Raw genomic sequence first — 58,866 nt, forward strand, 5'->3', positions numbered from 1 at the left:
CACACAGCCCAGGTTTCTTAAAAATATAAAAACGTGATAACATAAAAATTCAGCTCACTCCAAACTGCATGCAGGCAAACAAATGTTTACCTCCAAACTCTTCCGTTTGCCCTATAAATATGGCCCTGATGGGGATGGTCCATTGGAAGTCTCAGCTGAGGGGAGGACCCTTTGTCCAGGCCTCTCCATCAGGACCCTGGCCTGGCTGCCTCCACAGAGCTTCCCCAGCTGATGATGTTGGATGTTATAAGTACCCAATTTGATGTGACTTTGCCTTATTCTCATGTATTGCCTACTATTCCCCTCATCTATATGTAGATTCCTTTCCTCTTCTGTTTCTATTAGGTTTCTATAGTAAAAATAAAGTTTTCTTTCCTTTTCAAAACTGAAACACAGCTATTATAAATCTTTTGTTCAGAACAGCCACTCAAATGGCCAAAGCTTTTTACCAATACTTGTGGAAGAATTTTTAAGACTTTTTTCATTTGCCCAGCTTCCAAATAGCTCCTTTCTCTTCTTCAGCTGCAGGTGGTTCCTTTTCGAAGTTCCTGTGTTCCTAGGGAGCTCCTGGTGGGAGAGAAGGGGCCAGAAGTTCCAATGACTATAGGGCACTGAGGGGCTGAAGTGGGGAGGGAACCATCGGGAAGGGATGGAGGAGGTGAGGGCTTGAGAGGGACAGATAAAAGGATTCCAGGAAACTGGAAGATTGAAGGTGGCATAAGGAGGAAGGAGGAGCAGCAGCAACAAGAAGGAGGAGCCATATTGAGGGGATCTTAAGTTTCTAAAAGTAGTCAAGGAAGTCCTCAACAACACCATGCTAGCAAGAAGGATGTGGACAGAGTTGATGGAGCAGAGTCAGCAGTTTACGAAGGGGGTTTCAGGTGACTAAGAAGTCCCCACATGAGGAATAGGGTCAAATAGAACAAGTATTGGGACAGCTGGGTGGCTCAGTGGTTGAGTGTCTGCTTTTAGCTCAGGGCGTGATCACAGGGTCCTGGGACCCAGTCCCATACTGAGCTCCCTGCAGGGAGCCTGCTTCTCCCTCTGCCTGTGTCTCTGCCTCCCTCTGTGTGTCCCTCATAAATAAATAATTAAACTCTTTAAAAAAATAGAACAGGTATTTAAAAATAGCTCTTATCAGGCTCTGAATATCAACTTCCCATTAGGCCAACTTCTGATCATAGAACTCTTAAAAAAAAAAGATTTTATTTATTTATTCATGAGAGACACAGATTGAGAGAGAGGCAGAGACACAGGCAGAGGGAGAAGCAGGCTCCATGCTGGGAGCCTGGTGTGGAACTCAATCCCAGGACTCCAGGATCATTTCCTGAGCCACCCAGGCGTCCCCATAGAACTCTTTAAAAAATAAATTGTTTCAGGGGCACCTGAGAGGCTCAGTCAGTTAAGGGACTGCTCTTGGTTTCAGCTCAGGTCATGATCTCAGGGTCATGACATCCAGCCAGCCTCAAGGCCCACACATAACAGGAAGTCTGTTTAAGATTCTCACTCCCTCTCCCTCTGCCCTTCCTTCCACTTACACACTCTGTCTCTCTCAAATAAATAAGTGAATCTTTAAAAAATATTCTTTCTGATAACATCAGATTTCAGCTGGGACAAATAGTAAATATTCCTGGCAGTATTAAACTCCTTAAAAAAAAATTAGGGTCACCGGGGTGGCTCAAGTCATGATCCTGGGGTGCTGGGATCTAGTCCCACACTGGGCTCCCCACAGGGAGCCTGCTTCTCCCTCTGCCCATGTCTCTGCCTCTCTGTGTCTCTCATGAATAAATAAATAAAATATTTTTTAAAAATTAAAAAAATAAATTATTTTTTATCCTCTTTCTTTTAAACCAAAAGTATATACTTACCATCCTTCTCTTCCTGGTATACAAGGAAGACACCCTCACACATGGAGATTTCCTTTATTATTGTAAATTTCCCTTTAAAAAGGGTAACTAGGGACATCTGGGTGGCTCAGCAGTTGAGCATCTACTTTGGCTCAGGGCAAGATCCCAGGGTCCCAGGATCGAGTCCCACATTTGCTCCCTGCATGGAGCCTGCTTCTCCCTCTCCCTGTGTCTCTGCCTCTCTCTCTCTCTCTCTCTGTCTCTCATGAATAAATAAATAAAATCTTAAAAAAAAAAAAGAGTAACTAATTCTCAGTTTTCAGAGCTTCTCCTTCATGTGTCTTCTATTTCTTAAAATTAATTAGCTTAATGTAATCCTTTTGCCAAAGAGCCATACTTTGGGGTTGATATATTCTGTAACCTTTCACAGGCCAGAGTGATGACATACTGAGGGTCGAGGGTAAAGAACTAAATCACACATCAAGGGTGGGAGATTTTTTACTAACCTGACCAGCAGGATTCTACTTTAGCAAGAACCTTTCCTAAAATCAGACTAAACAACCAAGGACAGAGGGTACCTGAGTGGCTCAGTTGGTTAAGCATCTGACTGTTGATTTTGGCTCAGGTCATGATCTTGGGGTCCTAGGATCGAACCTCACATCAGTCCCCCATGTTCATCATGGGGTCTGCTTGGTCTCCCTCTCCCTCTCCCTCTCCCTCCATCCCACTCCCTGCTGTGCATTCTTTCTCTCTAAATGAATAACTAAAATATTAAAAAAAAAAACCAAGGACAGAGTCCAAGTCAGACAGAGACTGCAAAGTTTAGAGGAATCTGAATAAATTGAGATCAAGAAGAACATCTTTATCACAGAGTCCCAGAATAATAGGTGAGTTATTTGTTTAAGCTAGTCTCACTGCTTGGTTGGAAACTCCTGAAATTGGGGACCTAAAGCCGAGGACACAGGGCTACTTGGTCCCTAGGGGCTCTGGGAGGAGATTCAGAGGCTCTGGAGTCCTCCCTGCCTCCACCCCACCCTGCCTCCCACAGCCAGAGGAGGTCAACCAGGGCTGAACTGCAGCAGGTGAGCCGGAGGACAGAATGCTTAGAGCCCTATTCATGCTGACTGCCTAGTTTTTGAATAGTCTCTGATTTCTCCCCTGAAATCAAGGACTCAGTTGTGAGGATTCAATGCACTAATATCTGATAAGCACTTAGAACTCTGCCTGGCTTCTATAAACACGGAAATATAAACTGTGTGTTAAATAGAAAAATGTCTGGAAAAATACACACCATATTCAGACCAGTTATTTGTGAGGAATGACATTTGGGAAAGGTAATTTCACATAATAAATTTCTTGGGATGGGCACTAAGTGTTATACTATATTTTGGCAAGTTGAATTTAAATTTAAAAAAATTTTAAAATAAAAATAAAATAAATTTCTTATCTTTTTGTAATTTAAGGAGATACAATACTTAGACTTTGCATATAGAAAATGATGGTGATAGGGGATCCCTGGGTGGCTCAGCGGTTTAGCGCCTGCCTTCAGCCCAGGGTGTGATCCTGGAGTCCTGGTATAGAGTCCCACATCGGGCTTCCTACATGGAGCCTGCTTCTCCCTCTGCCTGTGTCTCTGCCTCTCTCTCTCTCTTTCTGTGTCTCTTGTGAATAAATGAATAAAATCTTAAAAAAAAAAAAAAGAAAAGATAAAAGAAAATGATGGTGATAGTGTTGATTCTGGCAAATGGTAGCTATGTGGATGGTCCAGCCTAGTGGTTAAGGTACAAGTACTAAGGTTGTTTCTCCTGGTTTGAGTCCTGGCTTTTTAAGTCTTCTAAGCTATGGTATCTTGAGTTATTTTCCTGCTCTATGACCTTGAGTTTTCTCACCGGGAAATGGGATTGGAATATTACCTTGCGAATTGTACTGTGAAGCCCAAAAATGTTAATGCATGGAAAACACTTAGAACTGCTCCAGGCACACAGCAAATACTCCATCATTACTAGCTAATATTGGCGGGTCATCTGTGATCTTTTAGTACATTCTGAATCCTTTTGGAGAGATGTGGGCTACAACATTTATACTGATATAACCAGGGATTATAGGACCATAATTAATATTCAACTGGGGCTTGCTTTTTGTTGTTTTATTTTGCTTTGGTGTTTGGTGGGATTTTTGTAGGGGCAGGACGTTGTTTGCTTCTTTTCAGTTTTTAGTAAGGTTTTCAAACCACAGAGAAGTAGAGAGACTAGCAGTAGACCTCCCTGTGCCTTTTATATGGTTTAAAACAGTTATCACCAAATCACTAATCTTCAATATTGGACTTTGTTTCCTTTAAATTAGGAGACAAACTTGGTGAGATTATATGACTTATATTACCTGGTGAATGAAATTTAATTTTCTTTGACAAGTAAATTGGTGAGAAGTGCACAATATTTTTTTAATCACTTTCTCTTCAAGAAATCAAAAATAGTTTAACTCCTGAGAGCTAGCATTTGTAGAATTTTGTCTCGTGTTGCAGTTCATGGTAGGCCACATGATAATTCTTTCTAGATAAGCATGATCCTATAGAAATATAATGTAAGCCATGGATGTAATTTTAAGTTTTCTAGTATCCATGTTTTTTAAATGCAACTAATTTTAATAAAACATTTTATTCAACTCAACCTATCCAAAACATTGTCACTTCAACATATAGTCAATATAAAAATTCGAATGTTATATTTTATGTTCTTCTTTCTTTTGTACTAAGTCTTTGAAATATGGTGTTTATATTACACCTAAAACACACTTCACTTGGGCTAGACATATATTGAATGCTCGGTAGTCACAAATGGCTAGTGGCTACCATATGGGACAACACAGCCCTGGATAGCAGTTCCTTGAAGTTAAGATCTGTATCTTAATTATTTGTTCTCTTTAACAAATAATTAATGAACATATCTCTAGTTCTGAGCAGAGACATATATTAAAAGTCTTCCAGCTGAAGAGGTAGAAATGGATAGTTACGTATTCTTTATTGTCATTTGCTAGTGCATGCCACATCTGCTGCATTTAGGGTTTGTTATAATGTTAAACGGGGAAGTTCTTTAGTTCTAATTGAAGATAGTATTACCAAAGGTATTCTTTGCTTTGAGAAAATAAGGAAGTGACCAGGCTTGTGATAGAGTAGGAAGTCTGTCATGAATTTAGGCAATAAATGTAATAAGAAAGTATTTTGAGGTAGGGGCAAAATTGAAATGATCCCAGAAAGAAGCCCTGAATAAAGTTTAAAAAAAAAAAAAAAAACCTGAATAACACCCAAACTGACAACTGGGAAGCTTTAAATCAAGTGACAAAAAAATCTCACCATAGCAGAAAATGCTGATGCCTCATGCTTATCCCCTTGGCAATAACCATGTCTAGGCATACCTATCTAACTTCCAAAGAGAGGCACCTGTAACTCTTTGCCCGAGAGCCTTCTCTCTGACTTCCAAAACCTGCTCTGCCCACACACTGGGCAGCCTGAACATGTCCAGGAATTAACACCCTTCCTGAGAGCAGCCCTCAACCAATGACTGACAGTAACAAAGGAGAAAGACCTTAACTCACATGTACCTCCACTAGGATAACTCAGAAATAGTCCACCCTGTCAACCCCAATTTCCCTGTAGGATTAAGGGCTAGATGCTCTCAGTGACATTTTGCCTAACAATCCACCCGTCACTGGTGTCTTCCCTCTCTGGTCTCAATTGCCTCTCCTCCGGCACACCGTGGCATTATATCACTAAGACTCTCACTGAGGGGAGCTGTGATGTACTGCGAGAGAAGGATGCATTGACTTACATGCCATCTAAGCAACTGAGAGATGGCAATTATAAGGAATGTGGTTAGTTGTTGCTTTCCACTACCATCAAAGTAGTGGAAAGGGGAGAAAATGACAGAATTGAGTCAGCCAGCTATTGACTCAGGGCTCAATGTGAAGTCAGAAGACCTCTTCGGTGCATTTGAGGAGACCCTTACCTCCTACAGGAGGGCAGCCCAGGATAAACTGCGCTGAACATCACATGAGTGAACATGTTCACTGTGAGCGGAGCAGAACAACAAGAAGCCCCAATTCACAGCTTGGTAGATACCCTTCCCTGAGAGGGAAGGTGTAGGACCCTGAGACTTGGGATGGGGACATTCTGTACATGGGATTGAAAACCTTGAACCTCCAGATGCCCCCCCCACCCCCCATATTCCTAGGATTCTGCTTTGCTGGAAGATAGCAACTCCCTTTGCCTGGAGCCCAGCTCAGGCCTTACATTGCAAGATTATGCTTGTCCTCTTAAGGATCTACATTCTTTAGTTGCTTCTAGATTGATAACTAGGTTCAAGTATGTACTTGGGGAAAATATTTTCCTTCATTTAGAAAAGGAATTATTAACTAGGAAAATTACAGGATCTACCTAATATGTATGCCAACAACTGGGAAAACATGCCTGAGCACAGGGCTTGACTGGAGATGGTGGTATGGAACACTGAAGGCTGGATAAGAAAGAATGTATTTTAAGGGGGCACTGTCCCACCACTCAAATTTAAGATCCCAGCAAAGACCTAGAGCCAGTCTTAATAACACTGTTGAAATGGTTCATTGAAACCACAAAGAAAGATGCCTTGAAGTAAATAAAATGTATTTGCTACCCTTCTTTGACAAGCAGTAAAAGGAGGGAGAGGGTGGATTGGATGAGGTTAAAGGCACGCTCAAAAGAATATGACTAAAAGAAAAAAAGAATATTACTATTATGATTGATTGAAGCAGTAAAGAATGTTCTAGTGATGAGGATACTGGCCTCATGGATAAGCTCAGAAGTAGCTGTATGCTAAAGGCCAGGGATGGTGGTGGGGATGTAGTTTTGAGACAGGGCTTCCTAGTGCCAAGAAGTAGTGGAGCCTGGGAAAAAGCACTTAATTAGCATAGGCAGGGCATATGTGATTGCCATAATGGCAATTAAGTCAACGTGGCAAATGGGAGCCAGGCAGGCAGGAATCTGAGACAGAGGCTAATAGATCCTTCTAGTTCCTTACAGCAAGAAAGACAGGTAGTGAGTGAAGATGTGTTTTACCTTTACCATCAAAAATGATCAAGAGTAAGTGATCCAAAGCAATCAGCTGTGGGAGATCATAATCCACCACCTGGTTCCCAAACCTGTATCTGGAATCTCAGACCCACATCCAATCATTCTAGAGGGAGGAAGTACCTGTAATGCCACAGCAAGCATATAAAATCATGATTTCCCTGACCCTTTCTCAAAGGGCCAGGTAGACATTTATCTCAGTTACTGCACATCAGAGGAATGGAAACATTCAGATCTCCTGATGACTGATGAATACAGTCTGAGCTGGCACAACCACAACACCCAAAGCACACTTGTGGCTCAAACTCTCTATAAACTTACTTATCAGGTCATCAAAGTTCATACTTTTTAACAACTTCATTTTCAATCTATATAATTGAAGCTTGTCGAGTCACTCTTACCAAATTCAGTATCACAAACAAGATTTGATAATTTTAAGTTTTGAGACTTTTCTGCTGACACAACTGTTACTAGAGTTGTGATATGTATTTTATAGGCCTTGACAGCATTGAACTAAATATGATAAATTATTCCATAATGTAAATTATAGTACACCTAGAACTGATAACTTGCAGAACAACGTTCTAAAAAAAAAATTAACTCTTTGTACTAGTCAATTCTGTGTAAGTCCGAATTTGGTTTTAAATGTAAGGGTATGCAATGACCTTTTAATGGTTTGATAATACCCCTGATCCATCTCTGCAACAGCAGCCAGTTGCAACCATAGTGCAGGCCAGATGTCCCTTGGGAGCCCTTCTCAACCAATGACTGATAAGTAGATAAATGTCTTAACCTCCTCCTGCCTCAGGTGCAACAACTCCAAAGTATGTTTTATGCTGTCTGCAGCAACAAACTCCAGTTGCCTTCACTTTGTAACCCTGGATTCGTTTCCTGCCCCTATGGTCTACTTCTACTCCCTTACCAGTATTTCCTGGAATCACCTGGATTTGTTCTATCACAGGGTCTACTTTTGAGGAGACTCAACAACTTAAAGTCAGTCAACAACCTAAATCTGGCTCAAGTAATAAAAGGAATTCCTTGATTTTTCAAGTTCTCAATAAAAAACAGCTCAGCAAAAGCCTGGGGGGGAAAACCCTCCTCCTCCCCCACTAAGAAACTATTTCTAACAGCTTGTCACAGGCTTGTCACAGGTGTGACCACAGAGCTGAGGATGTTAAGAGAAAATGAAATATTATTTATTTGTACAGTGCATCAGCAAACAAAGTAGAGAATAGAGCCATCATGCACCAACCAGATTGTTCATGATTTACCCAGTGCAGCAGCTGGGTTGGGGCTCACTGACTTTCCCAGACTTTCAGACCATCAGTCAGGAAACATTTTCTGTAAAGGGACTAATAATAAATACTTCCAGCTTTGAGGGCCACACAGTCTCTGTCACAACTGCTCACCTCTGCCACTGCAGCTTGAAAGCAGCCACAGATATGAGCGTGGCTAGGTTCCCAAAAAGTTTTATTTATGGACATTGAAACTTGAACTTCATGTAATTTCCACAAGTCATGAAATATTGTTCTTCTTTAATTTTTATTCAACTATTTAAAAATGCAAAAACCCCTTGTGGCACTTTTGTACAAAAGCAAGTGATGATGAAAAAAAAAAAAAAAAGCAAGTGATGGTCCAAATTTGGCCCCTGCTGTGGAACATTGACACATACTTTCAGTAATGCTGTTGATTATGGCTGCCCTCCAACCCCAACACACACACTACATTGTAAGCCCTTGTGAAGCTTGAGAGCTTCCCAGAACTTCTCACCATGATTTTTCATGAAGCCTATCCAGGGTATGGACAGAATTTCCCAACATTTCTCCCTGTTTAATTGCCTAGGCTCTCCTCTTCCCACCTCCCAACCTCAATCACCCTCTTCCAGGAGGGAAGAACTCCTTAATATGAGTGCTCTGAGCAAGGAATTCTTGGGCCACATTAACTCCTGAGTAAGGTTACCACATCACAAGGTTGATATCCTCAGGGGCCTGTCCACCTTAGCTTAGACAGGGGTGGCCCCTAGTGGGGAGCCTGACAATCTAGTGGTTAATAATGAAAGCTGATTTCCAGTTTGTGCTTACTCATCTAAGGCAGCCTTGTTTGGCAACTCCTTTGGAGAAGAGGGGACCAGCAGAGCCAAACTCAAAACAGTCTTGTGTCCTTGGATGTGAGACATTGATCACTACTTCTCCCAGACTCTTTTTTTTTTTTTTTAAGATTTTATTTATTTAGAGATCTCTGGATGACTCCGAGGTTTAGCGTCTGCCTTCAGCCCAGGATCTGATCCTGGAATCCCAGGATGGAGTCCCACACCAGGCTCCCTGCATGGAGTCTGCTTCTCCCTCTGCCTGTCTCTGCCTCTCTCTCTGTCTCTTTCTCTGTCTCATGAATAAATAAATAAAATATTAAAAAGAGAGAGAGAGAGAGAGAGAGACATAGGCAGAGGGAAAAGCAGGCTCCCTGTAGGGACTCCATCCCAGGACCTCAGGATCATGACCTAAGCCAAAGGCAGATGCTCAACCACTAAGCCACCGAGGTGCCCTCCTCTCTAAGACTCCTAATCAAGATAGTTACTACTGACTGAGTATATAAATTTGTTAAGTAAACAAAGTGTAAACATTTAGGACAAACTCAGTAATTAAGGATATAAATCTTTGTACGTATCGGTCTCCCTACCTGGAAATATTTCCAACCCTCCTATGTCTCATTTAGCTAAATAACCCTTATCTTTCCCATCTCAATTTATAGATCACTTATCTGGAAAGTCTCTCTTCTCTGATACTAGACTAGATGAAGCCGTCCACCATGCAATCACAAAATACCCTGTGTCTCCATCATACACATAAAAATAGGGAGTGATTGTTAGTTTAATCATCAGTTGGTGAGGGTCAGGAGAGTCTCTCTTTTCTCCTGCCCCAAACCCCTGCACCATGTCCCCTAAATTCTTTTAACAGCAGCAGTGACAAACAAGAACTCCATTCTGATTGTAATTCTATACAGATCATTGTTTCACACAGATTCCAAACAACTTTAATATGTTCCTCTGAGAGTTTTTAACTATGTGTTAGTTTTTACCAAATAATAAAATTTTACAAGAACCATCTTAGAGTTAATCACGTCACATTTCTATAACAAAATCATGCAGGAGGTATAAGCCAAATTAAACCCCTTCTGCTTCTGTACAAGGTAGAAATGCACATACTTCAAACAGCTTTTCAACATGCATTTTTCTCAAATAAATAAGTCACTTCAGTGAAAAGTTTGGGTAATCTCGACAGCTACCCTTTAATAGCTACATGATAATATGACTTTCAAAGGACAAAAATACCATAGCAATGAATAAATATGCTCTAGAGAACCTGCTGCAATCCATATCTTTTGTAGAAAAAAATAACGATATTTCTAAAATACTAAGTAATTTAATAGATATACATCTCCTATTATAGGGATATATCTTTAGATAGACTCTACCAAGAAATTACAAAAACATAAGGCTTTAAGCAATGAATGATTGTATTGAAATAAGCAACATTCAGATTCTACAACCTGCTTCACTGGTTATTAATGTGAATATTCAGAAGCCCCGCCAGGTCTCAAAAGGCAGTTTCCCAGTTTCAACAATAGCTGTGCCCTGCTGGCCAGCACGGGCTTTCGGTTTACCCTTTTCTTTGGTGCCAAATCCTCTGTGAAGTGTGAGGCTGGCCTCCGTGTTTCACAGGACTGTCAATTAGTTTCTAGCAACTGCAAAGTTTTCGATGAAGATGCATTTCCATGAGTTGCACTCTCTGCACTGGGGAATTACAGACAAGACTAAATAAATAGAAGAATGAGCACTAGTTGCTGGATCAGCTCTGCTTTGAACTGCTCCATTTGGAGTGGGGTCACAAATACTTCTCAAATTGACACTCTCTATTCACTCATATCTACTTGATTCCCTTTGCAAACCTCAATTTTCACTATCTTGTGAAAGAAGGAGTCAAGAAAGATGGTTTTCACTTTAGCACGTCTGCTTCTGCACTCTACTTTTGACATATTCATTAAATATTGGTTTGCTGGGGCCACCAAACAAAATATGAATTTTAGGCAGATACAGGTAGTCCATAACAATTGTGCTCAAGGTGAATTTCAAACATGTAACCTATCAGGAAGCCAAGATGCGATCACTCCCATTGCACGTCTTTGAAGACCATCAGTAAAGGGTCGTCATGCTTTTTTGATAGAAGAAAAAGAGCATTTATGAAAGTACTTAGCTCAGTGACTACTGCATAGTAATCTCTGGATCTAGAAAGTATTGTCTTCCTAGATAGTGTTTATGTGGATCACTATCATTACTCCTGTAGTAACTACAGTAGTAGTTACTAATGCTTGGCACAGTGTTCACTTACCTGCCTGGCACTACCCTGGGTTCTTCATGCACAGGAACTCATTTTATTCTGAGCCCTTATAATCCTTATTTACAATGAGACCTCAGAGACATACATGATCTACCCAGAGCCATGTGGCTAGCAAGTCATAAAGGCAGGATTTGGGCCAGATTGTGAAGCCCCAGAATCCATGCACTTAGCCACAATGTTGGGCTTCCACCCCACTTGCTTCCCCGGGCTATTGTGATTTATAGTAAGAAATATTTGGTCTTCCTCCCATTCCTGGCAAAAAGCTCCTAAAACCTTTGGAATTTCCTAAATGTTGAGAAGGGTTAGGTTGTCTTTTCTTACGTTAATGGGGTAACTTTTGAACCACACCTAATGGTTGCCCAGGGAAGCCAAATAAATAGTGCTTGGCAGGTTGAAACTTTCACTCCCATCCCTTGACACCCAGGGAGGGGAAAGGGGCTAGAGATTGAATCAATCACCAACGGCCAATGATCTAATCAATCATGCTTACATAACAAGGCCTCCATAAAACCCCAAAAGGATGAGGTTTGGAGAACCTCCAGGAAGTGAACATGTGACACCATATGGGGAGAACAGGACTTGGAAAGGGCATGGCAGCTCCTCACCCCTTCCCTATACCTCAACCTATGTGTCTCATCTAGCTGTTCCTGAGTTCTAGCGTTTGTATTAAACCACTGATTTAGTAACTAAACGGATTTTCTGCGTTCTGTGTACTGCTCGAGCCAATTCATTGAATCCAAGGAGAAAATCATGGGAACTTCTGCTTTATAGCTGGTTAGCCAAAAGCACAGGTGACAACCTGGACTCGTGACTGGTGTGAAGGGGGTTAGGGCATAGCCTTGTGGAATGAGCCCTTGACCTGTGGAATATGAATGTATCTCCAGGTGGATAGTGTCAGAATTCAGTTGAGTTGTAGGTCACCCAACTGGAGTCAGAAAACTGCTTGGTGTGGAAAAAAAAACACATATTTGGTGACTAGAATGCCAGAAGCGAAGTGTTGTACACAGGAGAAACACAGGAAGAGGAGTATGGGATTCTTCTTTCTATTTCTCAACCCTGATAATCTTTTAAATGCAGTATCGATGCCTTCACATAGGAACTGCTCACTGGGTCTTGGCTGGTCAGGGTGAAGCACTGTGACAAACACAAAGACAAATGGATAAAGACTCTGTCCTCAAGAGAGACATAAAAACAAATGCATTTGAAGCTGGAACAAACAAACATCAAGAAGGAGGTGAGCAAAGGTACAGGATCCGGAGGCTCTAGTTCAGAACGGGGAGCTGAGAGAAGGTACCTGGAGAGCATAGAGGGTCTCTGAAGACATGAGACTAGAAAGGCAGTTTGGGGTCAAGTAGAAAGATCTTGAATATTAGATTGTAAAACATGGGCTTTATCTTGTACTGATACTCAACTAGAACTGATGCATTTCAGATCCTAGTTTATGGTGATTTCCCCTGGGGATGCCTGGGTGGCTCAGTGGTTGAGCATCAGCCTTTGGCTCAGGTCCTGATCCCGGGGTTTTAGGATCTAATCCCGCATCAGGCTCCCCACAGGGAGCCTGCTTCTCCCTCTGCCTGTGTCTCTGCCTCTGTGTGTGTGTGTGTGTGTGTGTGTTGAATAAATAAATAAAATCGTAAAAAAAAAAAAGAAAAAAAGAAAAAAAAAAAAGATGATTGCCCTGGCAATGTTATAGAAGTTAGGATGGAGGGATGCATCAGAAGCAGGGAGAGTGGTCAGAAGGCAACTCTATGTTTGAAATCAGCATTTTAATGTGGAAAAAGTTGAGAACCTATGATTTAATGATTCTGTTCTTGATTGCATCCCTGATGTCAAACAAAACCTCACGTGCTTAAAAATATGAATATGTGTTTTAATATCCATAGAGAAAGAGTCTGCTACTTTGCATGTTGTGTAACAGAGGGTAGCTAATGCCTTTTTCCTAATTTGAAGGTATTGTTTAAGATTTCTCAAGTGAGGGGTGCCTAAGTGGCTCAGTCGGTTAAGCGTCTGCTTTGGGCTCAGGTCATGTTCCCACAGCCCTAGGATGGAGCCCTGAGTGGGCTCGCTGCTCAGCAGGGGGTCTGCTTCTCCCTTTGCCACTCCCCCCGTTTGTGCTCCCTCTCCCTCTCTCTCTGAAATAAATAAATAAAATCTTTTTAAAAAATGAAATAAAAGTTTCCAAGTGAGTAGGTATTATTATTTTTATTCAGAAAAGTTTTTTTTTAATCAAGCATTTTTTTTTCCACAGAAATCCATTTACTCACTAGATCACTGGCAGCATCTAAAGAAGTCACAGGCCAGTGTGCTGTGAGTGGTTGTGCAAGTTGACTGGTAACCCTGGCAACCCAAAGGCTGTGAACACTGTGTTCTTAAGCCTGGTTCCAGAGACGCCTTGGCTGGAGCTCCCATGGGATTAGCCTGAGGAGCCACTGGCCCTAAGACAGACTGTGGACTGGAAGTCAGTTGGGGCCTTTTCTCTTCTTTTTTAGGTACTCAAGGTCTTATGGCACTTGTCACCTTCCCCCCTGTTCCCTTAACCCACACTAGTAATATATTGTACATTTCAGATGTTTTATTGATGTATAGCATAAATACAGAATCATGTGTTATATTTGAATTTTTTTAATGATGCTTTTAATCTCTTATACCATCCTTGATCTCCTTCAACAAAATGTACATGGAAAGAAAAATAAAAGGCATCTGGCTGGCTCAGTCAGTAGAGCATGCAACTCTTGATCTCAGGGTTGGGAATTCAAGACCCACGTTGGGTGTAGAGTTTACTTAAAATAAATAACTTTTTAAAAATGGCATTAAAAGAAAACTAGGGATGCCTGGGTGGCTTAGCAGTTGAGCATCATCTCCCTTCGGCTCAGGTTGTGATCCTGGAGTCCTGGGATCAAGTCCCACATCGAGGTCGCTTCAGGGAGCCTGCTTCTCCTTCTGCCTCTCTCTCTCCGTGTCTCTCATGAATAAAAACATGAAAAAATCTTTTAAAAAAAGAAAATTAAAGAAAACTAAATAATCACCCACCCTGCATTTTCTTCTCTGAAGCCCAGTTCATCAGCATGTCCATCCTCTCATGAAGATCCATGTGGTGTGTTCACTTTGTCCAGGCATGGCTGGGCCAGGGATGCAAAGATGGGTGATCTTCAATGAAACCACAGTCCCAAACAATGACAAGACAGTGGAGATGGACCATGTTAGGGGAATTCACAGGGGGGCTGGGGGATAAAGAAGTGAAGAACAACCAAGGCTCCATGGGAGAAGATGCCAGAGGATTCAGTGAGGAGGTGATTCTTGAGGTGGGTCTTTTTTTTTTTTTTAAGATTTATTTATTTATTTATTTATTCAGAGACAGAGAGAGAGAGAGAGGCAGAGACACAGGCAGAGGGAGAAGCAGGCTCCATGCAGGGAGCCCGACGTGGGACTCGATCCCAGGTCTCCAGGATCCCACCCCGGGCTGCAGGCGGCGCTAAACCGCTGCGCCACCAGGGCTGCCCTTGAGGTGGGTTTTAAATACCATCTCCCAAAGTAGGCAGAGCAGGAATGGCAATCAACACAGAGAGACATGTTCAAGACCCCTAGGACTGGGAGAGTAGGGCACATCTGGGTTATGACAGCTACGTGGTTTGATGGTGCCCGGCTGGGTACAGCTTCTCTAAGAAGCTAACAGACACCACACTTACAAACCATACCAGTGGCCACAGTAATGAACATCCCACCACATGCCAGATCTTCTCAGATTTCATTCCTCTCCATTCTTTCTCCCACTGTCCGTTTACTTAAACTATTTGGAGCCACCCGGTTTCCAACCTCGCCCACTCCCTGTGTAAGCAGTACCCCCAGGGAGCCCCAGAGTGTCCTGGCTTGGAGGAAGGAATCTACTGTTCCAAGGTGCCTGAGTGTCTGCCGGGCACAGAAGGTGGAAAGTATGACATTAGCTTCAGGAAGCAAACCCAGCCGGTGTCCATATCCTGGGTAAGAGCCGTGCTAGGAAGTCTCAGATGGTCCAACATGTTAGGTCTACAAAGCCCCAGAGCAAAACTGGCATTTAAAGAGAAGAGTCAACACCAGAGCACAATAACTTATTCACTGGATATTTAGTAAGCATCTATTACATGCCAAGCAGTGGGCCAGGAGCTGAAGATACAGCCTGTGCATCGCTGCCTCGGCTGCTGTTGGCAAGCACCCCACAGCCGGCCAGGTGTTAAAGCTAGTGGCCTTCCTGCCTAGGCCACTGGGTGTCTCCTCTGATTGGCCAGGCTGTGCCACAAAGGCTATGTTTTTAATGCCACCTTTGGTCCCTGGCCTTGTTTTTTAACAAATGTATAATTACAAAGTGAAAAAAGGAAAGAAAAAAAACCACACACTGAACCTGACCTATGTTGAGAAGTTGGTCAGGGAAGGCTTTACGGAGGGAGAGAGACCCTCGAGCTGAGATCCAGATGATGAGACACCATCATTCACCGGGGGTAAACGGTAGACACAAAAAGTGGAGGTGGTGACGCAAAGCGCTATCTGCGGGCCGTGCAGTGCCTGATGCTCTGCACTGCACTGCTGTAGGTACGGAGGTTAGAAAGAACGTGCACAGCGAGGGGCCTCACAACCAGCGGGACAAGCCCAGGCAAGCGGCCACGCAGCCCTGCACACACGGGCAGAAGCGGCCCTTCTGCGTGGGGGATGCTCTCTTCACCAATGCAAGCTGGATAAACTATCAAAACATGGACACATGGCTGAGCCAAGTCACCTCTTCCCTTGGCCTTTGGCTGGGGAGACCTTCAATTAGAATTGAAGGTTGATCAGTCCAGATGTGGAAGAGAATCCACTCCAGCCAGTTTAAGCAGAAAGCAAGCATAGAATCTCCAGGAGAGCCACGGAAAGAAACTTCCAGACTGTGAAACCCCAAGGCCAAATTAACTATCTGACTGCCCGGCAGAGATCCTGAGCCTGGGGTTAACTCCAAGGCTAACCTGGGCATGGTTGCAGCAGCCATGGCAGCACTAAGACCCCACTGCCACTACCCTTCCCCCTGGACAGTCTGACTCCTTGGCCACATCTCCTTCTTACCTCTCCCCTGAAGGGAAGCCTCACAGGTGTACACCTGACCGGTGAGCTTTATGTCATGTGTCTGTGTCCCGGCTTCAAGGGCTACTGGGAAAGCAAGCTGTTAGTTTCTTTCTTGGGAAAGTGGACTTAGAAGGTAAGAAAGCCCCCAAGCATATGAAATGTGGTCCAGTGGAGCCAACAGGGGTGTTTTCACCTGTTGTGCTGGAGACCTATAGTCAACCCTGGAGGAATCCTTTTCTAGGATTGGGCACAGCTAGTGCCTCCATTGTTCTGTTACTTATCTATGAAACAGAGCCACCTAAGACTAAATAAAATGCCTTGTCTGGCACTCAGGACCAGCTACACAATTTGCAGGACCCAGTGAAAAATACAATTGCTGGGCTCCTTGTTCAGAAATTTAGAATTTAGGGATGCCTGGGTGACTCAGCAGTTGAGTATCGGCCTTGGGCTCAGGTTGTGATCCTGGGGTCCTGGGATAAAGTCCCAGGGACTTCCTGCAGGGAGCCTGCTTCCTGCAGGGAGCCTGCTTCTCCCTCTGCCTATGTCTCTCTCTCTTTCTCACTCTCTCTCTCTCTCTCTGTCTCTGTCTCTCATGAATAAATACATTTTTTTTTTAATTTAGAATTAAGGGGCACCTGGGTGTCTCAGTTAGTTAAGTGTCTGCCTTCGACTCAGGTCATGATCTCAGGGTCCTGGGATCCAGCCCAGAGTCAGCCTCCCTGCTTAGTGGAGCATCTGCTTCTCCCTCTCCTCTGTGCTTGTGCTCTCTCTTGCTATCTCTGTCTCTTTCTGTCTCTTTCTCTCTCTCTCAAATCAATAAATAAATAAAATCTTTTTTAAAAATTTAGAATTTAAGGACAGAGACAGAAGAGCATGAGACCAAGCTGGACCCTTCTGAGCATGAGTCCTTGTGCACCTGCACAGATCACATGCCTTTGAGGCTGGTTCTGCTTCCTCCTTCCTCTGCAGCCAGTAATATAGTGTTGTGTGAACACTTGTCAAATCTAGTGTTGCTAGACACAACAGGAAGAGAAGGGAACTTAAATGATGTTCTTTTTTTTTTTTTAAGATTTTATTTATTCATGAGAGATACAGAGAGGGGCAGAGACATAGGCAGAGGGAGAAGCAGGCTCCCTGCAGAGAGAGCCTGATGCAGAACTCGATTCCAGGACCCCAGGATCACAACCTAACCCAAAGGTAGATGCTCAACCACTAAGTCACCCAAGCATCCCTCAAATGATCTTCTTTATAACACAATATCTAGTAAGGTCTGGATCCTTCTAGAAACCTATTAGAGTTCATTTGGGGGGCATCATGCTGCAACCTACATAATGAAGAACGAATGATAAAACTCCAAGGCTAAACTGAGAAAAAGAGTTGCTTTGGCAAGCTTGGTCATCCTGCCTGTCCTCATAACAATGCCCTCCTGCTTGTCATGGGATATGATTTGTCATGGTGGGTGAACTAAGGCAGGATTTTGAAATTACAAAGTTTTTCTTTCTCCTTTCCTTCCTTCCTTCCTCCCTCCTCCCACTTTCTTCCTTCTTTTCTTTCTTTCTCTTTCTTTCTTTCTTTCTTTCTTTCTTTCTTTCTTTCTTCTCTTTCTTTCTTCTTTCTTTCTCTTTCTTTCTTTCTTTCTTTCTTTCTTTCTTTCTTTCTTTCTTCTTTCTTTCTTTCTTCTCATATAAACTTTGGTCAGTTATATCCTTTGAAGCTAAAGTAAGACATTCATGGACTGATATTGCATGCCAACAGCTACAAGTAGTTAAGACTTATGTAAAAAGAGAAAACTCCCAAAATTCAGCCATTACAATACCAGAGTTCTCGAAAACTCCATAGGGGGATGCCTGAGTGACTCAGTAGTTGAGTGTCTGCCTTTGGCTCATGGTTTGATCCCAGGGCCCTGAGATCATGACCTGAGCTGAAGGCAGATGCTTAGCCAACTAAGCCACCCAGGCACCCCTAATTGCCATGTAAATGTAAGTCTAATTTCTGCCTGCAGTGCTCACGTGGTTTGAGTAGGGGGTATAACAATGTCAGCCCTTGGAAGTGAGATGGAAAGCAGGATGTTACCCTGACAGGTGTCCTTAAACATGCTGAGACAAGGAGGAGAGATGCAAGATAGACAGAAGAGAAGTCCAGTATGGGGACAAGAGAGACTGTCTTGTGTCAAAGTGCAAGAGAGAAGCAAAAGCAAAGATGGTATATGGATAGCAGGATTGGAAATCTCACAAAGATTGAGAACACGGATAGAGGAAGGAGTCAGTTTAGATGGTTCTGGAACACATTCAGGTATTCTTAACATTTGTGGGGTCTTATTTAGGACAGCAGATTGGTAAAGCACTTCAACTCTGGTTGCAAAAACTCCCTTCCACTTACTAGTTTTGTGACCTTGAGGAAGTGATTTAACTTTGTCAGGCCTGTTTCCTTGTCTACAAAATGAGGATAGTGATAGCGATAGTGATAATTCTATGGATGATTAAATCATTTATCAAACATTTGTAACATTGCCCAGTTGATGATAGGAACTCGATAAATACTATCTGTAGTCGTGATAGTGATGGTGATGGTGATGATAATGAAGGTGGCTGATGATAGTGGTCAAGGAGGTTCTCTGATCTCTCCTGCCAGAGCACCAGGGTGCAGCCAATGAGCCTATGGATGCCACAAGGGTGGGGTAACAGTGGGAGAGGAGGAACCAGGGGAGAAAGAGATGGAAGGCACAAGGAACTAGTCAAGAGGTCCTGGTGTCATTCCCAATGAGAGAGACTGAGGCCTGCCTAGGGCAGTGTCTGAGATACTCTAGATATTCATGGGGTTATGTTATGCGTGTGTATGTTATACACAGCGATCATCAAGCTGTGCAGTTTTCCAACGTTAAAGCAAATATTTGGTACTGTCAGGAGGGCTTGACGGAGAGACAAGGTCCGTTAGAATAAGAGAGAGCCCTGGACTCGGGACTGCATATTTGAGGAATGGCTCTGTTACCCTTGGGCAATCTCTTTGCCGCTAGGGAGACTTACAGGCTCTCCAGGAAGTGAAAAAGCTCCCACCCTCTGCCAGTTTCTGGCTGCTCGGGCATCAGAAGCAGTGAGTTTTCACATCTGAACTTCCCTCACTTGCTTTACATAAGGAAACAAATGAGAACAGTGAGGTGTCTGTGACAAGGTTTTGGGTTTTTTTTAAGATTTAATTTATTTATTCATGAGAGATACAGAGAGAGAGAGAGAAAGAAGCAGAAACCCAGACAGAGGGAGAAGCAGGCTCCGTGCAGGGAGCCCGATGTGGGACTCGATCCCGGGACTCCAGGATCATGCTCTGGGCCGAAGGCAGGCGCTAAACCCCTGAGCCACCCAGGGATGCCCCTGTGACAAGCTTTTGGCTGGTTTTTGTCTTCTGGAAATGTTTTGTGTCAGTTCAAATGATCACACATATAATGATATGTGCATGTGTGTATGTGTGTGCATATTTCTCTTTTTCTGATTATAAATGTAATGCATGCTCATTAGAGAACATCTGGAAAATACAAAAAGCCAAAAGTCAAAAGTAGGAATCATTGATAAGATCACTACCCAGAGATAATTGCTCTATTTTTGGTTTATTGCTTTTCCTTTTTTTTTTTTAAGAATTTATTTATTTATTCACGAGAGACACACACAGAGAGAGAGAGAGAGAGGCAGAGACACAAGCAGAGGGAGAAGCAGGCTCCAAGCAAGGAGCCCGATGTGGGACAGATACCGGGTCTCCAGGATCACGCACTGGGCTGAAGACGGCGCTAAACCACTGAGCCACCCGGGCTGCCCTATTGCTTTTCCTTTCATCCATTTACAATATGTGTGTCATACAAACACACCTACCTAATAGAATGTAACATTTGTATTATATTTTAGGTCTTATATCTTATTTCTTGCATTATTTATTGTTGACATTTTCTTACGTGATTAAATGTTCTTTGAAAACATTTCAGTTACATACAGAGAAATTTATTCTTTTTGATGTACAGTTCTGAGTGTTGGCAAATACATAAATTCAGGTTACCACCACAATAAAGATACAGGTCAATTTCTTACTGCCCCAGAATTCCCTCATACTGCCCCGTCGTAGTTATTATTCCCCCTAGTCCTAATCCCCGGCAACCACTGATCTATTCTCCATTCCTACAGTTTTGCCTCTTCCAAAATGTCATATAAGTTGAATAATACAATACGTAGCCTATTGGTCTGGTTTCTTTTATTTGCACAGTGCATCTGAGTGTTACTCATGTTGCTGCATATACCAATAGCTGTTTACTTTCTATTGCTAAATATATAGAGAGTGTTGCTGAGTACTGTATAGATGTATCACAGTTAGTTCATCCATTTACCAACTGAAGGATATTTGGGTTAGTAAACATGACTTTTACCAGTTGGATGATATTCCATGCTATGGATATACCAAACCATATGAAGACAGTTGTCTGTTATCAGACATTGTGAGTTTCTCCCCAGCCCCCACTCTATTATAAATAATCATTAAATGAACCATTTTTTAAAATTGAATTATTTATTTGACAGAGAGAGCAGGGGGAGGGGCAGACAGAAAGGGAGAATGAGAGGCAGACTCCTTGCTGAGCAGGGAACCTGACACAGGGCTCAAACCTAGCACCCTGAGGTCACAACCTGAGCCAAAGTCAGACACTTAGTTGATCAAGCCACCCAGGTGCTCCTAAATGAACATCTTTATACATAAATCTTTGCATGCCAAATATATGCATATACACATTTATATAGCTATCAATAAGCATGCAGTGTGCCCTGCTGAGGATAAAGGAAGATACAGAAAAAATACAAAATTTAGTTCTATTAGAATTTCCTAAAAATATTTTTTATACAGCAATAATCTGGGTCTCAATGCTTTGTACTATTATGAAATAAGAAACTAATAACTTGCTTTAATTCTAATCCAGCAATTTTAACCTATTAAATAGGACTAGATGAATTTCTTGTCTCTGAAATTTCGAGCATGTGTATCATTGAAAACCCCTCTCAGGATATTATTTTTCCAGTAGATAGTTCCATCAGACAGTGGAATCACTTGGTATGCACAGAACAAGAAGGATGAATGTGCAAAGGGTAGGGATCAGGGCTGGGGGATATTAGGGCAGCATAGCTGAATTTCTGGTTACATTTGAATAGCTGAAGCCAGAGCCACTAAGAAAGGAGTGATAAGGCTGCCACCATATTCTGACCAGAGAGGTGGGACTTCTCTTTGAATAGATGCTGCTGCTCTACAAATCAAAAAGGAAATAAAGAAAATTTCAGTATTGGTGTGGCACCTACTGTCAAAAATATACATACACGCACACTGCAGAAAAGATGAAATAGTACAGAAAGCATAAAATAAAAAGTAAAAGTGCCTTAGACTCCCCATTCTTACTTTCCACAGAGAATCACTGTTGACAATTTGAGTTGTCTTCCAAGGAATGTGACATCTATGCATACATTGTGCAAGCACACACTTTCACATATCTTTTTATTTAAGCATAAATGGAATCTGCAACTTGTTTCACCTGACATCATATTTTGGATATACATCCATATTGTACATATTAATTACTTCATTCTTCCTCATGGATGAATTCTTACTGTATGAATATACCATAAAGCTACCAACTTCCCTATTGATGAACATTGCATCATTGGAGTTTAACCGACAAGGAAAAATCTATCTTGACATAAAGACACCAAGAGAGGACCCGGCCAAAAATGGACTCTGGTCATAGCAGAGTCTGATAACTGACTGGATGTTTTAAAATGGAAATTACTGAATTTTTAAAAGACAATCAAAAGATACATTTTTTAAAATCATGAAACAATCTAATGTTGGCTTGGCAATTTATCCCTCCAATCGAGGGCTGATCACCCATTTCTGTTCATGTTTATTGCAGCATTATTTACAAAAGCCAAATATGGAAGCAACCTAAGTGTCCATCCATAGACAAATGAATAAGGAGGACATGGTGTGCATACACACACACACACACACACACACACACACAGGAATATTACACAGCCATAAAAAAGGTGAGATCTTATAATCTGCAACAACATAAATGGACCTAGAGGGTATTATGATAAATGAGGTAAGTCAGACAAAGAAAGACAAATACCATATGATTCACTCCTATGTGAAATCTAAAAGAAAAAATCAAATGAATAAAAAAAGCCCAAAAAGCGGAGTCAAACCTGTGAACATAGAGAACCAACTGATGGTTACCAGATGGGAGGACGATGGGAGGATGGGCAAAATCGTGGAAAATACAGGCTTCCAGTTATGCCACAAATAAGTCACAAGAAAAAAAAAAAAGCTCAGCATAGGGAATATAGTCAATGATACTGTAATAAACTTACCTGGTAACAGGTGGCAGCTACACTTGTGTGAGCACAGCATAATGTATTAACCTGTTGAATGACTATATAATATGTCTGTAACTAATGTAATATTGTGTGTCATCTTAAAAATTAAGATTTTATTTATTCCTGAGAGACAGAGAGGCATAGGCAGAGGGAGAAGCTGGCTCCCTGTTCTGGAACTCCATCCCAGGACCCCAGGATCATAACCTGAGCGGAAGGCAGATGCTCAATGAACTGAGTCAACCAGGTGTCCCCAAGAAATTTTTAATAAAAATAAGATAATCTTAAGCAGCCCACAAGTTTGTACTAGGGCTCCTCCTGCTGGACATTTTCTGCAATTGCACTTCTGATTCAGTTACTATCTAACTCGATTTACTCAAAATTCATTTTTTTGTTGTTTTATTTTTTTTTATTTATTTATGATAGACATAGAGAGAGAGAGAGAGAGAGAGAGAGAGAGGCAGAGACACAGGCAGAGGGAGAAACAGGCTCCATGCCGGGAGCCTGACGCGGGACTCGATCCCGAGACTCCAGGATCGCGCCCTGGGCCAAAAGCAGGTGCAAACCGCTGAGCCACCCAGGGATCCCCCTTTTTTGTTGTTTTAAAATAATACAAGGGTATATTTATTTTATTCTTTTTGAAAAAAGATTTTTAGGGGCACCTGGGTGGCTCAGTCAGTTAAACGTCTGTCTCTGGTTTAGGTCATGATCTCAGGATGCTGGGATCCAGCCCAGAGTCGGGCTTACTGCTCAGCGGGGAGTCTGCTTCTCCCTCTCCCTGCCAACGGGGCTCTTGTGTGCTCCTTCTCTCTCTCTCTCTCTCTCTCAAATAAGTAAAAAACAAAACAAAACAAAAACCACGAAGAAAGAAAAATCCCTATTTAATTCAAAAAATTGAGAGAGAGAGAGCACACACATGGAGGTGCAAAGGGAGAGGGAGAAGGAGAGCACACTACCTGCTGAGCACGGAACCCAATGCAAGGCTCGATCTGGCAACACTGAGTTCATGACCTGAGCCAAAATTAAGAGTCGGGGGATCCCTGGGTGGCGTTCGGGTTTAGTGCCTGCCTTTGGCCCAGGGCGCAATCCTGGAGTCCTGGGATCGAATCCCACATCTGGCTCCCGGTTCATGGAGCCTGCTTCTCCCTCTGCCTGTATCTCTGCCTCTCTCTCTCTCTCTGTGTGTGACTATCATAAGTAAAAAATAAAAATAAAAAAAAAATTAAGAGTCGGATGCTTAACTGACTGGGCCATCCAGGAACCCCTCTGTTTATTCTTTTAGAAAAATAAAATATTACAGAACAAAACACAGTTATAATGAGGACCTCCATTCTTTTCCAGTTCTCACTCCCTTTCCTAGAAGGAATCACTGATAACAATTTGAGTTCATCCCCTTAGATCTATTCCATCATTGATGTCCATTATCATGGACAAATAGAAACATACGGTTTTGTTTTCCTTTGCTTTTCATGACTGGATTCACGTTCTGGGCATTGATCTGTCACATTTTATTTTATTTTATTTTTTTTATTTTTATTTTTTTTTGATCTGTCACATTTTAACTTAAACTTTACCTATCCGCATGCTTGAGGGTAGCTTTCATGCAAAGAAAAAACACTACTTGCAGTTACTTTGGTTTAAAATTTTTCTAGCTATTAAACTTATAAATCCAAAAACCTGATTTCCTCATACATTTATTTCATTTATGAATCATATTTTTCTATTTAAAAACCTGGGGGTGGGTGGCACCTGATTGGCTCAGTTGGTAGAGCATACAACTCTGGATGTTGGTGTTATGAGTTCAAGTCCCACACTGGGGCTAAAGCTTACTTTATTTTTTTTTTTTTTAAGATTTTATTTATGTATTTGAGAGAGAAAGAGAGAGAGAGAGAGAAAGAAAGAGAGTGAGCATGAATGGAGGGTGAGGCACAGGGGAAGCAGACGCCCCAGCTGAGCAGGAAGCCCTACTTGAGCTCCATCTCAGGACCCTGGGATCATGACCTGAATCAAAGACAGACACATAACCAACCGAGCCATCCAGGCACCCCTAAAGCTTACTTTAAAAAATAGGGACCTCTGATAACTTTTTTTTAAAGATTTTATTTATTTATTCATGAGAGACACAGAGAGAGAGGCAGAGATATAGGCAGAGGGAGAAGCAGGCTTCCTGTGGGGAACCTGATGCAGGACTCGATCCCAGGACCCCAGGATCCCAGGATCACACCCTGGGTGAAAGCAGATGTCCAACTGCTGTGCACCTAGGTGTCCCTGATAACTTTTTAAAAAAAGTAATCTCTGTGCCCAGCATGGGGTTTGAACTCAAGAGCACAAGATCCAGCTCCAGCTACAGACTGAACCAGCCAGGTGCTCCTGAAAATAACTTTTAAGGGGACTTCATTCTTACTCAAATTTCCTTGCATATTTTTAACTCGGGTTATTTTAGGCTAAGTTATTTTAAATTTATCTTTTTAAACATTACATTTTCTTTTTTAAATACTTCAAATTACTTTCAATGAGCAACATCTCAAATACTTGATTCTAGTAAATCTATTAAGTGGACAAGATTTCATCTTAATTCTCTTAAACATTACATTTCTGGCTAAAAACTTAGTAAAGTCTCATAACTTTCAACTAAAAATCCAAGTCTGAAACAGTTATTTAATGGTTACATATGTATTTGGAATCATAGGGCTATTCCAATAGCTATTTTTATATGCTCAATCCTATAAAATGTTGCAACTAAAATAAATACCAAAAAATGCAAGTCATTCCTAAATTTACCACATAAACTATTAATAACATGAGTTGAATTTATATAAGCAGTTGTTTTCCATTCTAAACTTTTGCAGATTAAAAGTCTTTTACTCCACTATTCCTAAACAAGCTGAGCTTGGGATGCCCACTTCTGTGTCCTGAGGTGTATTGGGAGAGGAGGGACAACTCATTTTGGACAGAGAATTCAGGCCAAGATGAGAGATTTGATGTTTCTCCTTGATGCTGACTGACACAGTGAGTCCTATTTCAATAACATAAGTACATCTATTTTTCTCATATCATCACCAATCCCACAGATTACCCTTGTACTGAATTTTTGGCCAAAACTAGAGCCTATTAGCCTTTAAGGTTGTTTCCTACATATTTTTTCACTTTAATTGTTCATGAGAATTTCTCCATATTGCTGTATGATTATCCCACCACTGTTCTTCCCAACTCAGTTTTATGGAGATATAATCTACATACAATATTTACATTCTATTCCATCCAGTAAATGTAATCCTTTGATGTAACCACTCATTTCTCATTGGATATTTAGGTCCAGCTTCCAATGCTTGAACTTTGGATTCAGTATTATAAACAATGCTTTCGTGAACATCTTTGAGCATATAGGTTGCGCCCACATTCTGAATCGTTTCATTAGAAGAGGGTACCAAGGGCACCTGGGTGGCTCAGTCAGTTAAGTATCTGCCTTTGGCTTAGGTCATGATCTGGGGTCCTGGGATCTAGCCCCACATCCAGCTCCCAGCTCAGTGGGGAGCCTGCTTCTCCCTCTCCTGCTCCCCCTGCTTGTGCACTCTCTCTCTGTCAAATAAATAAATAAAATCTTAGAAAACAACAAGAACAACAAAAGAGAGTATCAGAAGTACCCTAAGGTCTGACTTTAGGTCAAAGATCATGAATATTTTTAAAATTCCTGATATATATTGTCAAATTGTTCTCCCAAAGCAATTTACAAACTTACAATGGCATCAAGCATTAAATAACACTCTTAAAATATTTTTTCACTATTTTTGGCTAAGGTACATCCAAGATGTTGAGGTGAAAATTGTACCTCATTAAATTTGCATCTCATTATATAAGAAAGATGAAATAATTCTCCATATTTGCCATTTGGGGGATCATCTGCAAATCATGCATCAATATTCTTAGTTAAGTTGTTTAAAAAAGAGATCAGGGTTATGGGCATTAAGGAGGGCATGTGATATGATGAGCACTGGGTGTTACATGTGATTGATGAATTACTTATCTCTACATCTGAAACTAATAATGTACTATATGTTGGCTACTGGAATTAAAAAAAATTTTTAAGTAAATGAAAAGAAAAGAAAGAGAGAGAAAGATAAGTAAAATTCCTTCCAGGATAAAGAAAGTGGAAGAAAATCTGGCAGAGTGAAAGAGGGTTTTATTCTTGACATTCAATGGAATTGGGAAAGAACTGTCATGAATAAATCTACTCAACAATTGCTAGAAGAATGCCCAAAGTAAAGAGCAGATTGGGTACTTTAAATAAATCCCTTCCTTATCTGCTGTGGTATGAACCACAGTGACATCTTGAGGCAGTGTGGTTTGGTGGGAAAAACGAGGACTTGACATATAGACTTGGGCTATATTTCTGGCTCTAGCCAGTCCTGAATGACTTTAAGAGATGACTTAACCCATGGGATCACATTGCACACCTTCCAGGAATGTGGTTGAAAGGAAACAAGATGATGACTCCAGACTGCCAGCCTGGAAGCCCGACATGTCCAAAGTCCTCAGAAATTCCTGAGGACAGGTAGGGAGAGCCACCCTCACTCACCTGACACGTTCTGCACTAGAGGAGGTAAACTGAAGCACAGTGTGCCAGGGTGGCACCACCTGCCTGTTTCAGCAATGGCCGTGTAGGGTGCCATGGTTTCACAAAAAGAAACTTTGCATGATCTGTATCTGTAGAAAGCTGACAGTCTACTTAAGGAGACAAGGAATAAAACCATAAAGACCTAAGTTACAAAAAAAAAAAAAAAAAAAAAAAAAAACTAAGTTATACTGTAACACTAAGGATATCTACCTCTCCAGGCCTTTTGAAGAAGTCCTCAGCTCACTGGATTACCTATCCTATTAAATCCCCCCAACAACCTTTTTCCTCTTCTCTCCACCTAAGTGAGCCATTAGTTTCTGTTTCTTGCAATCAAAATCTGGAACTTATATATACAATACTAACCAGATGTGTCTCCAAGTCTTATAGGACATTTGTTATTCCTTTCAACTGCCTGGCTGAATTGAGACATTCTTTGTCTCAAATCCATGCCTGCTCAGAGTTGAAACCAATCATTTGTTCATTCACTCATTCATTTCTAAGTGCCTACCAGGTTACAGGCTACATGCTAATCTCTTGGGGCATATCCATCAGTGAACAAAACAGGTAAACGTCCCTGTTCCTTCTGGGGCTTACGTTCTAACATGTGGGAGACAGGCAGTAAAGAATAAACTTAATGAGCAGGTATGTCGGAAGATGATAAACACTATAGAAAGAAAAGTAGAGCATCATAAAGGGTTTCACAGAACAATCTATGGTGCAGGCTGTAATTTCAAGTACCGGGGTCAACATAACTTCATGGAGGCAAGATAGGAGCTAATAAAGTAGGTGAGAGAGCCACATGGACAGAGAGGGGAAGGATTTCCAGGCAGAATGGACAGTGTAGGCAAAGGCCCTGGGGCAAGAATGTGCCTGGCATGTTCCAGGACACCACTGTGGCTGAGGGGCAGAAAGCAGAAGGGAGCAGGAAAGAAGTCTGAGTGAAATGGGCCAGGGCCGGATGCTCTGCTCTGACTCAGCGAAGGAACAACTGCAGAGTTGTGAGCAGATGAATCACATGACTAAATTGTTAAAGAACTACACTCTATGTGTTGTTTGGAAGTTTCCCTAATAAACAATTAAAATAAAGGCTAGGGGCACCTGGGTTGTTCAGTGGTTGAGCATCTCCCTTTGACTCAGGTCATGATCACAAGGTCTTGGGATCGGGTCTTGCATCAGGCTCCCTATAGGGAGCCTGTTTTTCCCTCTACCTATGTCTCTGCCTCTCTCTCTGTCTCTCATGAATAAATAAAGTATTTTTAAAAATAAAATAAAAGGCTAACTCTAGCAGCTGGGTTTAAAAGAAGCCATGAGGGATGGGACAAAGTGGAAGCATGGAGACTCCTTAGGGTCTACTCAGTAATCCAGGTAGGTGATGGCCGGGCTGGTCCCAGTAGGTGACTGCATATTTCTTCCTTTTCTCTCTGCATCTGTCTCTCTCTTTCCAATGGCTAGTTATAAAAATGAACAAAATATTCTATGTAATGCACACAACACAGTGTCTGGCATGCAGCCCTGATTAATACTCTTCCTCTTGTAGATGACAGAATGGATCCTATGGACATGAGGATTGCATGGACATGCAGTCTGTAACTGCTGCATCAGGGCAGGCTCTGCTCTGCCAACATGGCAGGAGTTCAGCTCACTTGGGCACGTGTTCATTTAAACCTGCACTGATCCAATGGCTCAGAGAGACTGCAAAGTGCAGTGCAGAAGCACAAAACTTACTCTGCAGCCAGTTTATTATAGGGCATGGGTGTGAAGTCATGCTGCAGTTCATCCGTGTTCTGTAGAAGGAAAGGCCTAGTTATCTGGAGGAAGCAAGGAGGTTGGGTCAGACATCTACTTACGATTTCAAGGCACAGTCAGGATGAGTGCTGTGGTCTACACACTTCAAGAGCTTCACCGGTCTGCAGAATGAAAAGAAATAGCTAAGGGATTATTTAAGTGACTTTCACTCATTAAACATTTATGGTGGGCCTGCCAAGTACTAGGGATACAAAGTATCAAGGGATACCTTGAAGAACACACAAACCATTTCTTCCTAAAAATATTAGCCAGCATTGACTGAGTACTTACTACGTACCAAGAAACCTGATTATGGATTTTACACAGACTATGTCATTGAATCCTCACGACAACCAAATGGAGCAGGTATTACCATTCCCAATTTACAGCTGAGAAAGCTGATCAGAGTAACTTGCCCAAGTATACACAGTAGCAGTTGTGGAGATGAACTTGAACCTTGAAGCTCACGCCAGAGCCCAAGCATGGAACCACTTCTGTAAGGATGTAAAATCTCTCTTGGAAGATCCTCCTTTTTTTTTTTTTTTAAGATTTTATTTATTTATTCATAAGAGACACAGAGAGAAAGAGTGGCAGAGACACAGGCAGAGGGAGAAGCAGGCTCCATGCAGGAAGCCTGATGTGGGACTCGATCCCAGGTCTCCAGGATCACACCCTGGGCTGAAGGCAGGGGCTAAGCCACTGAGCCACCCAGGCTGCCCTTGGAAGATCCTCCTGATGAGGTCTTTGGCCAGAAGGTTGAACTTGAAGCCCACGGGTGATGACTGGTGCCCAGGCTTCAGCAAAGAAGCTGCTCAGCGTGGAGTCTGCTTGAGATTCTCCCTCTCCTCCCCTTCTGCCCCTTCCCACTTGTGCTTGCTCTTTCTTCCTCTCTCTTCAAAATAAATAAATAAAATCTTAAATTTCCAAGAACCAGGAAAGCCCTCAGGCAACACCTGATTATAAGTACATAATGTGCTTAGTCCATAAAGAGCTCGATCAAGGGTAGCTGTTATTATTTTCCTACTGGTCTACTAGTAAGATGCCTCTCTCTGTAAAAACCTCAAGCAAACCCACCGTAAGCACCTATCTTGGGCAAGGATTCATGGCATCCAAAGATGCAGGGACCCCAGTGCTTCTTCTTAGGTTACTCACCTGCCATAAGCAAGGGTGGGGAAACAGGACATGCATGCGTGAAAGGAGGTTTCTATTTGTCCTTGAAGCATCTTTACAAAGGCCTCTGGACAAAAGTGGGTGGGAACCAGGCAGAGCCCTGGCCAGAAGGGACTCCCAGCCCTTACACCCACTGACAGCCCACAGTCCCATGGTCCTCAGAGCTGATCCCATTCAACAGCCCCTTGCCCTCCAAAATCACTGCTCCACCTTTGAAATTGCACACTGATTATGATATACCACCTACAGGTGATCATTAATACAGCTGTACTGAAAACCCATTTGCTTCAGTCTCTCTTCCAGGATTTTCACACTGCCTTCTCCACAGGATTCCCTAAAATAGAAAAACATATAATATAAGTAAAATTCAAGGAGAAAAAAGGAAGCTGTTTCTAGACGAATTAAAATTTCCTATGACCACGGGCCTCCCCGGTTATTTTCCTCTCTGAGGAAACACAGGAAAGTGACCTGAAAACTGCCTCTTGTGGGGGAACCCCTGGCATCCCAGGAGGCGGGGTGCTGAGGACCAAAGTTTGCGGATGCAGCGCACTGGGAGGTCCCAAGTTGGCGCATGCACAGTGCGCCACAAGGTGTATCACAACCCCACCCATGAACACAGCTCAGGAACGCCCCAGGGCAGCACTGTGCTGCCTACTGGCAGTGTGAGGTTAGGCTTTAAGTGAAAACAAGAACATACAAATCAAAAATTATCAAAAAATGCAAATAAACACAAGGAGAAAAATCACCCCAAATTCACACAACAGTAGAGCTAACTGCTAACATTTTGATGTATATTGTTCTAAACTTTTGAAATACATTCATTCCCACAAGACTTTGGAAATATAACAATAGACTTCTGCTGTCCAATGCATTTTGTATTCTGCTTTGGCCCGTGTGTGTGTGTGTGTGTGTGTGTGTGTGTGTGTGTGTGTGTGTGTGTGTAGTTCTCTGCCATTATTTTTAATTCCTGCATGGTCTCCCTTACATAATCAGAACATGATTCATAAAACCAGTCCCCTCTTGTTGAGGATTAAGGATGAGTCCTATAATTTTTTTTAAGAATTTATTTATTAATTCATGAGAGGCAGAGACAGAGGCAAAGGGAGAAGCAGGCACCATGCAGGGAGCCCAACGTGGGACTCGATCCTGGGACCACGGGATCGTGACCTGAGCCGAAGGCAGATGCTCAACCGCTGAGCCACCCAGGCATCCTGAGTCCTATATTTTGATGTCACACTAAAACTAACCTTGTTATAGTTTCACTTTCAAACACATCCATAATTATTTGCTTCCTTAGCATAAATTCCTGGAAGTAGGTTTTCTGGCACCAAGGTTTTGAAAGCAATTTAAGGCTCCTTGATAGTGTTAAAGCACAAAAGTTCAACTAAATAAATTTGAAAATCTAATTAGCTTTATTCAACGAATCAGGAATAGAGCGCATCCCTTCTAGTAAACAGACAAGCACTCAGAGGAGTCCTTTGTAAATGGAAGGTTTTGTGCAGTCAGGAGGGTGTGACAAGGAAGTTATAAGTAAAAGAAAAGAAAGGATTGTTTCAGGCCAGGTTATCTTCTCTTGGGGGCAGCGGGGGGAAGGGAAAGGCAAGGACGCAGTATGTAGACAACCTCACTGCTGCTGATCAGAATATTTTAGATTGACTGGGTAAAGGTCACATTTTTGGGAGAGGTTGAAACTTGGTTTGCTATTTTGGGGACGAATGACTCCATTTGGGGCCTATTGTTATTTTGTTTTTTTTTTTATTTTTTTTATTTTTTACTACTCCTATTGTTATTTTGTTGTTGTTATTTAAATACAGTTGATACACAAGGTCACATTAATTGGGCTTGTTGTTTCTTTTCCAAACATAGGCAGTGCCAAATTGCACCCTATGCTGTCCACCCTATGAGAGCAGAGTGTGAGTGTTCATTTCCCCACATTCTCATTCACTGACAGTCCTGCCCTCCTGGTGGCCATAATTGAGCATGGGCAAATAGCACAGATATGATACTCCCAGCTGTGGCTAGTAGGCATGGCATTCATAGCACAAGCAAGGCCCTCCCTCAGTTTACCTGGAATGAAAGGAAAACACCCTCCCCACTATAACACTAATAGAGAGGGAGTATACAGAGAGTTGAGATGAATGTTTGGAGGAAGTTTTCACAAAAGAAGTGGAATTCTAGGTATTACAGGAATGATGAGGGCAAGGTGTTGAGTGTATATCATGTTTGAGAACATAACCAAAATCTGGGATGAAGTCCTTCTTCAGGACAAGCTCACTACTGAGAATTTTCTAGAAAGCAATGACGTGGAGGTTTCAAAACACCTGGACATAGAGGTCAATGGATTATTTTACTATTTATTTCGAATAATGACAGCTAAAACAATGCTAACCATAAGCAAGTAGCAGGTATCAGCCACATTGTTTTTAGCTCTTTGTCCACAAGTTGGTTTTTGTTGTTGTTGTTTTCCGCTAAAATCTGAGCAGTTCAGGACCCTCACTTCCTTAGCTCATAACCCATAACTCCACTCTGTGGCACAAACATACAGTGGCCAATCACGTGCTCTGGGCCCTTTTATAATCTCGCCTGTAGCAGAGATGTTGGCCCAAAAAAATGTTGAATTGCAATTTCCTTATCTCACTAGACATAGGTTCAAAGGGCAAGCTTTCTCTGATAGAAACGTTAAAACAATAAGGAAGCATAATTTCTAGACAAAGAGCAACTTCCCACAGAAATAAGAAAAATAACATGCACTGTTTTTTATGCAACATAAAAAATAATTTGTCTTCTGGGAAGAGAATGAAGATCCTGGTACTACTATGTAGTAAGTCATTTGCAAATTTAATCTCCTGTCTAAGAGACAGGAAAAAATAACTACTCATTATATCGTGAGTTTTAGAGGGTTCTAGGGGCCTGAAATGGGGAAGTTGCTAAGATTCTCCCAGAGGATACTCATTGGGGTTGGAAATGCTTTTCATCAATGCTCTGAACAACAATGCTCTGGCCTCTGAAACTCCATCATGCTGCACAGCTTAAACCAGGCTTGGCCTCCTTGGCTTTTCTCTGAATCATCTGGGCTTATATTTCTTAACTTCAGTTTTTCCAGCAATGCTCCTCACTGATGAGAAGAATGACTTCAGGCTTACCTTTATAAAAACTCAAGTGGTTTTCCAGAAAATATGGACCTCACGGTTTCCTTGGCCAGTTATCAGAGGTCCAGTTGTGGAAATGGTTGTTCTCTAAGAGTAAAATCTTTGCATAGTCCTTGGGTCAATTCTGAGAATTCCTGGTGGGAGCTTTCAAACAATCAGGAGGAGAAACTGGCTTTGACCCAAAGGAATGCAAAACAAACTCTCCTATCCAGCACTGCCCAGGTAGATCAGAAAGGAACACCCATTTTCCTTGGTTGAGAATAGTAACTGAATAGAGGAGGTCTTCTCTCTGGGCTCAGGACTGATTAGGGGCATTTCCAAAAAGTCAAAACCTTGTCTTTCTTTACCCATTACCAACTAGAGAACACAATTGTTTCCCAAAAAAATAAAAATGTAAAATGGACTTGACTGTATCATATTCAAGAGAAGCATGTCTGCACAATTGCCATCATCATAACACCTTGACTTACACTTTTGGTCTTCCGATTTCATGCATAACCCAGATCTCAATTCGTGTGATTTTATCCTTTTGGAAGTAGGGAATTTCAAAATCTGCAAAAAAGCTGAGAAACAGGAAAGACATCTTTTCAAAAGATATTTATTTAGAGAAATCGAGAGAGAGAGAGAGAGTGCAAGGAGGGGGAGGGAGAGAGAGAATCTCAAGCAGACTCTACAGAATGCAGAGCCAGATGCCAGACTCCATCTCATGACCCTGAGATCATGACCTGAGCCAAAATCGAGAGTCAGGGATGCTTAACTGACTGAGTCACCCAGGCTATCTGACATTTCTTAAACTCCTAAAGCAATAGGATACTTTTCCCATTTCATTGTTAGTTGATTTACACATTACTTTTGTTGGAAAGCTTTCAGGGTGTTCTGTGGGGGTATTTTTAGCTATAAAATTTAGGTTATTTATTTCATTCATGCATTCATCCGCTGCTAGTGGCAGAAATATATAGACATGGCTCTGACTTCCAGGTCATTCAATTGTTCTGTTTTACCTAAATTTACAAAAGCAAGCATTATGCTGGTGATTAAGACAGTTTTCTTAAGCTTTTATTTGAAAAAACGAAATAAACATTTTGACAGTCTTTGTTGTATTTGTTGATGTTGGTGTTCTTACCCTTTAACAGGATAGGCTCCTGTTGGCTCTGAACCATTCAGCATGACATAGATGACCCCAGAACTATCCCTTGAATACTGTAAGAAGAAACAAGTATTATGAATAAATTAACGCATCATTTTTTAGCCATGAAATGAGCAATTATTTTAAATTGACAATCCTCAATATTAGCAAAGATATACTAAATTTGATATTTCATACAGCTGATAGGGATGCAACTGGCATATGTTGGAAAGCAAATTGCTTTGAAATGTCAAAAAGTCATAGACTCTGTGATTACATGGCTGGGAATCCCCTCTAGGAAAACCACATGAAATTATCAGTTCCCAGGGCACCTGGGTGTCTCAGTGGTTGAGCGTCTGCCTTTGACTCAGGTCATGATCCCAGGGTCCTGGGATCAAGTCCCACACTGGACTTAAAATCTTAAAAAAAAAGAGAGAGAAAAAAGAAATGATCAGTTCCCAGCACTACATCAGCTGGAATTGACTAAAGTATGCTGCTGTCACAAACAACCTCAAAATCACAATGGCTTTAAACAACAAAGATTTATGTCATGCTCACCCTACTTCTTTATCACAAGTCTACTGGGGTTTTGCTCCACATGTCCTTGCTCTAGGACCTAAGCTGATGAAGAGTCCATATCTACAAAGTCACTGATTGTCAAGGAAGGGAGAAGGAGACAGTGGTAAATCATAGACCAATTTTTAAGCATTTTCACCTGGAAATCACACACACTCCCTTTCACATCTCATTGGTCAGTGCAAGTCACAAACAAGTAAGTTCAACAGGCAGGGGAATACAAACCATGTATAAGCTGAGCCAGACATATTTTGTAAACAGTTCTAAGGATCATCACAAGCATTGTGCACAAAGGTGTGTACCGCACCATTGTTTGCAAGCAATCTAAAATAGTCAACAACAAAGGAATGACAAATAACCCATAGTACTTAAATGTCTGAAATATCAGCTAGCCATTACTAAAAGTCTGCAAAAGACTTGCAAAAGCATAGGAAGTACTTACATATAAAGCAAAAAGCAATATTAGGAAGACAGAGCGTGAGCTCTCCTATGCCAAAAATAAATGGGCAAAAGTGAGTTAACTCCCCTCAAAATTCTCAAGGAAGAGATAGGTACAGAGAAGTTCCCAAATCTCCACTTCAAAATACTACCGGAACATACAATTTCCCTAATAAAATGTTTATACTGGAGAGAGGTGGGGGGCTGGGAAGGCAGGTAACACCAAGATAGCCATGACTAGACTTAACTATCTAGCAAAGTGATGCCCAATACCAGCAGCAGCGGAGCAACAATACACCTCATGTCACACACCTCAACAATACACATTCATAACTCTGGGTGCTTCCAAATAGTGAGTGCTAGTGGTCATGGTCAAATCCACAAATGCCAAGGTCTGAAAACCATAATGCTGACAAGGTTGCCTTTAGGCAATAAGTATATACATAATTAATTCTCTTATCTGTATTTTCTATTATCTGTCCTTTTTCTATCCTAAGCAGCTATTACATTGATAAGAAAAAAATGCATACAGATACAATAAGGCTATATGATGTAGTGGTTGAAAATTTGCTCTCTGGCTTCTCCACTTATTAGCTCTGGAATAAGCCTGCTTGATAAACTGAATAGAGGGACAACTGGGTGGCTCAGCAGTTGAGCATCTGCCTTTGGCTCAGGGCATGATCCTAGGTCTGGGGATGGAGTCCCACATCGAGCTCCCTGCGAGGAGCCTGCTTCTCCCTCCATGTCTCTCTCTGTGTCTCACATGAATAAATAAACAAAATTAAAAAAATAAGCTGAATAGAAAGATAATAAATAAACAAACAAATAAATAAATAAAATAAGTCAGCTTAAGTTTCTTGATCTCTCTATGCCTCATTTTTCCTATCTATAAAATAGGGATCATAAGGGTCCCTAACCTCATAGGATTGTTGTAAAGATTAAAACATTTAAAATAATAATTATTGGAACACCTGGGTGGCCCAAGCATCTGACTCTTGGTTTCAGCTCAGGTCATGATCTCAGGGTTGTGAGATGGAACCCTTGTGCCAGGCTCTGAGCTCAATACAGAGTCTGCTTGATATTCTCTCTCCCTCTGTGCCCCCCTACTCATGTGTATGCTCTCTAAAATAAGTAAATTTTTAAAATCTTAAAAAAATAAATAAAAATACAATAAAAATAAGAATTATTAACATGTATTGAATACTTCTCTGCTACAGTTCAGACCCTTTCCTCATCACTAAACTACCTGTACTCCTTGTACATAGACAATCCAGTACATTCTAAGGGCTCATAAGATGTGAGCATGATTCTTAGATTCTAAAGTTGGAGAAAGTCTAGAATGGTGCTTTGGAGCTCACACTTTGTTTTTCTTTTTAAATATTTTATTTATTTATTAATGAGTGACACGCAGAGAGAGGCAGAGACACAGGCAGAGGGAGAAGCAGGCTCCATGCAGAGAGCCCAATATGGAACTTGACCCCAGGACCCTGGGATCACGACCTCAGCCAAAGGCAGATGCTCAACCACTGAGCCACCCAGGCATCCCTGGAGCACACACTTTGAAGTCAGGCAGATCAGCTGAGAAGATACATGGTTATTTTATGAGAATATTGACATTGCCCCGGAATTGCTATTATGATCCCACAATCAGCTGATGATGCCCCTGTAGCCTCCATGAGGAGCTCTGGCAGTCCATTGCTCACTGAGGAGTGTGCACTGGAAATGGAGTCTAGGGGTAGTGAGCACAAACAGGGTGCTCTCACTGGAGCAGAAGAGCACAGGAATGAACAGTGTGCCTTTTGCCTGGAGCCTGCCCCCTGCCCTCTTCCAAACCACAGTGTGGAGGAGGATTTCACCAAAGTCACCTCACTCTGATGAACAATGGACTCAGTGGACCCCCAGAGATCCAGAATAGGACAAAAAGGGACATGGACAGCCCTGAAAGGGAGATGCTAGTGGTGGGTGGCAGGACCCTGAGATCCACTGGCCTCCTAGTCAACAGAGCTAACATTTAATAAGCTATCATCATCTCTGGTGGCAGGATGCTCTGGGGAATAGACCTTCAGTAATGGGCCATTTCTGTGTCTCCAGGTTATCCTCCACTCACCTGTTACCTATCACCTCCTATCACCTCCTCTCATGAATAGCAGTCCTGAGGACATTTCTGACCCCCCACATCTGGATCTCAGGTATCCCAGGGCCTCACATAAAACAGGGGCCACCCCATTTACATAGCAGTCAAACTCACATTGATTGAAAATACTAAGAGCAGCCACAACATGATAGTACCAGTAGTCACCATGCCCTCATCTATACCAACACTCACTGTGTTGGCTCTGCTGGGTGTTGCACTAAGTATTCAAGCTCCTTAAGCCCTCACACCTTTATGGAGCAGATGGAGTGAATCAAAATGTGATGAACGTGGACGGAAAGAGAGGCTTGGAGAAGTGAAATCATGACCTGATGGCTCAGTCTCTGAACCCCTCTGTCCCATGTTCAAGGGTCCCACATTTATTTGCTCAGTCCCCCAGCCATCCTTCCCAAGCTAACCTGCATAGATGCCCTTTTCCAGAAAGAATCCACAGGGTTGTTTTCACAATCTTCTGATGTAGGGCAGGACTGGTAATCGAGTTCTAAGGGAAAAATAGATAAACATGTTTCATATCAAACATTATATCAGAGGGGCACCTGGGTGGCTCAGTTGGTTAAGCATCTGCCTTGAGCTCAGGTCATGATCTCAGGGTCCTGGGACTGAGCTCTGCGTTGGGCTCCCTGCTCAGCTAGGAGTCTGCTTCTGCCCCTCCCTCTGCTCATGCTCTGTTTCGTGCTCACTCACTCACTCACTCAAATAAATAAATAAATAAATAAATAAATAAATAAATAAATAAATAAATAAATAAATAAATAAATAAAATCTTTAAAAAGATTTTATCAGAGAAGAATTAATTTAAAATATTTGCTGGCATTATAAAATCTATTAGGCCTGTGTTTACAAGTTTGACATTCACAGTTCTGCTGACCCAATCCACAAAGAACCCAATCTGTGATAGGAAGACAGGTGTCATTTTGCTCAGCACAGATGTGAGGAAGGCAGAGACCCAAGCAGCTGGCTAATGAGTGAGACTGCTGACTACCAAGCATCAGCATCTTAGCTTGGCTATTTCTTTACTGACGATCTAGTGAAGTGATTTAAAAACAAACAAACAAAAAAATTTTTTTTTGCTCTGTTGGATGAAGCACCTTCTCCAGTTAGCCCTGGTTTTGGAAGTAAATCCAACAAAAATACACCAAGAAAGTGATAGTCCTTAGCCAGAAAACAGAAATTTTATAACATTTAAACTTCAGTGTCCCCTTCTGGTAAATGAGAGTCCTGAGGCCAGCTTGGGCAGGGATGGAAGCATGTGCTCTGGAGCCAATCTACTGCTGCTTCCTGGCTGTTCATTCCTCAGTAAGTTTCCTAACCTTGCTGTGCCTCAGTTTCCTTATTTATCACAACAGGGATTAGGAGAGGATCTATCTCTTGGAGCTGTGGCAGCAATTAAACTAGCTAATATATGTCAGGTGCTGAGAGAGTACCCAGCAAAAGTTAAGTGCTTTCTCTCTGTTATTGTTATTATTAATCATTATTACTGTCTACCTCAGAGGATTTGGAGGAAATCAAATAAGACAAATGCATAGGAAAGCATTTAGCAGAAATGCTTAACCAGAAGCTTGGACTTTGCTTCTGATTTGTCTGGAGTCTTACCAGAGGCATTTTCCTGTCGACACCAGCTCAGAAAGTCACCCATCCTGCCGTAGAGAACACTGCACAGAGGCACAAAGCGACGGGCATTCTCTGCATAACTAGTGACAAGAAGGTGGTTGTTTTCCCAGAACAGGGACTAAGGAAAAACAAACACAAAATTAACATGAAAATGAAATCAAAGTAGATCTTTTTTTCAGTCAGGCAGTGCGTTTCTTTTTTTTTTTTTTCAAAGATTTTATTTATTTATTCATGAGAGACACAGAGACTGAGGCAGAGGGAGAAACAGGCTCCCTATGGGGAGCCTGACGCAGGACTCGATCCCAGGACCCTGGGAACACGTCCTTAGCCCTGAGCTAAAGGTAGACCCTCAACCCCTGAATCACCCAGGTGTCCCCAGGCAGTCCATTTCTTATTCGACTCCACCTTGCCTGACAACTGCACTTTCTTTTTCTTTCTCTTTGTTTACCCATTCAGAGTGCCATGATCTCTCCCACCCTTGCGACCACATCATGCACACATTAACAAAGTACTTTCTCAGTAGTAAATATATATATTTATCCCTGACTTTAAAAAAGACCAAAGGACCTGGGTTTGAATCCTGACTCCGTTATACACTACATGTGCAATCTTGAACAAGACATGTCGTAGCCCTGTGCCTGAGTTTCCACATCTGGAAAATGGGGAGCAAAGCCCTTTCTCTTCTTCCACAGCTGTGTTCAGGATGATATATCACCACAAAAAGCACTTCAGAAATATGCTACTTTTATATTGTATTTTACAGTTTCTGCTATAAAGCTACAGTGTATTCCCACAATGGTAATACAAATAACAATATCCCTCTAATGATCTCATCAAACCCTTAGTAGTCCAACTGTTCTATGCCTGAGGGCAGGGGTTATTTTGTTCCCTGTTGTAAGCATCCTCAAACCTTAGCACAAGGCCCAATACATGAAAGGAGCTCAATAACTATTTACTGAGTTCAGCAACTCACACCAAAATCTATGAAAGAAGAGGGGCACCCGGGTAGCTCAGTAAGTTAAGTGTGTCTTTGGCTCAGGTCATGATCCCAGAGTACTGGATCCTTGCTCAGCAGGGAACCTGCTTCTCCCTCTCCCTCTGCCTACCACTCCTCCTGCTTGTGCTCTCTCTTTCTGTCAAATAAATAAATAAAATCTTAAAAAATAAATCTGCTAAAGAAGGGAACACAATTTAAGGTTCCTGTTTTTACTGGCAGGGAGGCAATAAGGTTCAAAATTCAACATATTCTTAAAAATCATTATTTTTAACCTGTTATATCTCTGAACCTTCCAGCTCCATTTACAAAAATTTTAAAATGCTGTTAAGATTTGTTCATTCATAAACATCAATGTTACCTGATTTTACAATGAAAAATCAGGTTGAGAATTATGTCATCAAAGAAACAGAAAACAAAAGCTATTTGTTTTAACTCAAGGTATTGTTCTATGCAAGCATTTTATGTAGATTTTCTCATTTATTTTCATTTTATTAGAACTCAGAACACAGACATGTGTTTGTTTTTTCAAGATTTTTTATTTATTTATTCATGAGAGAGGCAGAGACAGAGGCAGAGGGAGAAGCAGGCTCCCTGTAGGGAGCCTGATGTGGGACTGGATCCCAGGACCCTGGGATCACAATCTGAGCTAAAGGAAGACACTCAACCACTGAGCCATCCAGGTGTCCCCAACATGTGGTTTTCTTAAAGAAACGGGTACTATGGGGGAGCCTGGGTGGCTCAGTAGTTGAACATCTGCCTTTGGCTCAGGTCGTGATCCCAGAGTTCCCAGATCGAGTCCCACATCAGGCTCCCCACAGCAAGCCTGCTTCTCCTTCTGCCTCTGTCTCTGCCTCTCTGTGTCTCTCATGAACAAATAAATAAAATATTTAAAAAAAAGAAAAAGAAAAAAGAAAGAAACTGGTACTGAATAGATAGAATCTTAAGGTCCCTTAAAAGGAGGGACTGGCCTTCTGGGAAGATAGTGAGGTTAATTCAGGGTCTTCTGAGTCACTCAAAAGTTCGGCCATTGGGGCAAGTTAGGACACAAGTTATTCAGAGTTGGCTAACGGCAGAGCCCCAGGAAAAGGTGTGGCAAGGTCCTAAAGTAGTGATTCCTGCAGACTTGTTGACTTAGGAGACTTCCTTCTGCCTAGACAGGCAGCAGACCCAGGATTGACCCTCAAGATAAAGATACCTCCCCATCAGAGTTCAAGTTTACTGCTTGACTTTTTGGCAATACTGAAACAGGGTCTCCCAGGGTCGTAGACACCTGGCCCATGTACCATCTATCTCTATAGAGACAGAGATTAATGTTTTACCTTGTCTGTGGGAATGGAATGTCTGGAGAGGCTAATAAAAAGGTCATAGTCTGAGGGGAATACGGAACAGGGATCCTTATCCAACACCACTTTAAAGGCTTCCCAGATAGCCGTGCAGTTCTTTTCCCTGTGCAGCAGTACGAGTTAAAAAGAAAAGAAAAGAAAAAAAAAAACATCATGATGTGTTGTGAAGTATTGCCATTTCTCTCTAAGTACTCCATCCAACAGCTTTATGAGTAATTTTACCATTTATCATCTGTGAACTAGGCACAAAAAAGACAGCAAATTGTCATGGCTGAGGCCTTAACCCCAATTCAGGAGAGGAGAAGAAAACCGAGATGATGGATTTAGAAACCTGCCAGTGAAAGTGGCTCTCAGAAAGTATTACATATTTCAGAGCTAAGGAATAAAGTCTTGTCCCGGGCTCCCAGACATGAGCAGAAAAGGCACTTGGCTGGAGGATGACAATTCCAATAAACCACGCAGGCTTCCAATTTCAGGTGCCTCTCTATTCAGACTTAAGGTCCATTGCTCCCTGGGACCTGGTGTGGTCAGGCAGGTGGTGGACTAGACCTTGTAAAACCAGGAATGAGCACCGAGTGTTGAGAAAAGCTGTTTCGCCTCCTGCTGGCATTAGGGATGAAGTGAGAAGATAAAGGCAACTAGGTAAAGTTGGGGACCACAGAGAACAGATAAGCTGTCTCCTTCTCCAGCACCTATTTTGTTTGTCAGTTTCACAATCCTTTGGAACTGCCCCCTTCCTGGGAAACGCCCAAAGTTACTCAAGAGAGCAGCAGATGTTCTTGGGAAATTATCCAGTCAAGCAAACCCCTTGAATGCCCTTCTCAAAAGATTACAAAGGTTTTAGGAAGTTCCTGAGACCGGCTTCCTATTTGTAGGGAATAACAGCCTCAGATGTTGCTGGCTGGGAGCATAAAACAAGCCTGAAGTTTGTGTTACGGGAGACAGTGCTTTGAGAACTATCTCCCTGTCTCCTTACTTGCTGGAAGTAATAAAAACCATTTGCTTAAGCCAAAAGATTTGAGTTGATCTATTGGCTGACGCATCCCATGCTGTCACCCTTTGTGTTAGGTGACACTAACTTCTAGTCCATCCCAGCTTTCCAAAAACATTTCCCAAGGCATTTGTAACTTTTTATTTCTTGTGTTAGGCAGGGATAATTTTATTCTTTGCTTTTTTTTTTTTTTTTTTTTTTTGGTCTGAGTCAGAAAAAAAAAAAAACTGGCACAAGAAAAAGACATTATGAAAACAGAAAAAGTAGATCCAAAGAAGGAACAAAAATATGAGTAGGAAGGATTGTGCTGGCAAGAGACACTCAAACTCATAAAGTCCTCTAGGTTAGAGGATCTGAAATTTGAATTCCCCAAGTCCCTGGATTCACGAATTTCCAGCTGAAGGCCATCTTCCTGGGTCCGACCGTTCTGGCTAAGCATGTGCTGGCTGTCACCCAAACTCCCCTCAACCTAATCCCCTCGCCTCTAGACAGACAGCCCAGAGCCTCCTTCGCTTAGGCACTCCCGCACGCAGGCTCACACTCCACCCCTAGACTTCCCCTCTTCGCATCCTCTGCGCTTGGCTCCCCGGACCTTCAGAACTCCTGTGCACACAGTCCCGCGCACATCTCTCTGGTCAAAACCCTCCACTCCCCGCACCACTCACCCTCCTCACCTCTAGACCTCCCCGCTACCCCCGCCACGCTCACCCCTGCTCCGGGTTCAGCAGGGCGACGTGCTCCGCGCAGCGGCCCAGGATGATGCTCTGCAGGTGCCGGGTGGTGCCCTCCCCGCGCCATCGGGCGCCCCCAGCGCCCGCGATCACCAGCAGCAGCAGCAGCGGTAGCGAAGACGCGAGCCCCAGGGCTGCCATCGCCGGCGACTGTCCCTCCAGCTCCCGGCCTTCTGACTCACTTCTCAGCCCGCCCTAGGGTGACTTCCTTCAGCTGCGAGGCTCTCAGGCACTCCAACACCCCCCTGTGGCTTTCTGCCTCTACTAGCTGCTTCAGTTCCAAGACTGACTTGGGGCTTCAATGGGGACAGGACTCTTGCTCTTGGTTATTATTTTATTTATTTATTTATTTATTTATTTATTTATTTATTTATTTATTTATTTATTTATTTATTTATTTATTTATTTATTTATTTATTTATTTATTGTAAGACTTTATTTAGGTAGTCTCTAGCGATTACTTGGGTGTACCAAGGACTTGGGGCTTCAATGGGGACAAGACTCTTGCTCTTGGTTCTTATTTATTTATTTATTTATGGTAAGACTTTATTTAGGTAATCTCTAGAGATTACTTGGGTGTACCAAGGTGGGGCTCCAACTCAAGCCTGAGATCAACAGTCGCTTGCTTTAAGAAGCGACTGGCCCATGCACCATGAGGTTTTTTTGTTTTCGTTTTAATTGAAGAATAATGAACATACAGTGTCATACTAGTTTCAGATGTACAACATGGTGATTCGACAACTCTACATATTACTCAATGCTCACCACACGTCACCATCTGTCACCATAGGTTATATTATTATATATTCTCCATGCTGTACTTCTCATCCCTGTGACTTATTTTATAATTTTTTATGTATCTTTCCTCTTCACTTACTTTACCCATCCCCCATTCACCTCCACCTGGCAACCACCAGTTTGACAAACAAAAATACGGCCCTTGGCTAATATTGGCCAGAGTCCAGAAGGAAGGAGCTCCCACAGAAGCAAAGTTGCAGAACAGGTGAGGAAAGTTTAATCATCAAAAGAAAGATTTTCCTGGCCCCACACTCTGACACCTTTGACAAATGCTCTCTTTTCCTCCAAAGATGAATGGGTTTTGTTTTCAGGAAGTAATAACCACAGAAACTAGTATTTATTGAGCTGCTATTATGTGCCAAGTACTCCACAAGCAGTTTTCAATTACTTTTCATAACATCCTCCCAGTTAGGATTATCCCCATTTTACAAATGAGGAAACTCAGGGAAGCTAAGTAACTTGTCAGAGGACATAATCTCCCTTCCAGATAGATGCAAAATCCTAGAGAGACAGTCAGTTCGGAGAGCCAGGATTGCTGGACTTGCACTTGGAATTCTGGGGTCTCTAATCCTCAATTCTTACAGTAATGATAGCTGTGAGCTAAGGGCCCTATGGCAGGCATTTCGTAAACATGAGCAGCTGGTGGGGAAGGGGGAGTGGTTCTATAACATTTTATGTGAGTCTTTTTCTCTCTTTTTTAAAGTTTATAACCAAACCCCACATTCTCCTGTCCAGCCCTCCCTGACTCGGCCCACTTTCCAGAAATAAGCATTTTTAATTATTTCAATAGTGTTTTTGTATTTACTTCCACATTTCTAACTAACATGCCTATATGCTGTTTCTGGTTGTTTCCATCTTGGATTCTACTCTTTGACTTCCTAGGACGAAAAAGAAAATTTTATCTTTAACACCACACATCCTCAAAAGGAATCCTTTTGTGTCTTTCATCATCCTGAGTGTTTTATCTCAAGCTTTAAATCAGTAATCAACATTTACACTATTATAGTCTGTGAATATTATTCATGCCCGAGCTTGTATTATTCTATGATTATGTTTCCTTTCTTGTAAACTTCTTGCTTACCCTAGAGGTAATAACTAATCTCCCTTATCCCTCTCCTCCCATTCTTCACCCCTACCCAGTCTTATTTGTTCATGTGCGTTATTATATGCACACTTATGATTATGGCCAAATTCTTTGCAACACATGTGAATTCCCCAATGCATTCAAAAGCATCAGCTTGTATTTTAGTTGGTTTGTTTCTCTTTCTAAGTGTTTTTCTTCTCCCTCTTTCTCTTTCTTTCTTCCCTCCCTCCTTACTTTTTCTTTCTTTCATTTCTTGGAAACATCCTTCCTACAGCTGTTACTGAAATGAATGGAAACTGAATAGAATACCAAGCACACAAATAAGAGAGGGGTAAGCACACAAATAGGTGGGGGAGACAAGTATTACCTCTGGGATAAGCAAGAAGTTTACAAGACAGGAAACAATCATAGAATATTGTAAGCTCAGCCATGAATAATATTCACAGGTCACAATATGAATGCTGATTACTGATTTAAAACTTGCATCTAGGGGAGCTTGGGTGGCCTAGTTAAGCATAGGCATTGGGCTCAGATCATGATCTCAGGGTCCTGGAGTCAAGCCCTGCTTAGGGCTCTGTGCTTAGTGGGGAGTCTGCTCCTCCTTCTCCCTCTATCTCTCCCCTTAGCCCCTGCTCGTGCTCTCTTTCTTAAATAAATAAATCTTAAAAAAAAAAAAAAAAAAAGCTTATAGAAGAAAAGCAACTAATTTTAAAATGGACAAAACAGAGGATCCCTGGGTGGCTCAGCAGTTTAGTCCCTGCCTTTGGCCCAGGGCGTGATCCTGGAGACCAGGGATCGAGTCCCACGTCAGGCTCCCTGCAGGGAGCCTGCTTATCCCTCTGCCTCTCTCTCCCTCTCTGTGTATCTCATGAATAAATAGAATATTTAAAAATTAAAAAAAAATGGACAAAACAGTTGATCAAGATACCTCACCGAAGATATGTTCATTACAGGGTATTTACTAAGAAAAAGATGAAAACATGTCTACCCAAAGACTTATACATGAAATATTCATTGAACTTAATCCATAATTGCCCCTAAACAATTGTAAATGTCCAACAAGAAAAGAATAAACAAACTGCAGTCTAGTCATACAATGGAAAACCACTCAGCAATACAAAGGCATGAACTACTGATACATGTAAGCATCTAAAAGTATATATACTGAGTGAAAGCAGCTACATGTAAAAAAACAGGTATTTTATTATTCTCCTTATAGGAAGTTCTAGCAGAAGGCATAGGATGCTGAAATATACAGAAAGTTGGCGGAAATGGATTTTAGATAGTACCAATTGCCTGAGCAAAGACAAAATAATGGGAAAGCATGGGGTTCTCCTGGAAAAATAAATTAGTTTGACTGGTAAACAGAGTGCAGACTGAAACAACAGGAAAGCTAGAGTCACATCTCAAAGACCTTGAACTCAGCTCTAATCTGGATGTTGTTTTCTTGAACATTAAGAGCCTTCAATAATCCTGGACATTATTAAAAAGTTTGTCTTAAAAAAATAAATAGGGGACTTGGGTGGCTCAGTCAATTAAGCATCTTCCTTTATTTTTATATTTTTTTTATTGGAGTTCGATTTGCCAACATATAACACCTAGTGTTCATCCTGTCTGCCTTTAGCTCAGGTCATGATCCTGGGGTTCTGGGATTGAGTCTCTGCATCATGCAGCAGGTCACACCAAAGAAGACTCTAGGGTTTTATGGGGTCGCTGGTATTATTTTCCCATCCTCCCCTCCAGGGACATTATCCATTACTCTGCTGCTGTGCGAGTAAACATCTCTGAAGAGGGGAAGAAGGCTTTATCTTTACTTCCCTGGGGTGTCTCTAGCTTCATGACCCTAAACTGTCTCCCTTAACCATTCTTAACTTGGATGCAAATACCTTTATTCAGAAGATCCACAGAGAGCAGACAAGTGAGATGTTCATGGAGAATTGTCTTCCAATACTTTATTTCAAGCACAAAACAACAAAAAAAGCGCTGGGGGGGAAAAGAAGTACCTTTAACAGAATACAAAATATGAAAAATCAGTATTACAATAATGCTTAGTGTGGTAGGTGATGGAAAGGAATTGCTTAACTTTTTTGATTTTAGAGAAAGCCCTTGCCCAAAGAAACATCACTCACTGGAGTCAGCTAATACATAAAAGAAGTTGGATGTGAGGAATCCATTATCAATCAGTGTCATTTTTGGATGCTTATAGAGGTTATCTGACAAAACCAGATTTTCAAATGCAAAAAAGGCTTTGCCACATATTTAATAATTATTCCTGATAGTATGACCTCAAGTTCATATGTTAGAGACCATTGTTTGTTAATCAAATGTATACTGAACGCCCACTATGTTATCATACAAAATGGACATGAACTCTTCTGGAGCATTCATTCTAAGGTGGCAGATTGACAATGATATACTACAAAGAAAAGAAATAAAGGGAATAATGGAACAAAAGCTATGGTGGTTAGTAAAATCCTTTAGGGAAGTAACATTTAATCCAATATATTCTCAAAATACTGGGCAGTGTGTGTCATTTATTTCAGTAACCTCTTCACCTAACAAGGGGTTCAAACTCATGACCCTGAGGTCAAGAGTTTAGATGCTTCACTGACTGGGCCAGCCAGGCACCTCTGAAGTGAGTCTTTATTTATTTGAGAGGAGATAAGTGGATAGGAGGAACAGAGGAAGAGGGAGCAGCTGACCCCCAGCTGAACAGGGAGCTCAATGTAGGGCTCAATTCCAGGACCCTGGGATCATGACCTGAACAAATGATAGATGCTTCATCAACTGAGCCACCCAGGTGACCCTGGAATGTCTTTTAAAACTTAATTCAGATCATCTTTTTCCTCAAAATAATCCTTCAATTGCTCTCCATTTCACTGACAAAAACCCAGAAGCCCTATAATGGACTAGAGTCCTTCATGATTTTGTCCCCAAATAGTTCCCTGACCTTTCTTATTATTCTTTCCATAGCACTTATCTTTAAGATATCACAAGCCTTACTCATTGTCTCTCTCTCCCCCACAGAACATAAGTTCCACTATAGAATGATCTTTGCTTTCTTCATTTTGTATCCCAAGTATCTCTAGAACAGTTCCTGAACTCTTTTAACAGTTCACTAAGTTTCGTTCAGGAATGTAAAGTTACATTATGATTTTATTAGTATTTAAATAAAGTTATCACATACAATGCTATGTTAACATCTAAATACAACACAGAAAAATACCACAAAATAAGAAACACAAAAACAAAAATCAGGTAAGATTTATTTAATGTGATGGGTGTGCTTGCCTGTTCATAAGTTCATTCCAGTCTGGAACACAGGAGGACAATGCTACCCGCATATCTGCTGCACCATTCAATCCATTTCTTTCCTTTGCTTTTAACTGGGTTAAGACTGAAAACCCTAGCTCACACAAACTAGTTGTTGTGAATGGCAATAATAGTGGGACACTCTTTCTACTTAGCAGAGGAAAGTCTTCCTTTACCTTAATCCAAAATGCTGATAAACTTAGTGTTTCATAATCACTCTTCAATGTATATGACGAACTAAGCTGCAATAATTCACTCTCTTCTTCAGGCACCAAGTTTAATTCAATTACTGATTCTGGGTTTCGAAAAGCAAATGGATCTTTTACCCAGCAATTTTCTCTTAATGTTTCAAATTTCTCTTCTGGAAAGAAATGGTTAAAAGTTTGAGACAGAGAAGTGAGATGCAACAATATCTCTAATTTTATTTCTTTCAAAATGTTTTCACTAATAATATTCTCTTCGATATGTTGCAAAAATCTTGGAAACATGTAGTAGCTAGGACAGTTGCTTTTAAGCCTCGCTTGCCATAACAATAATGTCTTTCGAAATCCCTGAATACGTTCGACATGTTGGAATATATCACTATTTTTCCTCTGTAGTTTTAAACTCAGTTCATTAAGAATGCCAAAAATATCAGTTAAATATGCCAATTTCATTACCCAAGTATCATCTTCAAAAATACTTGCCAAATGAGATTTTTTTTCAATAAGAAAAATGTGAATCTCATTCCTGAGTTCATAAACCCTGCTTAGTATTTTCCCATGAGACAACCAACGAACTTTGGTATGATATAGTAAGTGGGTATGATTAGTTCCAATCTCTGAACAAAATGTTTCAAGAAGCTGGTTATTTAGTGTGCTTCCTTTAATAAAGTTAACAACTTTCACTGCATTTTTCAATACTTCCATGAGATTCTGTGGGATTTCTCTAGATGCTAAAGCTTCACGATGTATAAAACAATGATTCCATACAGCACCATTATTAGTAACTTCCAGCAATTTTTTAATTACTCTGCTATGTTTTCCTGTTAGGCTTGCTGCTCCGTCACTTGTAATTCCTTTGCAGTTTTTCCAGTTTAATTTATATTGACCAACAATGCATTTTTCTAATTCTGTAAAAATATCTAATCCACTTAGGTGTGAGGCTATATTTAAACAACACAAAAAATCCTCCATAAAATCATCTTGCCACGCATATCTGACATACACTAAGAGTGTTGGGCAGCTTCCCACATCACTGCTTTCATCAAGTTGGATTGCAAAATCTATACCAGACTGCAACCGAGCAAGAAGCATGGTTTCTAAATGTTCCGCAATAGTACAAATGCGAAGAGATACTATATTATCACTAGATATAGTTTTTAATTTATCAGCTGATTTGTCATCAAAAATTGTACGTACCATATCCAAACATGCCGGAAGAATTATTTTTTCAGCAGCTGTGTGAGCCATTTTCTCTTTTGCTACTCGATATGCAACCAAGTATGATGATAATAAGGCTTTCTCACTAATGCTGGTAGAACCACCAAGAAATTGTGTTGACAACTTTACATCTTTTTTCTTTCTTTGAAAATATTCAAGAGGCTTATCAATAAGTTCAGAATGCTGAGTTTCTAAGTGTCTTTTTAATTTTGAAGGTTTTAAGCTTTCATTTGCAAGAATATTATTACAAATAACACACTGAGGTCTGTCATTTTCAAAGGGTTTTTCACATTTGATAAAACCATATTTTAAATAATCTTCATTATAACGTCTTGCACTTACTTTTTTCTTTTTGAAATGTGGCTCAAACGAAGTTGAAGTTTGCAAATTAGAGTCAATATTTTTCTCAATATTGTCACTATTCACATTTCCAGGTCCAGCAGTTGAACTTGAACATGCTTCTGCATATTTCACTTCACTTTTCCTCTTTCTTTTAAAAAAGTTATGATCCATTTTAAAGTAATTGATTAAAATGTTTTAACTGCCACTAACCAAAATAATAATAATAATAATAATAATAAATACATATATCCTAGATAACATCTCTCAAAAAAATGCAGTTTACAAAACGCATCTCAGTTGAACATTTCAGACTTCACATCTAATTGCAAGTCATGGTAACAAAAAACTAGACTGCTCACCAACTTTATTCTTATGAAAACTGAAGAAGACACAAGTGGACAAAGGACTGAAAACCCGTTTCTTAGCCAGTATACGTTCTATTCATTATATGCCCTCCATTAACTATCTTTTCACATATTGAAATTGACCTCAGTATTCCACAGAGGATTCTGTGGAGCACAATTCTGACAGAGGATTCACTTGATACTTTATATTTTATTTTGTTTTAAAATTTTTTTCACTGTGACTCATAAAACTGATTTCATGACCTACTAATGAGCCACGTACAGAATGTGAAAAATATTGATACAGACATATTTTCCTCTGCTGTGCTGAGCTTGAGTATGTCAGCTTGATGATCAAAGCAGCAAGCTAATGTGCTAGACTGTTGGCTGGTACAGGAACTTCCTTGAAGTGGTAGGTATATATCTTATATTTTCACTCTTGATACTTTTTGATAGGAAGAGTTTTTAAGAATGCCAGTATGGTCTGACCCAGTGAGGATTCAAGGAGGCTTTCCATAGCTAGGTCAACTACCAGGTTGGACCTGATGATATATTTTTAGAACTTTCTTGGACTGCATCTTTGACCTGGGAATAAGAGCAGAGATATGACATTAATGCTTTACAATGCAGAGAATATTACTGCCAGCTATGGCAACCCTCATGACATCCAAGATCATGAGTGCTGAAGCAAAAAGCCTGAAGCTCTTTTCTTCACTATGCTGTATCAGCTAAGGATTATTTCTGTAAGGCAAATCACCTAAACCATGACTGGTAAATAGAAAAAATAATGTCAAGGGGCACCTGGGTGGCTCAGTTGGTTAAGAATCTGCCTTTGGCTCAGGTCACGATTCCAGGGTCCTGGGATCAAGCCCTGCATCAGGTTCCCTGCTCAGCGGGAGTCTGCTTCTCCCTCTCCCCTTGCCCCTCCCCTGCACACGTTCACACGCACTCTCTCAAAAAAATAAAATCTTAAAAAAAAAAAAAGAAAAAGAAAAAAGAATGTCAGTAAAACCTGGAAGTCAGCATCAGGAGTTACAAAGTCTACTTACAAAGCGGAATACAGCAAGCATGAAGGAAGATAGTTCATTTGCCATTATATACTTCCTCTTAGCTCAGTTTGGTTATGTCCATCTTAGAAATACAGGTATCCCCCACTTTCTAAAAGTTCGTGTTATACCATTTCACTTTTAGGACAGACCTACATTAATACCTATTTTTGCTAACTGAAAGAAATCCAAAGAGGATTTTCACTTTTACAAATAAAGCTGTTACCATACTAATGTCTTCGGTAAAAGCAAAGAGGCATAATAGGAACTTTCAGAGAGATTTCATAGGAATGCTCTACTTTGGAAGGGAAACCTGTACTTAATGCACTGCTTTCTTTGATCTTAGTGTATGTGGGTCTTAGCACCATAACACAGCACTTCTTTACACACCCTTCCATCAAGTTGTTTCATCTTTCTGGGAGAGGGAGGGCAAGGCCTTATGTTTACTGTAGTGTTTATTAGAAAGTCAATGTTTTGGGCTGCCAGGGTGGCTCAGTTGTTGAGCATCTGACTCTTGGTTTCCGGCTCTTCTGGCAATATTCCCTTTGCCCCTAATTATCCCAGGTCCAGGTACCTGGCCCCTGGGGGGCAGCCCTTATGCCCTATGGCTTGTTAAAATTAATAAAAATGCCAGTTCTAAACCTGATTGGCCTGCTTACCCTCCCTCACTCATTCCTCTCTACTACACGAGGTGCAGGTGTCAGGAATACCAGGCACCCCTTAAAAATGTGCTGCACATTGTTTGAACGCCATGAATGTTCATCAGCCTGTTGCCACCGTATTTATGTGGGAGCCTAATCTTTTAATAATAAAGCCAGCTTTGAATGAGACATCACACAGAAGGGTAACCTTGAGACAAAAAGATGTTCCCAGAGGGAGGCTATAGCCTTGGTGATATTCTTCTGTGGGATTTCATTAATTATATCTACATGGACTTTACTATTAACAGTAATTTGACAATTGACAAATGTAGGACGTGTATCCATCACTGTGGGATTATAGTGTGTTCACGGCCCCAGAAATCTTCTTTGTTCTGCCTATTTATCCCTACCTCCTTCCAATCTCTGATAATCACTGATTTTTTTTTTTAATGTAATACAGTTGAAATTATACAGTACATAGACTTTTTGGTTGACTTCTTTTACTTAGTAATATGCATTTAAAGTTCCTTCATGTCTTTTCATGGCTTGATAGCTCATTTTTTTTCAGTACAGAGTAATATTTCCATTGTCTGGATACAAAAGTTTATTTATCCATTCACCTACTAATAAAAACATCTTGGTTGCTTCTAAATTTTGGCAATTATGAATAAAGCTGCTATAAAAATTAGTTGGTTTTTGTGTGAACATAACTTTTCAACTCCTTTGGGTAAATAATAAGGAATCTGATTGCTAGATTGTACATACAGTGCATTTTCAAGGAGGATCCATCAAAAGCTGTGTATTTTTTCTTGCTGGAGCATACTAAAATGGGGACACAGATTATGCATTATAGACATCGTGTAGTTGTTGAATGATTTTTTTTTTTTTTTTTTTGGCAATGGTGTCAACGTTTGTTAACTCATTCATACTGGCTGATTTCAAATAATGCCAAAGGGACTACTCTAGGATCTCATGAGTCATGAAGGCCTAGCATGCTACTCAGTTACCCTGCTGGTGTCTCTAATATGAACTGTCAGAAAACAATGAAATTAGAAGTGAAGGGTATAGATTTGAAGGTATAGGCAGGGGTAAAGGTGGCTGGTGAGATGGGTCACATGATTTAGCATAATTCAGTGAAAAGCAGTTATGTGGAGAGCTAGTCAAGAGAAATCTCTATTTGGTCAGTGAAGCATTGGATAAATGTTAAATCTTAAATTTAAGGACTGAAACATTATGAGAGGGAAAGCTTCAATGAGCATCCCGGAACAATGTTGGAACACAGCTTCAGGAAGGTGCCAGGAAGCTGGCAGAAGCCATCTGAGAAAAAAGCTGTTGCTATAAGAGTAGGGTTGAATTGTAATATGCAATAGCACAAAATGCATCACCTTTTCTCTAGGCTAGTACTGTCTTGGCATAGTTAACTGTTTATAGTAATACAAAGGGTCAGTGCCATCAGGAAGGCCTACAAATGGGGACAGAGGTCGGGGCTTATTAGAGTGGTAGCAATTTTAGGTGTTGGTTGCCTTAGGAGGCGCTTAGTATATCAATTTGGCTAGTTATTATAAGTGCTTTAACTATGGCTAATAAGTAGCCTAAGGAGCTAGAAGTCTACTGTATACAGTACCTGCCTAACTTAAAAAGATGTGCATCTTGGACAGAATTCAGTGACCGGTAGAAGCCTTTGACTTAATCTTGGTTAGATGTTTCTTTGAAAGATGGTATCTTCCAAATATTTCACATTGGTCTGAAAAAGGCAAAGTTTTTTTTTTTTTTTTTTTTTGGATGTCTTATGTCCTATCTTCCAAGGTAGGTAGTAGGACTAAAGAGTTTACTTCTTGGGATCCCTGGGTGGCGCAGTGGTTTAGCGCCTGCCTTTGGCCCAGGGCGCGATCCTGGAGACCCGGAATCGAATCCCACGTCGGGCTCCCGGTGCATGGAGCCTGCTTCTCCCTCTGCCTGTGTCTCTGCCTCTCTCTCTCTCTCTCTCTCTCTGTGACTATCATAAATAAATTAAAAAAAAAAATTAAAAAAAAAAAAGAGTTTACTTCTCTTGGATGTCAGAGCATGGTGTACATCATCAATGTTTTATTTTTTTTTAATTTTATTTATTTATTCATGAAAGACACAGGGACATAGGCAGAGGGAGAAGCAGGCTCCACGCACGGAGCCTGATGTGGGACTCGATCCAGGGACCTCAGGATCATGCCCTGAGCCGAAGGCAGACGCTCAACCACTGAGCCACCCAGGTGTCCCCATCATCAATGTTTTAAACCAGAACTAAACTGTTGAAAAAAACAACTGCATCTAGATTCCTTTTTAATGAATAAAAAGAGTTGGAGGGAAATGCACAGAAGCCTTGAAGCAATCAGACTCAGATATATAGCTGCCCTTAAGAGCTAAAAGAGAACAATTATTGACTCTCTTGCTCTTATAGTTAAAAGTTCCAGTAAGGATGCTCATTTGTTTTTAATACTTCTTTCCCTCCAAGATATCTCAAACCACTAGACCTTTTTTTTTTTTTAAGATTTTATTTTTAAGTAATCTCTACAGTCAATATGAGGCTTGAACTTACAACCACAAGGTGAAGAGTCACATGCTCTACCAACTGAGCCAGCTAGATGCCCCTGAAACCACTACAATTTTAAGGATAAAATATGCTGTGTCTCCCCAGATATATTTACCTTATAATGTTAAGAAAAACAGAGCTAAACATGCTCCAAAGTCTTCTGTTTGCCCTCCCTTTTGTCTCTGAAAGGTGCCTTAATGGGAAGTCACAGCAGTTTTGGGGGACAGGTTCAAATCTGAAGTTTTTGGTTGAATCATAAGTTTTGGAATTTTAATTTGAAGAGATACATCCTTAATTAGAACTCAATGTAAATCAGAGCATATACACATAAGATGAGTAAGTACATCAGTGTAATTCCACAGCCCAGATGGGTTCTGATGGGATAAATCGCGTCTGGCCGAAACTTAAAAGATCATAATAAATGTATGCAGTGATGCTTAAGATACACGATTGAGGTTATTTGCTGTAGATAAACCACATTTCTGAGCAATAATGCATTTTAATTAGCTGGACATACATTTAGCCATCCTTTAGGACAGAATTTCAATTAAGATGACCAACTACTCATACTTGAAGGTTACATTTAATATAGTCATGTGATACGGTTTCAGATTATTGGTTTTGCACTAATGAATCTTATCTACCTATTCCTATAATGTGTTTGTCATATGGTAGGTCAATAAATTTGAAAGAATAAATGAGAGAATGAATGACACTATTTTTGCTATTTTTTAGTGTTTTTACTATTACTATTACTTTATTTGAAAAATAAGTTATAAACTATATTTGAACAATTCAGCAACATGTAAGACAAAGGCTAGTAAAACATATTCTCTAAAATAGGATAATCAAAGCTATCCTAATTCACCATAAACTACTTTAGTAGAAAGAATGGTCCTATAAAAACAGAAATGTAAACTATGTTTACATTTAGCTTACAAAGCTTAACACCTAAATCTACCTAAAAATAACTCATATAAAAATACTAATGTCTCATTTATATTATTAAGGGTATGAATTATTTTTTTAGAGAAAAACAACTGCCATTTAATCATTCTGGTCTTTTTTTTTTTAAAAAAGATTTTATTTAGTTATTCATGATAGACATAGAGAGAGAGAGAGGCAGAGACACAGGCAAAGGGAGAAGCAGGCTCCATGCAGGGAGCCCAACGCGGGACTCAATCCCGGGACTCCAGGATTGCGCCCTGGGCCAAAGGCAGGTGCCAAACCACTGAGCCACCCAGGGATCCCCTCATTCTGGTCTTTTATATTTTTACTATTCCTATTTCAACCCAAGCCTCGAGAGTTTATAATTGGCAATGCTTCAGACTCTTGTATTCAAAAAGTAGTCTTCAAGAGCTACTCCCTCTCCTAAATCAGATAATTCACTTACAGTAATTGTAGAGGTAATGTATTAGGGTATAGACCTGGTAGATGTAGTAATGAAAGCATGGGGAAGTCCTTTTCTTTCTTTCTTTCTTTTTTTTTTCTTTTAAGTTTATGTATTTTCTTATTAAGTAATCTCTACCCTCAATGTGGGGCTTGAACTCATCACCCTGAGATCATGCTCCACCCTGAGATCACGGCTCTTTTGACTCAGCCAGACAGCTGGGTTAGTCTTTTTCTAACTGAAATAGGATGCAAGATATCAGCTTAATGAGACATGTAAGAAAATATTACAAGTTTGGGGCACCTGGGGGGCTCAGTGGGTTAAGCATCTGTCTTTGGCTCAAGTCATGATCCCAGGGTCCTGGGATGGAGCCCCCCACATTGGACTAACTGCTCAGTGAGGAGCCTGCTTCTCCCTGTCCCTCTGCTGCTCCCCCTGCTTGTGCTCTGTCAAATAAATAAATAAAATCTTTAAAAAGAGAGAGAGAAAAAATGCTGCTGCTGCAAGTTTGACAGAGAAGGTATGAAATAGTTGTGTAGGAAAGTGGTACTATGAACGGTCTAGGAAAATGCTTCAGGATTTTAAGCAGTTTGCATGCTTATCTTACTTAATGCAATGATCATTATTGCTATAAGCGTACTAGGTGGTCTTTAATTCCCTGCCACTAACTCTTACCTCCTAGTCCTATCTCCATGGTGTTATATTATCTTCTAAAAATACAGCTTGCTTATTTATTTATTTAATTTATTTATAAGTAAACCTTATCCACATGAGAACTGAACCAATCAGGTGTTCTTAAAAAATACAGTTTTGATTTGGTTTCCTCCTAATTCAAAAACCTCTCAGGGTCCTGAGGTTGTGCATTCTCCTCAGGACAATATCCTCGAAATCTAAACCTTATCTTTCTAGGTGTCTCCTTCATCACAAATCTTCATGCAATTCTACATTTTAAGCTCTAAGACTTTCCAAGTTCTTGAAATACATCATGCACTTCCACGATTATGCTTCTGACTAGTATTCTGTTTTAATGGAATACTCTTTAAGTCCTTTGAAATCCTATTTATTCTTGAAGTGATTTAGCTCAAATGCAACGGCATTCATCCATTCAACTTAACAGTTAAGTGCTTAAAATGTATCAGGCACCGGCCATAGAAAGCTAAATAAATAAACAAACAAACAAATAAATAAATAGTGGAAAATTAATATGAGGAAATACCTGCTGGGCCGTTACAATGAATGAACCAGAGTTACATCACACTGACAAATCTTAACTGCAAAAGGATATTACATTATGCAAAAACAGTGCCGTGTACCTAATTAAAATTACAACATAAAGGTGCTTGGGAGAGTGGTGATCTTGGGCCAGAGGGAACAGGATGAGATTGCGTGGGGCCGACAAAGGATTTCAATTCATATTATCAAACAACTTGTGTCACTGATTTCTCCAGTTAGGTGGCGAGTACACAATGAGTCCTACTTTTGTTTCTGTATTTTGTCTAGAATGTTCTACTTTTTTTAAAAGGGATATATAAAGCGTGATTCCCTCCTGAAGGCACTGCAGACTGTCTCACAACCAGTAACCTCAAATCGCCTTCCGTCTCCAGGACTCTCTTTCGCTTCCCTTTATGCACAACTAGACCTTAGGGGCAGGAACTTCCTTCAAGGTGTCCTATCACCTTCGGGTGTATTCGCACGCTCCGCTCTTCCCAGCAGATTCCTGTTCCCTCCTGTCCTCTCGGGCCCAACGAGGCCTTCTAAGAATTTCACCCTGACCCTCTCAGCCGACCCTACAACAGCTCCCCCCAAATCCCGGACTGCTGCCCCCCTTCCCCCGGGAGACCTCACTGCGTCTCCTGAGCAAACCCAGAATGTCTCCCGTTAGCAGCCTCTGGTCCACTCCCGTCACAGGCTGCCCTTCTCCTCCTCACCTCCAGCCAAGCGCCGCAGGCCTCTCACCTCGCCCGTGGAGCGGCGGTTCAGTGCGTCCCCCCATTCCCTACGCAACACCACTTCCGGCCTCACCGCGGCCCCCACAAACAGCCCACTTCCAGCCGGGAGTGGGCCGGCTCGGCCTTCTGCGCACGCGCAAAACCGGACAGCGGGGCCGCATTTTCTCGTCACAGAGCTCGCGCGGCACTCTCGCGGTATTGCCTTCTCCCGCGGGAGTTATTTAAACGCTCGGGCGGTAACGCCATTCTGCGCGCTCCGCTGCAGGCTGACTCTTCCCTGAGGCGATTCTGGAGGCTGGACGTCCCGTTCCGGAGCCCAGCGCAGACGAGGCTCGCTCCGACCGGGTCCCGGCGCCATGGGGGCGGAGAAAAAGCTGCTGTCGGCCAAGGAGGCATTGCGGCTGCCGTGGCAGCCGCAGTACAACCAAGCGAAGCTGCTGGTGGCGCTGAACCGCGTCTACCGCACGGTACGCGCCGCCCCGGGCCTCGGC

The 58,866-nt window shown here is 41.3% G+C and overlaps 1 protein-coding gene across 13 annotated transcripts; it reads right to left on the reverse strand.

Annotated features, from left to right (window-relative positions):
- Positions 1–20,367: 20,367 nt before the first annotated feature.
- Positions 20,368–58,556, reverse strand: BST1 (bone marrow stromal cell antigen 1). 13 transcript variants are annotated; one of them, XM_038533328.1, is made up of 9 exons: positions 58,383–58,530; positions 48,853–51,368; positions 39,403–39,538; positions 38,208–38,290; positions 34,641–34,717; positions 33,988–34,080; positions 30,616–30,702; positions 29,261–29,320; positions 20,368–21,672 (listed from the first exon to the last, which is right to left on the reverse strand). In XM_038533328.1, the coding sequence occupies exons 2-9, from the start codon at positions 50,608–50,610 to the stop codon at positions 21,567–21,569; spliced, it is 2,400 nt and encodes a 799-aa protein (XP_038389256.1). In that variant the 5' UTR covers positions 50,611–51,368; positions 58,383–58,530; the 3' UTR covers positions 20,368–21,566. The 13 variants fall into 13 exon arrangements, 10 of the variants coding, with proteins under 10 accessions (XP_038389256.1, XP_038389253.1, XP_038389260.1 ...); XM_038533325.1 differs by having other exon boundaries at positions 48,853–50,587; positions 58,355–58,526; XM_038533332.1 differs by having other exon boundaries at positions 50,440–50,587; positions 58,355–58,520.
- Positions 58,557–58,866: the final 310 nt, after the last annotated feature.

The sequence above is a fragment of the Canis lupus genome, chromosome 3, assembly GCF_011100685.1.
Source record: "Canis lupus familiaris isolate Mischka breed German Shepherd chromosome 3, alternate assembly UU_Cfam_GSD_1.0, whole genome shotgun sequence".
NCBI classification, from domain to species: domain Eukaryota; kingdom Metazoa; phylum Chordata; class Mammalia; order Carnivora; family Canidae; genus Canis; species Canis lupus.

Excerpts from the sequence above, each read along its gene's own strand:
- BST1 (XM_038533325.1), bottom strand. The coding sequence starts at position 58,419 with ATGGGGGGACGCACTGAACCGCCGCTCCACGGGCGAGGTGAGAGGCCT. Across the intron at positions 50,588-58,354 it reads CCTGCGGCGCTTGGCTGGAG|AAAGAGGAAAAGTGAAGTGA; the intron begins GTGAGGAGGAGA and ends CTTTTTTAAAAG. Across the intron at positions 34,718-38,207 it reads GGAAAAGGGCATCTATGCAG|TATTCAAGGGATAGTTCTGG; the intron begins GTTAGCTTGGGA and ends TTCTTCTTACAG.